The sequence below is a fragment of the Ovis canadensis genome, chromosome 7, assembly GCF_042477335.2.
Source record: "Ovis canadensis isolate MfBH-ARS-UI-01 breed Bighorn chromosome 7, ARS-UI_OviCan_v2, whole genome shotgun sequence".
In the NCBI taxonomy this organism is placed as follows: Eukaryota; Metazoa; Chordata; class Mammalia; order Artiodactyla; family Bovidae; genus Ovis; species Ovis canadensis.
The window spans coordinates 36,698,910-36,770,998 of record NC_091251.1 but is presented as its reverse complement, the minus strand read 5'-3'; the positions used below and the strand labels follow the sequence as shown (position 1 = coordinate 36,770,998).

Genomic DNA, 72,089 nt, shown 5'->3' with positions numbered 1-72,089 from the left:
TACTGAGTCACTAGGGAAGCCCATGACCCAATACTGAGGGGTGTTCATTTCCAATACATTAAATCACAGCTACAGTTTTTACTGTCATCACACATATTCAAAAACAGTATTAATCTCTAGGGATTCTTCTTATGTAATTTGACACATCACAACTGTGGTTTTGTAACCAAAAGTGGGGTCCACCAGCTTGTTGCTCAAAAGCCAATAGAGACAACGTTGGTGGAAAGCAAAGTTTGTTTTATTTTGGATGCCGGCAATGGGGCAAGGGAGGGGGGTAGGAGAGGATCTCTCCAAAGGCCAACTCTCCCACCACTGACAATCAGTGGGCAGGACCTTTTATAGGAGTGGGGCTAAGATGTAGAAACAGCACTGTTAGCTCTGACAGTCATCTTGAAATTGGTCATTGGTGGTCTGACCAGCATCATCTTGATTGTTTTCTAAGCACAGTTAAGCTTCTGTTCTAAGGTCAGTTTGTTCCCTTTCCCTTGAGGCAAATTTTCAGAACTTCTGCGGCTTATTTCATGGCTACAATCTGGTCATCGTGTAGTTAACTACTTCCCCTTGGTGGAAGTTTCAGTCTCTAAAAGACAGCTCACAAGACGTGGCTCAGAATCTTATCTATAGCCCTTGAGAAGGAGCTAAAAGTCCGTGACTATGTTTAATGACTAAACTTTATCAGTCTTATTGGACTATTGTTCTTTGCTTCTGCATTTTCTCATTTCTGTGATTTAGCTTATTCTTTGGCTAAACTTTTTCCACAAACAAAAGGAAGGCTGAGGACATACATTCCTTGTCCATTTCAGTTTCTTTATATGCATAAAATGTGATATTTATCTCCACGAGTTGCTCTGAAGAATTTGAAAAGAGCTAATAGAGTGGATAGACTAAATATATTGGTTGCAGCTTCATGACTGTTTTGCTGTTTTAAGGGAAAATTATTCACCTCTCTAGATCTCAGTTTCATCAGTGTAAAATAGATAGGCTGGATAATTGGCAAAGCAATCAGTTCAGTCACTCAGTCATGTCCGACTCTTTGTGACCCCATGGACTGATGTACGCCAGGTTTCCCTTCCATCACCAATTCCTGGAGCTTACTCAAACTCATATCCATTGAGTCGGTGATGCTGTTCAACCATCTCATCCTCTGTCATCCCCTTCTCTTCCCGCCTTCAATCTTTCCCAGCATCAGGGTCTTTTCCAATGAGTCAGTTCTTCACATCAGGTGGCCAAATTATTGGAGTTTCATCTTCAGCATCAGTCCTTCCAATGAATATTCAGGACTAATTTCCTTCAGGATGGATTGGTTGGACCTCCTTGCTGTCCAAGGGACTCTCAAGAGTCTTCTCCAACACCACAGTTCAAAAGCATCAATTCTTCACCATCAGCTTTCTTTATAGTCCAACTCTCATATCCATACATGACCACAGGAAAAACCATAGATTTAACTAGACAGACCCTTGTTGGCAAAGTAATGTCTCTGCTTTTTGATATGCTGTATCAGTTGGTCATAGCTTTTCTTCCAAGGAGCAACTGTCTTTTAATTTCATGGCTGCAGTCATCATCTGCAGTGATTTTGGAGCCCCAAAAAATAAAGTCTCTCACTATTTCCATTGTTTCCCCATCTATTTCCCATGAAGTGATGGGACCAGATGCCATGATCTTAGTTTTCTGAATGTTGAGTTTTAAGCCAACTTTTCACTCTCCTCTTTCACTTTCATCAAGAGGCTCTTTAGTTCTTCTTCACCTTCTGCCATAAGGGTGGTATCATCTGCATATCTGAGGTTATTGGTATTTCTCTTGGCAATCTTGATTCCAGCTTGTGCTTCTTCCAGCCCAGCGTTTCTCATGATGTACTCTGCATGTAAGTTAAATAAGCAGGGTGACAATATACATCCTTGATGTACTCCTTTCCTGATTTGGACCCAGTCTGTTGTCCCATGTCCAGTTCTAACTCTTGCTTGTTGACCTGCATACATATTTCTCAAGAGGCAGGTCAGGTAGTCTGGTATTCCCATCTCTTTAAAAATTTTCCACAGTTTGTTGTGACCCATACAATCAAAGGCTTTGGCATCGTCAATAAAGCAGAAGTAGATGTTTTTCTGGCACTCTCTCGCTTTTTCCATGATCCATTGGATGTTGGCAATTTGGTTTCTGGTTCCTCTGCCTTTTCTAAATAATAAAGGATAATTTAAACGTATACCTGTGTGCATGTGTGTCTGTTTATATACTAATATATATTAAATGTATATATGTGGATGGATTTGAGGTGTGGATTCAGTTCAACTTTTTAATGATTCCTAAAAAACTGATTGACATTCTTCTGGGTGAGTGTAGACTTATGCACAGAAGTTCTAATTTACTGTTTAAAAGATCATTTTGTAATTTTTGTAGTTTGTCTCCTAACCTGTAAACTGGGGATAATTAAAGTACCTTACTGAATGTGTTCCCTCAAAGTTCTTGTATTAAAACCTAACTCTCAATATGATGACATTAGGAGGTGGGTGGAGCCTTAGGGTCAAGATTAGGTCAAGACAGAGAAGACTTCATAATAGGATTAGAGATTCCAGAGGGCTTCCTTGCCTCCTTCTTCCAGGTGAGGTAATAACAAGAAACAGTGGTTCATAACTATGGAACTGTATGTCTCTGTTCGCCTACAACTATCTCTATTTATGCCTGCTCCATGGAAAAATTATTAATAGTGCTTCTTTTCTTTCAATTCTTGAAAATGTCCCAGTTCGGACAGTAAATTTTATGTTCATCCTAGTTAGAGCCCATCAGTTCAGTTCAGTTCAGTCGCTCAGTCGTTTCCGACTCTGCGACCCCATGAATCGCAGCACGCCAGGCCTCCCTGTCCATCACCAACTCCCGGAGTTCACTCAGATTCACATCCATCCCTTAATTGATGTTGTGGTAGTGTTATTATTACCAGTATTGACACTGTTTCCTTAAGAGTCACAATTTCAGTTTCAATTTTGAGTTAATAGGAGTGACAATGACTGTTTTTCATTGGAAGGGAGAGATGAACTGACGGGCCTTTAAAAATTCTGTCTTTATGTAGAATCAGAGAGCAGCATAAACAGAGGGGACATGTCAGGAAACGCAGGGCAGGCAGATCCAGGTTTGGGGCACCTGTGAAGGTCATGAGTCATTGTAGACACACTGAGATGAATATCAGAAGGATGTGCGGCAGGCACTGACAAGTGGAAAGCAGTGCCTCTGAGAGAGAATCCGGCCCCTGTGTATAGACCAAGCATAACTCTAGAGGGGTGATGGTGGGAGCCATGTCAATGCCTGAGTCTGAGGTGGAGGGTGGGGGAATGGGATGGAAAAGAAAAAAGGAAACAAAGGAAGTGGATGAAGCCTGGAGGAAGAGATGTCTAAACTATGCACCCGGAAGCCTGCCTTTGAATGCTCTGTTCTATGTCGTAAAAGAAAGAGAAGCCAGGAAGGAGGGAGAGGACTCAAAGCAGTAGCATACCTGCGTCCCCTGTCCTGCCCTGTCTCCTGAACTGCCTCTCCAGAGTCCTTAGTGCCTGTTTAGCTCCTGGGAGACGCTACCTGACAGCAGTTTCAAATCAGACCCTTGCAAATAGCATCTCAAAGCTGAAAGCTGGTCAGCCAGCTCAGATGACTGGAATGGCAGCCCTTATTCACCAAAACAATAAAATCATTAAGTTCTCAGGGGACAGTGGAATATTTATTTAACATTTCTGACATTCTGCTATTGGAGAAGGCAATGGCAACCCACTCCAGCACTCTCGCCTGGAAAATGCCATGGACGGGGGAGCCCGGTGGGCTGCAGTCCAGGGGGTCGCTAAGAGTCAGACACGACTGAGCGACTTCACTTTCACTTTTTACTTTCATGCATTGGAGAAGGAAATGGCAGCCCACTCCAGTATTCTTGCCTGGAGAACCCCAGGGACAGGGGAGCCTGATGGGCTGCCATCTACGGGGTCGCACAGAGTCAGACACGACTGAAGAGACTTAGCAGCAGCAGCAGATGCTGCTATTTGCTCAAGTTCCAGAGATCCCCTCTTCCAGAGAAAAGCATTTAAAATGAGATTCAGAGTGGAGAGTGGTAGGATGGATAGACATTCAGAAAGTTTGCTCTGAACTTTCATTGACTTTCCAGCTCTTTAGGGCATGCTCCTCATCATCCACCCATTTTACCCAATGGTTAAACTTAAGAAAGAAAAGAGAGCACTCTTGCCCTCTTGGCCTGCTTATCTGTCTGTTATCCTCTGCCTCTAAACAACTTCCTGTTCCTGATTAAAGGTCCACTTAACTCTTCATCTGTGACTTCATGGAATATAACATAATGAAAAGAAACTATAGACTCTGGGAGTACATAGACAGAAATTTGAGCCCAGTGCCACGGTATAACCTAAGACCAGTAACATCATCTTGGTTATCTCTTGCTGCATATCACACTACCAAACAACAACACTTTCATTCTCTCTTCTGATTTTATGGTTTCATTGTGACCCTTCCATCTTAAGCAGAGTATGGTAGGGGTAGGGGAAAAATCGCAAACATATTCTGAACATTTTTAGTAGTCTTATTTATTATAGTGATAGGGGCAAATAATTCTCAAACTCCTTTAGGTATATTACAAGAGTGAGCAAATGAGTTCAGTTCAGTTCAGTTGCTCAGTCGTGTCTGACACTTTGTGACCCCATGGATTGCAGCACGCCAGGATTCCTTGTCCAACCCAAGTCCCCAAGTTTTATCTCGCTCAAACTCATGTCCATCAAGTCAGTGATGCCATCCAACCATCTCATCCTCTGCAGTCCCCTTCTCCTCCTGCCCTCAATCTTTCCCAGCATCAGGGTCTTTTCCAATGAGTCAGTTCTTCACATCAGGTGGCCAAAAGTATTGGAGTTTCAGCTTCAGCATCAGTTCTTCCAATGAATAGTCAAGACTGATTTCCTTTAGGATGGACTGGTTGGATCTCCTTGCTGTCCAAGGGACTCTCAAGATTCTTCTCCAAAACCACAGTGCAAAAGCATCAATTCTTTAGCGCTCAACTTTCTTTATACAATGAGTACAAGTGTTAATGTTATGTATTGGAAGAAGGGACATATGAGAACCTAATGGAAAGGTAATGCAGGAGAGAAAGAAATTTTTTTGTCTATCCATTATGGTTCAGTGACTGAAGACCTGCAAATCAAACAAAATATAAATTAACAAGAAAACAAAGCACATTTAAATTGCATACATATGTACACCACCAAGAGTGAACCATCACGTGAATTAGGCTTTCAGTGACTGTGATGTGTCCCCTGGTTCACCCATTGTAACAAATGTACCCCTCTGGTGGAGGATGTTGATAGTGGGGGATGCTGGACATGTGGCAGGGGTGGGAGTGGGGGTAGTGTATGGGTATTCTCAGTGTTTTTTGCTCAACTTTGCTGTGAACCTAAAACTGCTCCAAAATATGAGGCGTATTTAAAAGGAAATATTTTTAAAAGGAGATGATGACGTTTTCGAAAATTTTGAAGACCTAAAAGACATAGAAATAGTATGGAAATGTCACAGAATAAAATTGCCTAAGGAGACATACAACTAAATGTGCCACTTCACCTCAGGCTAGAATCTGCACTAGAGGGAAGTATGCTATCAGGGATATTATTGGGCTAATTGACAAATCTGTATACAAACTAGATTGATAAAAGTATTGCATCAAGCTTAAATATACTGCTTCCAGCCAAAGTTGTCTGTTTACCATTCTCTGAATTTCCTTTTGAATCATTTGCTGTTCCTGCTGCCTAGGGTGCACTTGCCCATCCATTCACATCCTGTTCACCTCCAAACTCCAAATAACAACCCCATGACCCTCCATAGTCTTGCCTGGCTGTTTCAGCCCTGAGGGATCTAGTCTTCCTCGGAACTCACAGAATCTCATTCTGCGCTGCTTATGTTCTGCTTTTGTGACCTTGCATTTTCAGTTGTGTCCTTATGTAAATTTAGTTTCCAACTAAATGGGAAGCAAACTAACATAAAGATATGGAGTTATACTTCCTTTTGCCTCATTGACTTCTCTTATGATAGATGTACACTATAATTAACTTCTTTGACAACTGTTTACCAGGCATCTGTTACACACTAGTCCTTATTAACATACAGAGATGAGACACAGTACCTGCCCTCAAGGCACTTACAGTTAATAGGGAGAGCCAGACTATTACAAAAAGTTTTCAGTGTGCAAGGAGCATAGAGAAAGGAATAGGAATTGTTCCAAGGAAGGCTCCACGGAGTAGCTGACCCTTAAACTGACACTTGGAATGTGTGTAGGTGTTCACAGGTAGACAGGTCTCCCTGTGATACACAGCTGAGAGAGGGTGGATGGCACAGGAAAGAAATCTGTATAGCCTCCAGGTCCACAACTCCAGACTTTTGCATGAGTGACACGGGCCTCAGGCTGTGCCTTGAAGACAGCTGACATGCACATAAAAGAGAGGAGCAGGCAGGTGACCTCAGGAGACTGAAGCCTTTGCTGGAGAAACTAGTGTGGGGTCAGGGACAGGTTCAGGGTTTGCATCACTCAGCCAGAGAAATGAAAAGGAAGCCTTGATATTAATCAGGAATATGTAGAGTTTTTTAAGATTGGCAAGGTTCAATGAATCCATCCTGAGAACAAGCCGTCAGGCACCTGGGCAGGCTGTACTCACTGGCCGTGCACCCAGAGAGGAGGGGCTGACTGCTCTCTGCACAGATAGGTTGATTCAATTCAGTTCAGTTCAGTCGCTCAGTCATGTCCGACTCTTTGCGACTCCATGAACCACAGCACACCAGGCTTCCCTGTCCACCACCAACTCCCAGAGTCCACCCAAATCCATGTCCATTGAGTCAATGATGCCATCCAACTGACTCATCCTCTGTCATCCCCTTCTCCTCCTGCCTTCAATCCCTCCCAGCATCAAAGTCTTTTCCAATGAGTCAGCTCTCCGCATCAAGTGGCCAAATTATTGGAGTTTCAGCTTCAACATCAGTCCTTCCAATGAACACCCAGGAATGATCTCCTTTAGGATGGACTGGTTGGATCTCCTTGCAGTCCAAGGGACTCTCAAGAGTCTTCTCCAACACCACAGTTCAAAGCATCAGTTCTTTGGCACTCAGCCTTCTTTATAGTCTAACTCTCACATCCGTACATGACTACTGGAAAAACCATAGCCTTGACTAGACAGACCTTTGTTGGCAAAGTAATGCCTCTGCTTTTTAATATGCTGTCTAGGTTGGTCATAACTTTCCTTCCAAGGAGTAAGCATCTTTTAATTTCATGGCTGCAATCACCATCTGCAGTGATTTTGGAGCCCAGAAAAATAAAGTCAGCCACTGTTTCCACTGTTTCCCCATCTATTTGCCATGAAATGATGGGACTGGATGCCATGATCTTAGTTTTCTGAATGTTGAGCTTTAAGCCAACTTTTTCACTCTCCTCTTTCACTTTCATCAAAAGGCTCTTTAGTTCTTCTTCACTTTCTGCCATAAAGGTGGTGTCATCTGCAGATCTGAGGTTACTGATATTTCTCATGGCAATCTTGATTCCAGCTTGTGCTTCCTCCAGCCCAGAGTTTCTCATGATGTACTCTGCCTAGAAGTTAAATAAGCAGGGTGGCAATATACAACCTTGATGTACTCCTTTTCCTATTTGGAACCTACGTTAATTAGACCACAGTAAATGAAGCCAATAAAGAAGGAAATTAGACATCTTTCATTGCCATTAATGTATGGGACAATTGGTTAGAGATTAGTCTACCTCTTCCTCTATTTTGGCAAAAAGGAAAACTACATAGAAAACTAATGAAATGGAGTTTCAACATCTATCCTTAATAATCCAGTAGATCAGTTCACATCCCTTCTTTGCAGCTTGATAATAATGATGCTGAATCTCTGTGCTTGCATTCTCCTTTCTCTCTCTCTCTTTTTGGCCATATAACTTGCAAGATTTTAGTTCCCTCACCACTGATGGAACCTGTGCATTCTGCTGTAAGACCACAGAATCCTGAACGCTAGACTGCCAGGGAATTGCCTCTATTCTTAATATTTATAAGAAATTAACATCTGAACAGAATTCGTCATTGCTTAATACAATTTGTTGTGTGGCTGCTGCTGGTATTTCAATGAATACTCCTAATGACAGCTGCTGACGTTAGAAATGTTAGCATGGTTCTCCAGGGAAAGTATCACTCAATTTCTCTATCTAGTAATGAGGCTCATTACAACACTCTTTCCTCTGCAGCAGGACCTCAGAAGCTCATAGATACACTCCCAGTTTTAAGGGTCCCTATGGGCTGGGACCTGTTCACCTGAGATTGTGCTGCTGTGCACTTGCTTGAGTCAGGCCTTACATAGCTTCTCATTGTGAGCTGATCCCGATTTTGTTCCAGTGATAGTTTACAGTCAGTATTGTCTCTTTCTTTAAGAAACTGGAGTTTCTCTTTATCATTTTCCTGAGGTCATGCCAACACTGTGACAGGAAATCTATTCCCTGGAAAATCCCCTGTGTTGTGTTTGTTATGCTTTAGTGTCTGTTTCCCTTTTGTTAGTAAAGGTAGTTCCCAAAATGCCAAATGGACTTTTCATCCACACTGGGGCCTGGGGGGCTTAATGTAGGAGAGAGAAAATGAGACAGAGATAAATGAAAATCTGCAGCAGAGTTCATGAGCCTCAAGCTTGATTTGATTAAACCTGGAAGACTTTTCTTCAGAAAAGTGTTTCTTTTGTGGGTTTCCCAGGTGGCTGTGTGGTAAAGAATCTACCTGCCAGTGCAGGAGACACAGGTTCCATCCCTGGGTCAGGAAGATCCCCTGGAGAAGGAAGTGGCAACCCACTCCAGTATACTTGCCTGGAAAATCTCATGGACAGAGGAGCCTGGAGGGCTACAGTCCATGGGGTCGCAAGAGTATCTTTCATACTTCTAATGGCAAGTTTAATTCAAATGATCATTATGTCTACTACCATGGGCAAGAATCCCTTAGAAGAAATGGAGTAGTCCACATAGTCAACAAGAATCTGAAACGCAATACTTGGGTGCAATCTCAAAAAAGACAGAATGGTCTCTGTTCGTTTCCAAGACAAAACACTCAGTATCACAGTACTCCAAGTCTATACCCCAACCACTAATGCCGAAGAAGCTGAAGTTGAACCACTAGACCATGTGGGTATGACCTAAATCAAATCCCTTACGATTATACAGTGGAAGTGAAAAATAGATTCAAGGGATTAGATCTGATAGAGTGCCTGAAGAACTATGGACAGAGGTTTGTAACGTTGCACATGAGGAGGTGATCAAGACTATTCCCAAGAAGAAGAAATGCAAAAAGGCAAAATGGTTGTCTGAAGAGGCCTTACAAATAGCTGAGAATAGAAGAGAAATGAAAGGCAAAGGAGAAAAGGAAAGATATATCCATCTGAATCCAGAGTTCCAAGAATAGCAAGGAGAGATAAGGAAGTCTTCTTAAATGAAGAATGCAAAGAAATACAGGATAATATAGAATGGGAAATACTAGAGATCTCTTCAAGAAAATTAGAGATACCAAGGGAACATTTCATACAAAGATGGACACAATAAAGGACAGAAACAGTATGAACCTAACAGAAGCAGAAAATATTAAGAAGAGGAGGCAAGAATACATGGAAGAACTATATAAAAAAGATCTAATGACCCAGATAACCATGATGGTGTGATCACTCACCTAGAGCCAGACATCCTGGAATGTGAAGTTAAGTGGGCATTAGGAAGCATCACTACAAACATAGCTAGTGGAGATGATGGGATTCCACCTGAACTATTTCAAATCCTAAAAGAGGATGCTATGAAAGTGCTCAATATGCCAGCAAATTTGGAAAACTCAGCAGTGGCCTCAGGACTGGAAAAAGGATGTTTTCATTCTAATTCCAAAGAAGGGCAATGCCAAAGAATGTTCAAACTACTGCACAAATGGACTCATTTCACATACTAGCAAAGTAATGCTCAAAATTCTCCAAGCCAGACTTCAACAGACATGAACTGAGAACTTCCAGATGTTCAAGCTGATTTAGAAAAGGCAGAGGAACCAGAGATCAAATTGCCAACATCCATTGGATCATAGAAAAAGTGAGAGAATTCCAGAAGAATGTCTACTTCTTCATTGACTATGCTAAAGCCTTTGACTGTGTGGATCACAACAAACTATGGGATATTCTTAATGAGATGGGAATACCAGACCGCCTGACCTGCCTCCTGAGAAATCTGTATGCAGGTCAAGAAGCAACAGATAGAAGTTGACATCGAACAGCGGACTGGTTCCAAATGGGAAAGCAGTCCATCAGGGCTGTATATTGTCACCTTGCTTATTTAACTTATATGCAGAGTATATCATGCAAAATGCTGGACTGGATGAAGCACAAGCTGGAATCAAAATTGTCAAGAGAAATATCAATAACCTCAGATAATGCAGATAACACCACCCTATGGCAGAAAGTGAAGAGGATCTAATCTTAATGCATTATGGTTAGAAAAGATGCTTGGAACGATTTTGATTTTTTTGAATTTATCAAGGTTAGATTTATGGCCCAGAATGTGATCTATCCTGGAGAAGTTTCCGTGAGCACTTGAGAAAAAGGTGAAATTCATTGTTTTGGGGTGAAATGTCCTATAGATATCAATTAGGTCTAACTGGTTTATTGTATCATTTAAAGTTTGCATTTCTTTGTTAATTTTCTGTTTAGTTGATCTGTCCATAGGTGTGAGTGGGGTATTAAAGTCTCCCACTATTATTGTGTTATTGTTAATTTCCCCTTTCATACTTGTTAGCGTTTGTCTTACATATTGCGGTGCTCCTATATTGGGTGCATATATATTTATAATTGTTATATTTTCTTCTTGGATTGATCCTTTGATCATTATGTAGTGGCCTTCTTTGTCTCTTTTCACAGCCTTTGTTTTAGTCTATTTTATCGGATATGAGTATTGCCACTCCTGCTTTCTTTTGGTCTCTATTTGCGTGGAGTATCTTTTTCCAGCCCTTCACTTTCAGTCTGTATGTGTCCCTTGTTTTGAGTTGGGTCTCTTGTAGGCAGCATATAGAGGGATCTTGTTTTTGTATTCATTCAGTCAGTCTTTGCCTTTTGGTTGGGACATTCAACCCATTTACATTTAAGGTAATTATTGATAAGTATGATCCCGTTGCCATTTACTTTATTGTTTTGGGTTCAGGTTTATACACCCTTTTTGTGTTTTCTGTCTAGGGAATATCCTTTAGCATTTGTTGGAGAGATGGTTTGGTGGTGCTGAATTCTCTCAGCTTTTGCTTGTCTGGAAAGCTTTTGATTTCTCCTTCATATTTGAATGAGATCCTTGCTGAGTACAGTAATCTGGGCTATAGGTTATTTTCTTTCATCACTTTAAGTATGTCTTGTCATTCCCTCCTGGCCTGAAGGGTTTCTATTGAAAGATCAGCTGTTATCCTTATGGGAATCCCCTTGTGTGTTATTTGTTGTTTTTCCCTTGCTGCTTTTAATATTTGTTCTTTGTGTTTGATCTTTGTTAATTTGATTAATATGTGTCTTGGGGTGTTTCTCCTTGGGTTTATCCTATTTGGAACTCTCAGGGTTTCTTGGACTTGGGTGATTATTTCCTTCCCCATTTTAGGGAAGTTTTCAACTACTATCTCAAGGATTTTCCCATGGTCTTTCTTTCTGTCTTCTTCTTCTGGGACTCCTATAATTCAAATGTTGGAGCATTTCATATTGTCCTGGAGGTCTCTGAGATTGTCCTCATTTCTTTTAATTCATTTTTCTTTTTTCCTCTCTGATTCATTTATTTCTACCATTCTATCTTCTATTTCACTAATCCTATCTTCTGCCTCCGTTATTCTACTATTTGTTGCCTCCAGAGTGTTTCTGATCTCATTTATTGTGTTAGTCATTATATATTGACTCTTTTTTATTTCTTCTAGGTCCTTGTTAAACCTTTCTTGCATCTTCTCAATCCTTGTCTCCAGGCTATTTATCTGTGATTCCATTTTTATTTCAAGATTTTGGATCATTTTCACTATCAATATTTGGAATTCTTTCTCAGGTAGATTCCCTATCTCTTCCTCTTACAGGAGAAAAACTATTAAAAATTCCAACATATGGAGGCTGAACAACACGCTTCTGAATAACCAACAAATCACAGAAGAAATCAAAAAAGAAATCAAAATATGCATAGAAACTAATGAAAATGAAAACACAACCACCCAAAACCTGTGGGACACTATAAAAGCAGTGCTAAGAGCAAAGTTCATAGCAATACAGGCATACCTCAAGAAACAAGAAAAAAGTCAAATAAATAACCTAACTCTACACCTAAAGCAACTAGAAAAGGAAGAAATGGAGAACCTCAGAATTAGCAGAAGGAAAGAAATCTTAAAAATTAGGGCAGAAATAAATGCAAAAGAAACAAAAGAGACCACAGCAAAAATCAACAAAGCCAAAAGCTGGTTCTTTGAAAGGATAAATAAAATTGAAAAACCATTAGCCAGACTCATCAAGAAACAAAGAGAGAAAAATCAAATCAATAAAATTAGAAATGAAAATGGAGAGATCACAACAGACAACACAGAAATACAAAGGATCATAAGAGACTACTATCAGCAACTATATGCCAATAAAATGGACGACGTGGAAGAAATGGACAAATTCTTAGAAAAGTACTTTCCAAAACTGAACCAGGAAGAAATAGAAAATCTTAACAGACCCATCACAAGCACAGAAATTGAAACTGTAATCAGAAATCTTCCAGCAAACAAAAGCCCAGGTCCAGATGGCTTCACAGCTGAATTCTACCAAAAATTTCGAGAAGAGCTAACACCTATCCTACTCAAACTCTTCCAGAAAATTGCAGAGGAAGGTAAACTTCCAAACTCATTCTATGAGGCCACCATCACCCTAATACCAAAATCTGACAAAGATGCTACAAAAAAAGAAAACTACAGGCCAATATCACTGATGAACATAGATCCAAAAATCCTCAACAAAATTCTAGCAATCAGAATCCAACAACACATTAAAAAGATCATATACCATGACCAAGTGGGCTTTATCCCAGGGATGCAAGGATTCTTCAATATCCGCAAATCAATCAATGTAATTCACCACATTAACAAATTGAAAAATAAAAGCCATATGATTATCTCAATAGATGCAGAGAAGGCCTTTGACAAAATCCAACATGCATTTATGATAAAAACTCTCCAGAAAGCGGGAATAGAAGGAACATACCTCAACATAATAAAAGCTATATATGACAAACCCACAGCAAACATTATCCTCAATGGTGAAAAATTGAAAGCATTTCCCCTAAAGTCAGGAACAAGACAAGGGTGCCCACTTTCACCGCTACTATTCAACATAGTTCTGGAAATTTTGGCCACAGCAATCAGAGAAGGAAAAGAAATAAAAGGAATCCAAATTGGAAAAGAAGAAGTAAAACTCTCACTGTTTGCAGATGACATGATCCTCTACATAGAAAACCCTAAAGACTCCACCAGAAAATTACTAGAGCTAATCAATGAATATAGTAAAGTTGCAGGATATAACATCAACACACAGAAATCCCTTGCATTCCTATACACTAATAATGAGAAAGTAGAAAAAGAAATTAAGGAAACAATTCCATTCACCATTGCAACGAAAAGAATAAAATACTTAGGAATATATCTACCTAAAGAAACTAAAGACCTATATATAGAAAACTATAAAACACTGATGGAAGAAATCAAAGAGGACACTAATAGATGGAGAAATATACCATCCATGTTCATGGATTGGAAGAATCAATATAGTGAAAATGAGTATACTACCCAAAGCAATCTACAGATTCAATGCAATCCCTATCAAGCTACCAGCGGTATTTTTCACAGAACTAGAACAAATAATTTCAAGATTTGTATGGAAATACAAAAAACCTCGAATAGCCAAAGCAATCTTGAGAAAGAAGAATGGAACTGGAGGAATCAACTTGCCTGACTTCAGGCTCTACTTCAAAGCCAGTCATCAAGACAGTATGGTGCTGGCACAAAGACAGACATATACATCAATGGAACAAAATAGAAAGCCCAGAGATAAATCCACACACATATGGACACCTTATCTTTGACAAAGGAGGCAAGAATATACAATGGAGTAAAGACAATCTCTTTAACAAGTGGTGCTGGGAAAACTGGTCAACCACTTGTAAAAAAATGAAACTAGATCACTTTCTAACACCACACACAAAAATAAACTCAAAATGGGTTAAAGATCTGAACGTAAGACCAGAAACTATAAAACTCTTAGAGGAGAACATAGGCAAAACACTCTCTGACATAAATCACAGCAGGATCCTCTATGATCCACCTCCCAGAATTCTGGAAATAAAAGCAAAAATAAACAAATGGGATCTAATTAAAATTAAAAGCTTCTGCACAACAAAGGAAACTATAAGCAAGGTGAAAAGACAGCCTTCTGAATGGGAGAAAATAATAGCAAATGAAGCAACTGACAAACAACTAATCTCAAAAATATACAAGCAACTTATGCAGCTCAATTCCAGAAAAATAAACGACCCAATCAAAAAATGGACCAAAGAACTAAATAGACATTTCTCCAAGAAGACATACGGATGGCTAACAAACACATGAAAAGATGCTCAACATCACTCATTATTAGAGAGATGCAAATCAAGACCACAATGAGGTACCATTTCACACCAGTCAGAATGGCTGTGATCCAAAAGTCTGCAAGCAATAAATGCTGGAGAGGGTGTGGAGAAACAGGAACTGTTGGTGGGAATGCAAACTAGTGCAGCCACTATGGAGAACAGTGTGGAGATTCCTTTAAAAATTGCAAATAGAACTACCTTATGACCCAGCAATCCCACTGCTGGGCATACACACCGAGGAAACCAGAATAGAAAGAGACACATGTACCCTAATGTTCATCGCAGCACTGTTTATAATAGCCAGGACATGGAATCAACCTAGATGTCCATCAGCAGATGAATGGATAAGAAAGCTGTGGTACATATACACAATGGAGTATTACTCAGCCATTAAAAAGAATACATTTGAATCAGTTCTAATGAGGTGGATGAAACTGGAGCCTATTATACAGAGTGAAGTAAGCCAGAAAGAAAAACACCAATACAGTATACTAACACATATATATGGAATTTAGAAAGATGGTAATGATGACCCTGTATGTGAGACAGCAAAAGAGACACAGATGTGTGTAGTGGACTTTTGGACTCTGAGGGAGAGGGAGAGGGAGGGATGATATGGGAGAATGGCATTGAAACATGTATAATACCATGTAAGAAATGAATCGCCAGTCCAGGTTCAATGCAGGATACAGGATGCTTGGGGCTGGTGCACAGGGATGATCCAGAGAGATGATATAGGGTGGGAGGTTGGGGGGGTGGTGGTGGTTCATGTTTGGGAACTCATGTACACCCGTGGTGGATTCATGTCAATGTATGGCAAAACCAATACAGTATTGTAAAGTAAAATAAAGTAAAATAAAGTAAAAATAAAAAATAAGAAAAAAAGAGAAAAAAAAAAAGAAAGTGAAGAGGAACTAAGAGCCTCTTAATGAAAGTGAAAGAGGAGAGTAAAAAAGTTGGCTTAAAACTCAGCATTCAGTAAATGAAGATCATGATACCCAGTCCCATCACTTCATGGCAAATAGATGGGGAAATAATGGAAGCAGTGACAGACTTTATTTGGGGGAGCTCCAAAATCACTGCAGATGGTAACTGCAGCCATGAAATTAAAAGACACTTGCTTCTTGGAAGAAAAGTTATGACAAACCTACACAACATATTAAAAAGCAGAGATATTACCAACAAAGGTCCATCTTGTCAAAATTATAGTTTTTCCAGTAGTCATGTATAGATGTGGGAGTTGGACCATAAAGAAAGCTGAGCACTGAAGAATTGATGCTTTTGAACTGTGGTGTTGGAGAACACTCTTGAGAGTCTCTTGGTCAGCAAGATCAAACCAGTTGATCCTAAAGGAAATCAGTCCTGTATATTCATTGGAAGGACTGATGCTGAAGCTGAAGCTCCAATAATTTGGCTACCTGATTCAAAGAACTGACATCTTGGAAAAGACCCTGATGCTGGGAAAGATTGAAGGCAGGAGAAGGGGATGACAGAGGATTAGATGATTGGATGGCATCACTGACTCAATGTTCATGAGTTTGAGCAAGCTCCGGGAATTGGTAATGGACAGGGAAACCTAGCATGCTGCAGTCCATGGGGTCATAAAAAGTCAGACATGACTCAGTGACTGAACTGAACTGATACCTCTAACAATAAATATGCTTAAAGTGTTGTTAGATTTTATGTGTGTGTGTGTGTGCGTACATGTACTATATATATATATATATACACACACACACATATATTTGTTACTTGGCATATGGGACCTTAGTCTCATGACAAAGGATCAAACCTGTGTCCCCTCAAAGTGTGGAGTCTTAGTCACTGTTCGTGACTAAGCATGCTAAGTCGCTTCAGTGGTGTACCATATTTTGCAACCTTATAGAATGTAGCCTGCCAAGCTCCTCTGTCCATGGGATTTTCCAGGCAGGAATACTGGAGTGGGTTGCCATGTCCCCTTCCAAGGAAGCTTCTTGACCCAGGGATGGACCCAGGCAGGTTCGATCTTACATCTCTGAGTCTACCCCTATAGGCAGGTGGGTTCTTTACCACTAACGCCACCTGTAACCCTAGGGAAGTCCCTAGAACTAGAATTATATTTTCAATTGTTGGTTTCTAAGTAATTGACCAAATTTTAGTTTTTTCTTTTTAATATTTATTTGCACACCAGGCCTCCCTGTCCATCACCAACTCCCAGAGTTTACCCAAACTCATGTCCATTGAGTCAGTGATTCCATCTAACCATCTCATCCTCTGTTGTCCCCTTCTTCTCCTGCCTTCAACCTTTCCCAGCATCAGGGTCTTTTCAAATGAGTCAGCTCTTCACATCAGGTGGCCAAAATATTGGAGTTTCAGCTTCAACATCAGTCCTTCCAATGAACACCCAGGACTAATCTCCTTTAGGAGGGACTTGTTGGATCTCCTTGCAATACAAGGGACTCTCAATAGTCTTTTCCAACACCACAGTTCAAAAGCATCAATTCTTCGGCGCTCAGCTTCCTTTATAGTCCAACTCTCACACCCATACATGACTACTGGAAAAACCATAGCCTTGACTAGACAGACCTTTGTTGAGAAAGTAATGCCTCTGCTTTTTAATATGCTGTCTAGGTTGGTCATAACTTTCCTTCCAAGGAGTAAGTGTCTTTTAATTTTATGATGAAACTTAAAAAATCATATTTGTTTTACTTTTTCTTTTCCCTCTTTCTTTTAAAGCATGGAGCTAGTTTATCCAAGACGTTTGGCATCTTCCCAGATCAGGGACCTAACCCATGCCTCCTGACTTGGCAGGTGGATTCTTTACCACAGTGAAGCCCTGTTTTACAATTTTTTTTATTGAATTTTTTAAAATTGATTTACAATTTTTTATTGAATTTTTTATTGATTTACAATCTTATGTTAGTTTCTGGTGTACAACAAAGTGATTCGGTTGCATATATATACATACATACATATATTGGTTTTCCGTTATGGTTTTTTACAGGATATTGAATATGGTTCCCTGAGCTATGGTTTTTCACAGGATATTAAATATGTTCCCTGAGCTAAAAAGTAGGACTTTGGTATTTATCTCATATATAGAAGTTTATATCTGCTAATCCCAAACTCTTAATTTATTCCTTCCCCAACCTCTTTCACCACAAGTTTGTTTTCTGCGTCTGTGAGTCTGTTTCTATTTTGTATTATATTTTCTATTCTACTGTTTTACAATTTTTATGCATCAAGCACCACAAGAAGGCACCCCCTTGCCTGCTATCCCCCAGATTGCTGGTATCTGCATATAGAGGCCCTTGCGGCTATGGACCCTTAAGGAGAGGCTTTTTGGACATAGAAAGGTTCTCACAAATTTTCACATGAGCTAACCTCTTTCTTCTGCAATTTCACTCACAAGCGCCCTCAGTTCAGACTCTTCCCGTCATTCCAACAATCTGCATCTCAGAAGCAGCATGAGACTTCTATGAGGAAAGGAGTGGGAGTAAGCTCTGACATACTAGAAAAGGAAGGCTACAGGAAGTTTCTTCCTGCTTTTTTGTAGGTCCTTGTGCCATGAAGGTAAATGGCATGACATTTCCATCAGTATTTGAAAGCTATCTGGCAAGGCCCTGTGACCTACAGGCACCATCAGTTCTGTTCAGAACTGTGTGTCCTCCCGGTTTCCAACCCCAAAATAGCAACCCACTCCAGTATTTTGTCTGGTGAATTCCATGGACAGAGGAGCCTGGCAGGCTACAGTCCATGGGGTCACAAAGATTCAGACATAACTAAGCGACTAACACACACACACACACACACACACACACACATATCACTATCAGGACAACAAAAAGTGGAAGAAATTAAGGTCAAAGGGAGAAACGGCTTTATTTCCTTTACATCCTCTGAATAGCCTTAACAATGGTTTTAGTGATAAAGTCTTAACCTGTAACCATTGAATAACATCAATCAGTAAATGTGTTTGATCTCTTAGAGCACCTTGTGGAATCTTCCTTCCTGCAATATTGATCACTTAAGATAATGGGGGAATTAAAGACATTTGAAATAGACTCTTCCAGAGAAGAAAAAAAATGCAAACCAAATGGATGTGACAGTTCCATTTTTTACTCCCATGAATGGTGTTACTAACTTTTTAGATACCTTTCTAAAGCCTTGTTAACCATAGTAGCTGAGCATTAATGTGGATTACAATCAAGCATTCCATCACAGCATCAGTTTTCAGAGGATCCATTATAATGCCTAACCTAACCTCAAGCAAAGTGCTTGTACCTTGTTTTGGTGCTTGAAAGACTGTCTGTAAGGACCCCTCTGTAGCTAATACAAGCTGCTCTGGGGTGACTCAGAAGAAGGTACAAGCACTTTGCTTGAGGTCACACAGCTTACAGGTATCAGAGCTTTTAATGAAACTTTAAAAAATTTTTATTGACCATCTTATTTTCTAGCTGTGCTGAGTTTCTGTTGCTGCACGTGGGCTTGCAGTGAGCGCACTCCGCTTGCAGTGAGCAGGAGTTACTTTCCAGCTGTCATGCACGGACTTCTTACTGCACTGGCTTCTCCTGTTGCACAGGCTCTACGGCCTGGGCTTCTCTAGTAGCGGTTCTCGGGCTCTGGAGGGCAGGCTTTGTAGCTGTAGTGCACAGGCTTATTTGTACCCTGGCATGTGGAATCTTCCTGGACCAGGGATAGAAGTGGTGTTCCCTGCTTTGGCAGCCACATTGTTAACCACTGGGACCACCAGGAAGTCCTTAATAGAACTTTTAATTATACCTTTATATGCATTCACACAAAGATCCTGCTTTCTTGCTGACAGCAAGCTTCTTTGACTTTTCTTAGAGTGGATGGCAGGAGACCAGGGGAGAAGTCAATGGCAATTCTTCTTAGAAAAAATATTGTTGCATTAAAATAGAGATACCCTGGAAGGTGTATGTTACCAATTGGTCTTCTGAAGGACAACAAATGGGAAACTGCAGTTATAAGGAGGGGGAAACATTTTACCTGGAGGGTTTTGGGGAGAAAGATGTGGATTGACCACATAAAAAGTAGTCAAGAATTCTCTGAGCAGCCCTGGAATGCCAAACATTCCCCCATCCATATCACCTACCTGAGGAGGAGTCCAAAATTCCAGGTAAGTGTGCAGTCTTCACTGCAGCAAGCAGAGGACTGGAGAGAACCTCAGAAATGTCTGATTTAAGGGGCAACTATTTTAAATGACATTTTAAATTTGTTTCCAGTTTTTAAAAATAGCACATATTCAGTAAATATACGTTAAAAAGTTTGGAAAAATTCCAAATCTAGTCAGTTGTAATCTCACCAACCGAAGGACAAATGTTTTTTGTATTTGCAAATTTCCAACCAATACTTTTCCTAATTACACTTAAAACTAAACTGTATGGTGAGATACATACTATTCCATGTTCTGCTTTTTCACTCAGCAGCATAAAAGGAACGTTTTCCACTCCCATATAGTTCTCCTAGGGTAGAATTTATGGCAGCAAAATTTGCCATCCCACATTGGTGCCATCACTTGTTTACCCTTTGTCCTACTGCTGAGTATTTCAGTTACTTTCCCTTTTCTGGACAGCAACCTGAGGAGAGCTGATAACTTTGAAATGTGGCCCTCAGTGGTGGTGAACTATCCTGATGAGCCCTTTCAAGTGCACCTGATGAGAAGGGTAGGGACTTAAAGTTCTTGGGTTTTGTTTCAGCTTAGAGCGTCAACTCTAAAGCGCCACAGTGGCTCAGACCGTAAAGTGTCTGCCTGCAGTGCAGGAGACCTGGGTTCGATCCCTGGGTTGGGAAGATCCCCTGGAGAAGAAATGGCAATCAACTCCAGTACTCTTGACTGGAAAACCCCATGGATGGAGGAGCCTGGTAGGCTACAGTCCATGGGGTCGCCAAGAGTCAGATATGACTAAGCGACTACAGTTACCTTACCTTACCTTAGAGTGTTAACACATCTCACTGCTAGTGAAACAAAAGCACATTCTTCTAACCAAAGGCCCTTATTTACCAATCCATGGAGGGATATCTGGGCCAGCCTCAGTGACTGTTGGCATTTCACAGACAAAACCCTGAAAGCTCAGGCTTGACTTCACCTACTTTCTAGTTCATTTTTCTAAAACTTTTCTCAAAGTGATCAAATTGTGAAATGGATGACTGTTCCAGAATTTTCTATTATTTATTTTATAAAAATGGTTTTTATTTTTCACTTTCTGCCAGATTCCAGAGATGACAACACAGTTTGACTCAGTGAGTGGTGTCCACCAGTGTAGCAATATTGTTGCAGGGCAATCCCTCCCATCAGAAGGATCTTAGAAGAATCACAGGATATAGTAGTCATTTCTGTCTTTATACAGATGCCCATCTTCACAGTTAGCACCTCAATTTTAAGATTAATCTGCCTGAATTAGTCTCCTGGAAGAGGTTAGTACTCCTTTATTTGTAGGACAGCAATACTGTCTCCACAGAAGAGAAACCTCTGGTTTTTGTTGGTGGTGGTGTTTGGTTTTTTTGGTCCCACCATGTGGCCTCTTAGTTCCCCAACCAAGGAGGGAACACTGCCCCCTGCAGTGGAAAAGTGGATCCCAAAGATGGAGGCTCACATGGTCCCCTGGCCCAGAACATGCAGAGAACCAGTAGCCAGGGCTGGTGACTCTACAGAGTAGATGCAGCAAAATTCCAAGTGAGAGTTTGAACCTCCACTAAAGTGCTCTCTTAGCTCTAGCTGAGCAGGATTAATGGAACTTCCAGTTTGAAAGCAAGAGTTAAATGAACTTAGGAAAAATTCTATCTAAAGAAAATAGATCTAGAAACAGTTTCCCTTTTTTTCCCCTCCTCCATCCTCACTGTAAGGAGTGAGATCCCTACTGCCACTGAATCAGCTGTCCTCCCCTCACACCACAGACTCCAAGGTTAAGCACTCACTTTACCTAAAAACACACAATTGATTCCACTATTTATAAATGCAGTACACAGGATGACAGCACTGGTTAAATTGGTTGACAGCAGGATCCCTCTCTAGTTCTGTGACCTTGTCTAGAGCAGATGCAAGTGTGCACAGAGGATCATATGAAAGGATTACCTGCTGACAGAAGCCGAGTCTAGTCTTTTCAATGATGTAAGCAAGGGTTGCGGAGAACTGAGTAGCCTCACAGACAGGTGCACGGGGAACCTGTGACAGCTACCAACAATTCAGGCAAAGAAAGCTCTGACTCCACAGCTTTCCGTGAAGGAGGGAGACTGGGGGATTTCCCCCTTGTAGCAGACTCCAATAGTGGAAGGAGCAACACCTGAGTGGCCAGGACACCCGGGGTCTGGTCTCAGTCAGACGCTAACTAACAGATGCCAGGTGCAGGTCACTTAACCTCTCTAGGACTCAGGGTGCCCTCCTGTAAAAGGCAGGGGTTTCATTAGGTCAGGGATGGCCGATGGATGACACAAACACCCTCCCCTCCCTCAAGCCTTTGGTGGAGACCACTGCTCCATCACATCACTGTTTAGGCATTTTTCTACAGCATTCTAGGTAGGCATTTCCACTTAGAGTTGGTCCACAAGCTGAAATCTACTTATCATCCCCTCATTTGGTGATCTCTGAAGTCCTTTCTAGCCTCTGAAAGGAGAGTTCCAAGTTTCCAAGTAAGAGAGAAGCATCTTTCTCATTTGGCAATAGCTCCTCAACAAAAGGAAAATGGGGACGTCCCTGGTGGCCCTGCCTGTCAGTGCAGGGGATATGAGTTCGATCTGGGTCAGGAAGATTCCACATGCCCTGGAGCAGCTAAGCCTATGCACCACAACCACGGAAGCCCTCATGCACCGGGACAGCATCAGTAATTCAGGTGGTTGCAAGTGTGTTTTATTGAAAGTAGCAGTGATTAGGTTAACATGGGTCCCATATTACAACCCACTCCTCACCCCACAAACTACACAGGGGCAAGCCTCAGGCCAGGGGAGCAAGTGTATGTTGGATAAGAGCCCTAACTAGCTTGAGTTATTGCCCTCATGCCAGGGAAACATGGGTGTGTGTGTGTGTGGTGGGGGTTGCAGGGATAAAAGCCTTAACTACCTTGAGTTGTTGCCCTCAGGGCAAGGAAACACGAGGGAGAGGCAGATGCCTTTGTGATGAAGTGGTGCATCTCACTACTCTGGCCTCAGGTGGAGACCTACACTGAAGCATCGAAGTGGACTGACACGTACGGTTTTCCCTCACAAGCCACTATGATGCGTTTCTCCGCCCGGGTGGTCTTGTAGGCGCAGTTGGGGTACTTGGAGCTGCTGGTCTCACGGCAGTCTGCGATGCGCATGGCGGAGTTGCTCTGGTAGCAGTTGATCTGCCCATTCTTGCAGGCGACTTTCTTCTGGGAGCACACGGCCTTGACATCGGCCAGGGACTCGTGCACAAAGGTGTTCACTGGCTTGCATTTCCCTGAGTCATCTTCCTGCAGAACATCATCAGGTTGCAGTAGTTGGAGTTGCTGCTGGGGGAGCTGCCAGAGTGCATGTGCTGCTGCTCGAACTTGGCAGCTGCAGATTCCTTGCCCAGGGAAGGCTGGACCTGCAGCAGCAGCAGCACCAGGACCAGCAGTGGCAACACGACTGGAGACTTCAGAGCCGTGATGACCTCACTCCCCTCGAGGAATCTGAATGAGAAAAGGGGGAGATGAGGAAAAGCATCGCCTTAGAAAGAGAACCCCAGCTCCCACCTGCAGCCTCCCTGGCTTGCAGTCAACCAGAAAGATGTCCGTCCTCCTAAGAGTTTTTCTAAGTAAGGAGACACTCACATATACTCTTCCCACAAACACTTGACTCCCACTTCCTACAGAGGGGTCGTCCTCCTCATTAGGTGGTGACCTCAGAAATGACCTAAAATCCTAGCAGTCTTGTCTTTGAATATAGAAGGTCTTTTTATATGAAATATATTTGGAAAATAAAATACACTCATGCAGCTCATTAGGTGATCCTTATGAATAAACCACTAAATAAATAAGCCAGATTTTGAGTAAGACAAGTTGTACCCCTGAAATAACCACCCAGTATTCACCCAGGATCACAGTTGATGGAGTCCTCTTGTCCTCCATCACAGGGAAGCTCAGCTCCTGTCTTTTGTCTTACACCACACCATAAAGGACACCATTGTGTTCCTAAAAGAGATTTGAGCCACCCCAGCCAGGGTGCTGCCCCTTCTCCAGCCTCATGGGTTCTCTGCAGCCTGCATGCTCCATTCCTGACCCCAGCTCTACCCACCACTCATGTCTGCCCAGCCTGATTTTTAGGCTAGTCTCAGTCATTCTGGAACCCCCTTCTCAAACCCTCAAGCAGAAGCAGCCTCTGAAACCAACTATTGGGCTTCTTACCTAAGTCTCTAGCTTGGTCTCTGAGAGAGAAAGCAGTTTCTGCAATCAGTCTATCCCAGGGACGTGGACCTTACACAAATTAAAAGGGGGGTTGGGTTTGAAGAAGAGCAGGGTGGGAGGAACATCTTGGTCTCGGTCCGCAGGAAAACAAGGTCATGTTAGGAAGGGATTGGGAATTGCCCAGGGCACCCTCTTTGGGGGCTGCTAGGGAGAGTGAGCCTTTGCCAATAAGAACCTTTCTTTCTATAAGCAGCAGAGAAAGCCACTATAGCACTGATGCTTGAACCCCAACCAAGTCTTTGTTCTGCACTAAATAGCCCTTGCTGCTGCTGCTAAGTCGCTTCAGTTGCGTCCAACTCTGCGACCCCATAGATGGCAGCCCAGCAGGCTCCCCCATCCCTGGGATCCTCCAGGCAAGAATACTGGAGTGGGTTGCCATTTCCTTCTCCAATGCATGAAACTGAAAAGTGAAAGTGAAGTCACTCAGTCGTGTCCGACTCCTAGCGACCCCGTGGACTGCAGCCCACCAGGCTCCTCTGTCCATGGGATTTGCCAGGCAAGAGTACTGGAGTGGGTTGCCATGATTTTACCAAAAGGCACATCACATATGATCACAGGAAGGGGAGAAAAAGGAAGGTCCTTTCTCTCCCCACAAGTCCTGGAGCTGCTTTGGCCAGAATTCCACATCTCCCACCAGCACCTCTGCAAGGGGAAAGGCAAGAGGTGTCCAGTTGCCCCCAGCTGGAAGGATTCCTAGATCTGGAGAAGGGATGAGTACCTGAACACGGAGGAGAAGGAAGCCTCTGTGTGACTCACCCAGTTCTGGCCACTTCTATACTCCTGAGCTGATGAAGAAGGGTGTGTGGCCGATCTTATCTACAGTGACCTATCCTTCCATAGGCCAGAGTGGAGGAGAGGAACTTGAGAAAAGCCAATGCAAAATCTCCTTTAGAGAAGAAATAGAGAACATCATATTTCTTGGCAATAGACTTTCCTCCCAGAAAGAGACCTGTATTTGCTGGAAGACAATTTTATTTTTATTATTTACTTTAATATAGTTGATTTACATTATGGTGTTAGTTTTAGGTGTATAACAACGTGACTCAGACATATATGTGTATATATATATATACATATATATATTCTTTACCACTAATGCCACCTGGGAAGCACACACACACACACACATTTGTTGTTATTGTTGTTGTATATTCACTAAGCCATGTCCAACTCTTCTGCGATCCCATGGTCTATAGCCTGCCAGGGTCCTCTGTCTATGTGATTTCCCAGTCAAGAATACTGGAGTTGGTGCCATTTCCTCCTCCAGGGTATCTTTCCATCCCAGGGATTGAATTTGCATCTCCGACATTGCAGGCTGGTTGTTTACCACAAAGTCACCAGGGAAACCCCCTACTAATATATATGTAGGGAGCTATATGGTAAGAATCTGAAGGACTTTCCTGGTGGCTCAGACGGTAAAGCGTCTTGCTTACAATGCGGGAGACCTGGGTTCGATCCCTGGGTCAGGAAGATCCTCTGGAGAAGGAAATGGCAACCCACTCCAGTACTCTTGCCTGGAAAATCCCATGGACAGTGGAGCATGGTGGGCTACAGTCCACGGGGTCACAGAGAGTTGGACACGACTGAGCGATATATATATTTAAAAAAATATGGTAAGAATCTGCCTGCCAGTGCAAGAGACGGGTTGGATCCCTGGGTCAGGAAGATCCCCTGGAGTAGGAAATGACACCCCACTCCAGTATTCTTGTCTGAAAAATTCCATGGGCAAAGGAGCCTGGCAGGCTAGAGTCCATGGTGTTGCAAAGAGTTGGACACGACTGACCACATACACATATATATGTCTATATTGCAAAGTTACAAAATATTCACAACCTAAAAGTTGAGAGCTAAGTTTCATTCAGTAGAAATATTTAGGACTTCAAGCCCAGGAGAGAGTATCTCAAGTAACCCTGAGAGAACTACTCTGAGGAGGCGAGGGGAGGAGCCAGGTTGTACAGTTTTGCAGCAAAGGGCAGGTAGTGTGAACAGGAAAAGATTATTGTTAATTAAAGAAAACTGGATGTCCCAAGTTAAGGAATTTAGTGCTTTTCTATGTATAGGAAGATTCAGAGTGGGCTCACTGACATCATTCCTTTCATAAGCATCTCAGCTATCCTGGGCCAGAATCCTGTGTTGTTCACATCCTGAGTTCCTTCCAGGCTCACCATAGGGAGTAGCTGCAGTCTGATGGATGCCAGACTGCAGTTATTCTTCTCTTTGCTGGGTGCACTTAAGGCTCACCAGCTCACATTGGGGAGCTAAAATCACTGGTGACTGTGACATCCATGTTTACTAAAATATTTCATTTCTCGATATGTAAATATGTATACATTTTGCAGGGAGAAGTCAAGTCTGAATCCATGTTGAAACTGTTTCTTTGACTTGCTTTTGTTATTATAACCATACATAAAGGCCTGCCTCAGAGAATCATGCCCCTCTGCCTGACTGTTAAAATAAAGTGCCTTGTTCAGAACCTGTATACCTGGCAGGAAGGAAGAAATTAACACATCGCCCTGCCTGAGACTTGCCATTCTAGAAACTCTTGCAAAATTAATGGCCTTTTTACTTTGTTTATTCACCTTCCCCCATCTCTGATCCATAAAGAAACCTGACATCCAGACCAAAGGAAGATAATTATTTTGAGACATTAGTCAGCCATCTTCTCAGTCAGCCAACTTTTCAAATAAAGTCATATTCTTTGACTCAATGCCTCATCTCTTGGATTCACTGGCCTGTCATGCAGTGAGCTGGATGAAGCACAAACTGGATTCAGGATTGCCAGGGAGAAATATCAATAACCTCAGATATGCAGATGACACCACTCTTATGGCAGAAAGTGAAGAAGAGCTAAAGAGCCTCTTGATGAAAGTGAAAGAGGAGAGTGAAAAGTTGGCTTAAAACTCATCATTCAGAAAACTAAGATCATGGCATCTGGTCCCATCACTTCATGGCAAACAGATGGGGAAACAATGAAAATGGTGGGAGACTTTATTTTGGGGGGCTCCAAAATCACTGCAGATGGTGACTGCAGCCATGAAATTAAAAGACAGTTGCTCCTTGGAAGAAAAGCTATGACCAACTGAGACAGCATATTCAAAAGCAGAGACATTACTTTGCCAACAAAGGTCCATCTAGTCAAAGCTATGGTTTTTCCAGTAGTCATGTATGGATGTGAGAGTTGGACTATAAAGAAAGCTGAGCACCAAAGGATTGATGCTTTGAACTGTGGTGTTGGAGCAGATGCTTGAGAGTCCCTTGGACTGGAAGAAGATCCAACCAGTCCATCCTAAAGGAAATCAGTCCTGAATTTCTTTGGAAGGACTGATGTTGAAGCTGAAACTCCCATACTTTGGCCACCTGATGTGAAGAACTGAATCACTAAAACAGACCCTGATGCTGGGAAAGATTGAAAGTGGGAGGAGAAGGGGACAATAGAGGATGAGATGGTTGGATGGCATCACTGACTCAATGAACATGAGTCTGAGAAAGCTCCAGGAGTTGGTGATGGACAGGGAAGCCTAGCATGCTGCAGCCCATGGGGTCACAAAGAGTAGGACATGACTGAGTGACTGAACTGAATTGAACTTAGTGTGTGTGGTGGGGGGGGGGGGGTAGCGGGAAGCAAATAGGGATTCTACAGGAAATAAATGAGATTTTAAGGGAATAAATGGGATGGAAACTAATTTGTGATAATGTCTGTCTATGCAAATGTGAGTGGTCTATCTTTTCCCAGGCTGTAAAACTCCCATAAGTGGATTTATAGCAACTTTATCCTCAGAAGATTCTGCTTTTATTCAGATACGAGATGCTCCAAAAAAGTTTCTTTCTGCATCTGCTGGGTCTCAAATATCTTGTTTAAAATAACCTTCAGAAAAAAAATAACCTTCAGAAAATAAATAACCTTCATATCATCCCTGCAGATCTGAATGGGTACCCACACTAACCAGTTTAGAATTTGATCTTTAATTCATTCATTCAACAATGGGAGTAGAGAAATAAGTTAGAGGACCTGCCCTAAAAGGGCCTCATAGGATGTTTTGCATCCCTCAGGTGAATCCCACCGAAGTGTTGGGAATGGCTGCATGAAAATGGTCACTCCTGTGGCACTTTTTCATTGCCAGAAGACTTTCAAGGAGTTGGTCCAACAAGAAGATTTCAGGGTCACAGTTCAAGTATGAGCAAGCTTTCTAAAGCCCAAGGAAGATTCTTCAATAGCCTACCGTGTAGATATCCCTAAGTATTGTTACCAAAAAGTGGAGTTCGGCAGCTCACTGCCCAAGAAGCGTTAAAGAGGCCCAGGTTGGTGAAAGGAAAGTCTGTTCTGTTGCCAACGCTGGCAACTGAAGGGTGGGGAGGGCAGACATCTGTCTAAAGGCCCGACTCCCCCACTGTCAATCAGTGGGCAGGAACCTTTATAGGCTGAAGGTGAGGGCTACCTGTAGAAACATTTATGCTGTCAAGGATATAATTGGGCCAACTGATAAATTTGTATACAAAAACAGGAAGCAAACTAATATAGGGGTACTGTGTTTTGCTTCCTTTTACCTCCTTAACTTCTCTTATGATAGATGTTCACTATAATTAACTTCTTTGACAATTATTTACTGGGTATCTACTACACACTAGTTCTTATTACCACACAGAGATGAGACACAGTATCTGCCCTCAAGGCACTTACAGTTCTATAGGGGGAACCAAACTATTACAAAAAGTTTTCATGTGCAAGGAGCCTAAGGAAAGGAAGAGGAATTGTTCCAAGGAGGGCTCCGCGGAGTAGCTGACCTTTAAACTGAGACTTGGAATGTGTGTAGGTGTTCACAGGTGGACAGGTCTCCCTGTGATACACAGCTGAGAGAGCGTGGATGGCACAGGAAAGGAATCTGTATAGCCTCCAGGTCCGCGACTCCAGACTTTTGCATGAGTGTCACGAGCCTCAGGCTGCGCCATGGAGACAGCTGAAACGCACACAAAAGAGAGGAGCAGGCAGGTGACCTCAGGAGACTGAAACCTTTGCTGGAGAAACTACAGTGAGGGTAGGGGTTCAGGGTTTGCACCAGGCAGAGAAATGAGAAGGAAGCCTTGATATTGATCAGGAACATGTAAAGGTCTGTGAGATCCGTAGGGTTCAATGAATCCATCCTGAGAACAAGCCATCAGGCATTTGGGCAGGCTGAACCCAGTAGTCATGCACCTAGAGAGGGCTGACTGCTCTCTGCACAGATAGGTTGATTAGACCACGATAAATGATGCCAATAAAGAAGAAAATTAGACCACTGATAGAGAAAGGGGAAATCAAATGGAAGTTCTTTATTCTATCAGTGATCTCTCATTGCCATTAATGTATGGGATAATTGATTAATTTAGAGATTGGTCTACCTCTTCCTCTTTTTTTGCAGAAAGGAAACCTACATAGAAAACTAATGAAATGAGTTTCAACATCTATCCTCAGTAATCCAGCAGACCACTTCACATCCCTTCTTGGCAGCTCGGTAATAATGTTGTTAAATCTCTGTGCTTGCATTCTGCTTGCTCTCTCTCTCTCTCTTTGGCCAAGAACTATGATCTTAGTTCCTTCACCAGGGATGAATCCTGTGCCTTCTGCAGTGAGAGCATGGAGCCCTAAACACTGGACTGTCAGGGAATTTCCTATGTTCTTACTACTTATGAGAAAGTAACATCTGAATAGAATTCATCATTGCTTAATACAGTCTGTCGCGTGGCTGCTGCTGGTATTTCAATGAATACTCCTCACAACTGCCACTGACGTTAGAAATGTTAGCATGGTCCTCCATGGAATGTATCACTCAACTTCTCTGTCTAGTAATGAGACTCATTACATCACTCTTTCCTCTGAAGAAGGACCTCAGAAACTCATAGATACACTCCCAATTTTGAGGGTCCCTGTGGAGAGAGACCTCCTCAGCTGCTGTGCACTAGTTTGGGTCAGATCTTGCATAGCTCCTTTTTGTGAGCTGATCACTAATTCATTCCAATGATAGTCTGCAGTCAACATTATCTCCTTCTTTAAGAAATTGGGGATTTCTCTCTATCATTTTCCTGAGGCCAAGCCAACTCTGTGACAGGAAATCTATTCCCTGGAGAATCTCCTGCTAACCCTTCTGCTGACTATTCGATTATGTACGTCTCCTCTTTTCATATTTTCTTCATCATCTAACACCCACTGACTTCACCTCAGCCTCATGGGTCTCTGCAGGCACCTGAAAGATACGAAGACTTTGCCTGGCTCGGACTTCTGCACTTTCTGCATGAAATGTTCTTTTATATTTCAGGTTATATATCAGGTTTCAGTTTAAATTTCTCTTCATTAGAGGTTCTTTTCTGACCACCCTCTCTATAGTCCTTGTCTTAGGGCCTCCAGATGGCTACAACAAAATTCCACAGACTGGGCGGCTTATGAACAACAGAAATTCATCTCTCATGGTCCTAAAGGCTGGGAAGTCTGATATCATGGCACCAGCACCTTTGATGTCTAGGGAGAACCTGCTTTCTGGTTCATAGATAGCTCTTTTTGCCAGCGTTTTCTTTATGAAAAGTGAAAGTGAAGTCACTCAGTCATGTCCAACTCTTTGCAATCCCATGGACAGTAGTCCAGGCTCCTCCATCCATGGAATTTTCTAGGCAAGAGTACTGGAGTGGGTTGCTATTTCCTTCTCCAGGGGATCTTCCCAACCCAGGGATCAGACCCAGTAGCACATACGTCAGTGCTACTCTGTCAATTTGCCCACCCTCCTCTTCCCCTTGCTGTGTCCAAGCAAGAGGTGCTGCTCTCTATGTCAGCACCTCTATTCCTGCTCTGCAAGTGGGTTCATCAGTACCATTTTTCTAGATTCCATATATATGCATTAATATGACTCAATCAAGGCTTGATTATATAACTACTTAAAATATTCTCTTGCTAAACTAGAGGTAGGTGCTTGAAAGTCAGGAATTATATCTAATTCACATAAACACAATAGCGTACATGAATCCCACAATTAAAATAGTTCAAACCATTCAGTAATAGGTAGAACTAACAGAGGGTTTTTTGTTTGCTTGCTTTGCTTTGTTTTTTCAATCATTACACAAGCCTCACTAGGCTTGGCAGTCTTAGAAATCTGAGTTTTTCTTATTATCTCCCTGTGCCACCCCCATCCCCACCACACACATATTTTAATGTGCTGATTCATTCCTGCCCTAAAAGAAGTTAGTTTTCTAAGGGGAAAATATCCTTACCTTTCGTTCAAGAGAAGAAAAAGACACAGAAATTTTTATCAGAAAAGTGAAGATTATACACCCACTCTTTACAAAAGAGTAGATCTGGGGCAAATGTCTTTTTCTAAAACTTTCCCTGGACGTGAAATGCGAAAGGGCAGAATGAGTGGGTATCTGTTGGGAGTTCCCATATAGAGGCCCTTCTGGCTATGGAACCTTAGAGAGACACTTTCTGGACTCAGAATGCTCAGCGGCATCAGAGAATAGATGTACATTAAGAAAGAAGGGTTTCTCAAATCTTCCTTCTGCAACTTCATTCACAAGCCCCCTCAGTTCAGACTCTTCCATCGTTCCAACAATCCGCATCGCACAAGCCTGAGGCTTTTATGAGGAAAAGTGTGGGAATAAGTTCTCGCATTTATCCTGGAGAAGGAAGGCTACAGGAAGTTTCTTCCTGCTTTTTGTAGGTCCTTGGGCCATCAAGGCAAATGGCAGGACCTTTCCATCAGTATTTGAAAGCTTCTATCTGGCAAGGCTCTGTGACCTATGGGCACCATCAGTTCTTTTCAGAACTGTGACTCTCCCTGATTTTCAGGTTTACTGCCTACTGGGACCAAGACTACAGTGACACTTAAGAGCAAACATGAGAAGGTAAAGACTCCCAGCACCCAAAGGAGACCATAAAATATTTCAAGAGCGTTTTCCAAAATTTATCAGGAGCCATGGGGAAAGGGGACAAACACGTGGGGATAAAGAACAAGTGAAGTGAAGTGAAAGTCACTCAGTCGTGTCCAGCTTTTTGTGACCCCATGGACTATACAGTCCATGGAACTCTCTAGGCCAGAATACTGGAGTGGGTAGCCTTTCCCTTCTCCAGGGGATCTTTCCAACCCAGGGATTTAACCCAGGTCTCCCGCATTGCAGGCAGATTGTTTGCCAGCTGAGCCACAAGGGAAGCCCCTTATAAGAGCTTTTCATATTCTAACATGTATTGCAAATATCTTAGAACCAACTATGATAAGCAGATTTCTTCAACTCTCCTCAACCCACAGGAACTACTCTTTCTCCCCAGAAAAGCATCTGATCAGACTACTGTTTCTCCAGTACCGAGCTTCTAAAGTACAAAGTGATTAGAGATCCTTACAAGTCACTATCAAGACAACAAAAAGCAAAAGAAATGAAAGTCAAAGAGAGAAATGGCTTTATTTACTCTTACTTCCTCTGAATGCACTTAACAATGGTTTCAGTTATAAAGTCTTAACCTGTAACCATTGACTAATATGAATCAGCAAACGTGTTTGATCCCTTAGAGCACCGTTCCAATCTTCCTTGATCATCTAAGATAAAGGAGGAATTAAAGATCTTTGAGATAAATTATTCAGGAGAAGAAAAGAAATGCAAACCAGATGTATTACAAGTGATGGTTCCATTTTTAACTCCCCTGGATGGTTCTACTTTTTAGATATTCCTCTCTAAAGCCTTGTTAACCCATAGGAACTGAGCATTAATGTGGATTACAATCAAACATTCCATCACAGCACCAGTTTTCAGAGGATCCATAATCTAATCACATTTGCCAACTTTCCCTCTGTCACGTCCCTATTTGACTGTCAGTCACACAGAAACACCTGAGTTAGGCCCCTGAGTAAAAGAAAAAGCTGGTGTTTTTCAAAATATATTGAGCCGGCTAAAGAGCTTGTTCCCAAGGAGAGGCACCAGGAGTCCAGAGTAAAATGCCCAGTTGATTCAGGCTGATGCTAAAATTCTAGAAGAGCCAACCCAGTGGAAAGGCAGATGCGTGTGTCGCTCCTGACTCTTTCTGACCCCATGGACTTTAGCACTCCAGTCTTCTCTGTCCTCTGAATTTTCCTGGCAAGAATGCTGGAATGCGTTACCATCTCCTTCTCCAGAGGATCGTCCAGACCCAGGGATCAAACCCGCTTTTCTTGTGTCTCCTGCATTGGCAGTGGGCTCTTTACCACCGTGCCACCTCAGAAAGCAGGTACCACTGGCTGTATTGGTCAGATGGTAATGTTTGCATGAACAGTGAAGACAAGGCTCCTGTCTACAGCCAAAGGGGCTAGGAAACGAGCCAGCTCTCGATGGGATAGCGCTGGTGAGACATATGAATCTCTGGGGTTCCAGTCATGGTTCCGATCCTAGAGGATAGCTAGTGTTCAAAGCAGAAAACCCAGACAGATGATCACTGAGATCATAACAGAAGGTAGGATAACATATGACTGGTAGAATATTCTGACCCATATATTTAGTGACTTTTAGCAAACTCAGTGTTTGGGAGGACAGGACGTCCTTCCATTCATCCATCAAACATTTCTGAGCATGGACTCTGTGCTGGTATTGGGGATTCAAAGACACACCAGTCCCAGGGAGCCCCCAGCAGATGTGACCACTCATCTGTCTCCATGCCTGGCCAACTTTCCGCCCTGGGGGGGAGAAAGAGAAGCTTCTAGAAATTTCACTTTCTCATGAAGTCTTCACTTGTCTTCCCTTATACCCCTACCCTTTCCTCCTGCTTTTTTCTCCTTCTTGACTCCTTTCCTGCCTTCAGATGTTCCATACCCCTGTCACCATGAACTTACCTAACTCCAGGTGTCTGGTATCCTGGTTGAGGTTGACTGACTGACAAGTTTATTTCCTCTGGGCACTCAGTTCAGTGCACATTGGCGTGTGCGTTTGCATATGCATGTGTATGTATGGACACGTGTGCGTGTGCATGTGGTTTGAGGTAAGACTGTCTCTCTAGTTGGACAGGAATATAGGGAAATTCATTTCCATAAATAAATGTAGAAGTCTGCCTTGTGTCAAACACAGATCTAAGTACAGAGGATAACTGTACAAATATGCATGGACCTTTCTCCTAATGGTTTCTCAATTAAGCTGAAGCTGAGGGTCTGGATATGACAGACCTAATGAGAGTGTATTTTCCATAGAATAATGGGCAGACCCTGTAGTTACCGTTCTCTGTCCCTACATAAGAGAAATTTCTTTATTTTTTTCATAAACGTTTAAGGGTGAAAATACACCAAATCTGACAATAACTTTAAACAACGTTGCTTAAAAGAGCTAATGTCATTTACTTTTTCACAGGTATAATGTTGATTCCATCACATAATGTGATATCTGCATTCAGTTCAGTTCAGTCACTCAGTCGTGTCTGATTCTGTGCGACCCCATGAATTGCAGCACGCCAGGCCTCCCTGTCCATTACCAACTCCCGGAGTTCACACAAACTCACATCCATCGAGTCAGTGATGCCATCCAGCCATCTCACCCTCTGTCGTCCCCTTTTGCCCCTGCTCCCAATCCCTCCCAGGGTCAGAGTCTTTTCCAATGAGTCAACTCTTTGCATGAGGTGGCCAAAAGTCCTGGAGTTTCAGCTTTAGCATCATTCCTTCCAAAGAAATCCCAGGGCTGATCTCCTTCAGAATGGACTGGTTGGATCTCCTTGCAATCCAAGGGACTCTCAAGAGTCTTCTCCAACACCACAGTTCAAAAGCATTCATTCTTCGGCGCTCTGCCTTCTTCACAGTCCAACTCTCACATCCATACATGACTACTGGAAAAACCATAGCCTTGACTAGATGGACCTTTGTTGGCAAAGTAATGTCTCTGCTTTTTAATATGCTCTCTATGTTGCTCATAACTTTCCTTCCAAGGAGTAAGCATCTTTTAATTTCATGGCTGCAATCCCCATCTGCAGTGATTTTGGAGCCCCAAAAAATAAAGTCTGACACTGTTTCCATATTTGCATAGATGGTTTTATTTCCCATATAGCCATGGGAGTTGTAAAGGAAGGCAGTCTGGATTGGGCCCCTGTTCTTTCATTTGTTAAGCAAGAGCTTAACAAATTCCCTTCCTTTTTGCGGTGCTTGAAAGACTTAGTCTGCAAGGACCCCTCTGCAGCTAATACATGCTGCTCTGGGGTGATTCAGAAGAAGGTACAAGAGCTTGGCTTGAGGTCACACAGCTTTAAAGTATCAGGGCATTTCATGAAACTTTTTTAAATTTTTTATTTACTTATTATTTTATTTTGGGGCTGCATTGGTTTTTTGTTTTTTGTTTTTTGGTTTTTTTTTGCTGCGCGAGGGCTTGCTCCAGTGGCAGTGAGCAGGAGTTACTTTCTAGCAGTCATGCATGGACTTCTTACTGCACTGGCTTCTCTGGTGGCAGAGCACAGGCTCTAGGGCCTGGGCTTCAGTACTTGTGGCTCTCCGGCTCTAGAAGGTAAGCTCTGTAGTTGTGGTGCACAGGCTTATTTGTACCCTGTCTTGTGGAAACTTCCTGGGCCAGGGATGGAACCATTGTCCCCTGCTTTGGCGGGTGGATTCCTGACCACTGAGCCACCAGGGAAATCCTTTATGGAACTTTTAATTATACCTCTATCCGTATTCACACAAAGCTCCTGCTTTCTTTCTGACCTCAAACTTTGCCTTTTTTTTTTTTTTTTTTAAGAAACAATGTCAGGAGACCAAGGGAGAAGTCAATTCTTCTAAGAAAAACTATTGTTGCATCAAAATAGTGATTCCCTGAATGCTGTGTGTTACCAATCAGTCTTCTGAAGGACAACAAAGGGGCAATTGCAGTTATTCCCAGGGCAAAGCACTTTACCTGGAGGATTCTTAGGAGAAAGGGGTATTGACCCCATAAAAAGTAGTCGAGAATTCTCTGAGCATCCCTGGGATTCCAAATACTCCCCCATCAATATCACGTACCTGAGAAGTCCAAGATTCTAGACAAAGGCGCAGTCCCCACTGCAGCAAGCAGAGGGCTGGAAAGAACCTCAAAATGTCTGATTTAAGGGACAACTATTGTAAATGACATTTAAAATTTTTTCTAGTTAAAGAAGTAACATATATTCAATAAAGAAATGTGAGAAAATTTGGAAAAATCTCAAATCTAGTCAGCTGTAATCTCACCAACCAAAAGGCAAATGTGTGGTATGTTCTGCTTTTGCACTCAGCAAAATAAAAGGAATGTTTTCCACTCCCATATAGTTTCTCCTAGGGTGGACTTTATAGAGCTATAGTTTGCCATCCTACATTGGTACCATCACTTGTTTAACCTTTCTCCTACTGCTGAGTATTTCAGTTACTTTCCCTTCTCAGGACAGCAGCCTGACAGTTCATAGCTGTTTGAAATGTTGCCCTCAGAGGTGGTGGCCTTTCCTGATGAGCTCTCTCAAGTGCACCTGATGAGAAAGATAGGGACTCATTCTCCTTGAAGTTCTTGATTTTTGTTTCAGTTTAGAGTGTTAACAACATACCTCACTGCTGGTGAAACAAAAATACATGCTTTTCTAACCTAAGTCTCTTATTTACCAACCCATGGAGGGAGATGTGGGCTAGACTCAATGACTGTTGGCATTTCACAGACAAAACCCTGAAAGTGCAGGATGGATGGAGCAAAAGAACCCTGGACTTACTATGTGCTTGCCGATGTCATCTACTTTCAATTTCATTTTTTTTTTAAACTTTTCTCAAGGTGTTGTTCAGTCACTCAGTCATGTCCAACTCCTTGTGACCCCATGGACTCCAGAACTCCAGGTTTCCCCTGTCCTTCACTGTCTCCCAGAGTTTGCTCAAACTCATGTCCATTGAGTCGGTGATGCTATCCAATCATCTCATCCTCTGTCATCCCCTTTTCCTCCTGCCTTTAATCTTTCCTAGCAGGGGGTCTCTGCCAATGAGTCAGCTCTTTGCATCAGGTGACCAAAGTATTGGAGTTTCAGCTTCAGCATCAGTCCTTCCAATGAATATTCAAGATTGATTTCCTTTAGGATTGACTGCTTTGATCTCCTTGCAGTCCAAGGGACTCTGAAGAGTCTTCTCCAACACTACAGTTTGAAAACATCACTTCTTCAGTGTTCAGCCTTCTTTATGGTCCAACTTTCACATCCATACATAACTACTGGAAAAACCATAGCTTTGACTATATGGACCCTTGTCGGCAAAATGATGTCTCTGCTTTTTAATATGTTGTCTAGGTTTGTCATAGTTTTTCTTCCAAGGAAGACGCATCTTTTAATTTCATGCCTGCAGTCAACATGTGCAATGATTTTGGAGCCCAAGAAAATAAGTCTGTCACTGTTTCCATTGTTCACCCATCTATTTGCCATGGAGTGATGGGACCAGATGCCATGATCATAGATTTTTGAATGTTGAGTTTTAAGCCAGCTTTTTTACTCTGCTCTTTCACTTTCATCAAGAGGCTCTTAGTTCTTCATTTTCTGCCATAAGGGTGGTGTCATCTGCATATCAAAGGTTGTTGATATTTCTCCCTGCAATCTTGATTCCAACTTGGACTTCATCTAGCCTGGCATTTCACGTGATCTACTCTGCATATAATTTAACAAGCAGGGTGACAATATATAGCCGTGATATACTCCTTTCCCAATATGGAACCAGTCTGTTGTTCCACGTCAGGTTCTAACTGTTCTTTCTTGACCTGCGTGCAGGTTTCTCAGAAGACAGGTAAGGTGGTCTGGTAGTCCCATCTCTTTTAAGAATTTTCCAAAGTTTGTTTTGGTCCACACAGTCAAAGGCTTTAGCACAGTCAATGAAGCAGAAATAGATATTTTTCTGGAATTCCCTTGCTTTCCCTATGATTCAGCTTAACCATCTGGAAGTTTTCAGTTCACTTGCTAATGAAGCCTAGCATGGAGAATTTTGAGCATTTGTACTTTGCTAGCATGTGAAATGAGTGCAATTGTATGGTACTTTGAACATTGTTTGGCATTGCCCTTCTTTGGGACTGTAATGAAAACTGAACTTTTCCAGTCCTGTGGTCACTGCTGAGTTTGAGTGCAGCACTTTAACGGCATCATCTTTTAGGATTTGAAATAGCTCAGCTGGAATTCTATCACCTCCATTAACTTTGCTCGTAGTGATGCTCCCTAAAGCCCACTTGACTTTGCACTGTAGGATGTCTGGCTCTAGGACAGTGACCACACTATCGTGGTTATCCCAGTCATTAAGACCTTTTTTGTATAGTTCTTCTGTGTATTCTTGCCACCTCTTCTTAATCTTTTCTGCTTCTGTTAGCTCCATACTATTTCTGTCCTTTACTGTGCCCATGCTTTGCATGAAATTCTCCCTTGATAGCTCTAATTTTCTTAAAGAGATTTCCAATTCTATTGTTTTCCTCTATTTCTTTGCACTGTTCACTTAAGAAGGGTCTCATCTCTCCTTGTTTTTCTTCAGAACTCTGCATTCAGATGGGTATCTTTCCTTTTCTTCTCTGCCTTTCACTTCTCTTCTTTTCTCAGCTATTGGTAAGACCTCCTCAGACAACTATTTTGACTTTTTGTGTTTCTTTTTCTTGAGGATGGTTTTGATCACTGCCTCCTGTACAATGTTACAACCCCTGTCCATGGTTCTTCAGGCACTCTATCAGATCTAATCCCTTGAATCTCTTTGTCCCTTCCGCTGTATAATCACAACGGATTTGATTTAAGTCATATCTGACTGTCCTAGTGGTTTTCCCTGTTTTCTTCAATATAAGTCTGAATTTTGCAATAAGGAGCTCATGATCTGAGCCATACTCAGCTCCCAATGAGCATATTACCAAATGGATGACTGTTTTGAAATTTTCTACTACCTTTTTTTTTTAATGGTCTTTATTTTCACTTTCTGCCAGATTCCAGAGATGACAGCAGAGCTTGACTCAGTGGGTGGTGTCCTGCAATGTAGAGACATTCTTGTAGGGCACATTCCTCCCATTGGAAGGAAGTACTCCTTGTGTTATTTTTCTCTGATTGGTGAGTCACTGCTCTAAGTCACTCACATCCCATCACCTTGCTTCCTTTAGGTTAGTGACAGGGAGCAGAGGGCTAACTCAGTTTCCTTTAAGGAATCTGGTGAACACAGGCTGTGGTCTCCAGTTGATGAAACAACTGAGTAACAAAAGAAAGTGACAATGATGGAACATAGCAAAGAATATTTAACATATGAATAATAGGAATTTCTGAAAGTGAAACATATGCAAAGAAGCCAATACTAAAAGCTATAACTCAGTAAAACAACTGAAAGTTTAAAAAGATTTGTGAGTGCAAAATGAAAGTGAATACACTATAACTGAGAATATCAAAGTAAAATGACCAAGACCAAGACATAGTGTAGTGAAATGGCAATATTAATTAAAAAGAAAAAAATCATTTGGGCAGCTAGAAATAAATGTGACTTATATAGAAAAAAATTTAAGATAGTCAAGGGAAAAAATTTTAAAGCAAGAATTTTATTTATTTTTAGAATTTGTTTTTAATTTGGAGGCAGTTTTACTGTTCAACGTTTATTAGAAGGGTAAAATAACTATGTTTTCAGAGCTTCTATTTTAGAAAATAAACTCACTCTTTTATAGACAACAAAACCCAGTATTTTAGAGTTATAACTCAAAACTTTCAAAGTTATTTCCATGGCCTGTTCTCAGCAGTTAACATATGTAATTATAATTTCCAGTGTCCTTCATTTCTGGGTAGGTTCCTGTTTCCACCTGGTATCATTTTTCCCCTGCCTTAAGGACTTCCTTCAAGCAATGAATTTTTAGCTTTTGTATGTTTGAGAAAGTCTTTGTTTAATAAGTCTAATAAAATGACAGCTCTCATAAGATTTATCAATTTTAAAAGGTATAAATAAATGTCAGAATAGAAATAAGATGTAAATAGAGATGCTACAAATATTTTTTGAAAAAGAATGTGAATAAATTTGTGCCAATATACTTAAGTATTTTCAATGAAATGGATAAATTCCTAGAAGAAAAAACAACTTACCAAATATTATCTTAAGAAAAACTAGAGATATCACTTTTTTGTGAAATCCTAAAAATAAGACAAATGAATGTATATGCAAACCAAAACAGACTCACAGATATAGAGCACAAATTTGTGGTTAGGGAAGGAGGGTAAGGACAAATTATGGGTATGGGATTAACAGACACCAACTATCATGTATAAAATAGGTAAGCAACAAGGATATACTGTGCAGCACAGGGAATTAAGGCCACTATCTTGTAATAACCTATAACAGTATAATCTGAAAAAATACTGAATCACTATTCTGCACACCTGAAACTAATATTGTAAATCAACTATACCTCAATTTTAAAAAAGATGAACTAGAAAACCCAGCATGTCTGTAGTCATTAAAGAAATTGAAATAGAAGCTTAAGATAGTATTAAAGAAAATATCAGGGCCAGATGGCCTTTACAGATGAGTTCTGTAAATAATAAAATAACATATAATTCCAGTCATAGAAAATAGAGAAAGAAGGGATAGTCCTCAACTCATTTCTGAAGGTGAACACAGAATCTGGATACCAAAATCAAACAAGACAGTAACAAAAATTTTTCTGACCAATTTCATTCATGAATATAAAATTTTTTAAAAATCTTTAAATATTAGCAAGTTAAATTCTGTTGAAAACATTTTTATAGCAAGTATTAAGTAAGGAAGGTCACAAAAGACTATCACACCACTACAGGTCCTGACTTCAGGGAAAAAGATGGAAAATAAGAGCATCCAGTTTTGTCACCATGATCCCATGAGGCTGAAACCCCCACATCAGTTTACACTGTGAGCACCTACCCAGTCAGTCCATGGATGGCTGCCTAGAGTCAAGGGCCCTCCTCTGATGCAAAGCCCTGTTGCCGTTTCTATGGAGTCTCACAGAACATGGTCAACTATCGCTGCTCTTATGGGTAGAAGCACTTCCTTCAGAAGGGGATTGTGTGTGTGTGTGTGTGTGCACACACATACATACATATGATGGGCTTCCCTGGTGGTTCAGGGGTAAAGAATGCGCCTGCCAATGCAGGAGACACAGGAGACACAGGTTCAATCCCTGGGTCGGGAAGATCCCCTGGAGAAGGAAATGGCAACCTGCTCCAGTGTTCTTGTCTGGGAAATTCCATGGATAGAAGAGCCAGGCTGGCTACAGTCCACGGGGTCTCAAAAGAGTCAGACAACTCAGTGACTAAACAACAACATATATAAAATACATATATATATATATATGTATCCATTATATTTAAAAATATAATTATATATAATGAAATATATACAATGGATTCCAAGAAAGACAGACTTTTTTTTCCAAGGCAGCCAAACTGCAAAGCTTATAACTCAGATGTTCTGTACAGATCTTCCTTTATACCTAATGGCACTAGGATGTTAAATACTAAGAAGCACAAGAGCAGGAAAGTTATAGTAAACTCATAAATCTCTGGGGGTTTTTTGAAAGTTAGTTTGTATTAATATTTATGCTGGCTGAATTTTCTATTTAATCATCTGTTATCCTCCATTCCTGTGTGGGTAACCAAGAAACTTCCAACCCATCTCTCCCCATCTTGAGAGGAACCCAGAAAGAAGCCTTGGTCTCTGCTTGACCCCAGGACAATATACAGGCTAGACTTACTTCTTTCCTGATATATCATGTGAAATGCAGGGCTGGATGAAGTACAAGCTGGAATAAGATTGCCAGGAGAAATATCAATAACCTCAAATATGCAGATGACACCACCCTTATGGCAGAAAGCAAAGAAGAACTAAAAAGCCTCTTGATGAAAGTGAAAAAGGAGAATGGAAAAGTTGGCTTAAAAATCAACATTCAGAAAACTAAGATCATGGCATCCACCTCCATCACTTCATGGCAAATAGATGGGGAAACAATGGAAACGATGAGAGACTTTTTTTTTTTTTTTTTTGGCTCCAAAATCACTGCAGATGTTGACTGCAGCCATGAAATTAAAAGACAGTTGCTCCTCGGAAGAAAAGCTATGACCAACCTAGACAGCATATTAAAAAGCAGAGACATTACATTGCCAACAAAGGTCCATCTAGCCAAGGCTATGGTTTTCTCAGTAGTCATGTATGGATGTGAGAGTTGGACTGTAAAGAAAGCTGAGAGCCGAAAAATTGATGCTTTTGAACTATGGTGTTGGAGAAGACTCTTGAGAGTCCCTTGGACTGCAAGGAGATCCAACAAGTCTATCCTAAAGGAAATCAGTCCTGGGTACTCATTGGAGGACTGATGCTGAAGCTGAAACTCCAATACTTCGGCCACCTGATGCAAAGAACTGACTCATTTGAAAAGACCCTGATGCTGGGAAAGATTGAAGGTGGTAGGAGAAGGGGACAACAGGGGATGAAATGGTTGGATGGCATCACCAACGCGATGGACATGAGTTTGAGTAAGCTCCAGGAGTTGGTGATGTTCAGGGAAGCCTGGCGTGCTGCAGTCCATGGGATCGCAGAGTCGGACACGGCTGAGCGACTGAACTGACTGACTGACCCCGGGACTGGGGTGGCTCGGCGCCCCCTGCGGGCCAGTTGAGGCGGCCGAGGCCACCGGCAGGAGACGCCGAAGGGGCTGCGCGGTATGCAGTCGCCCGGCTCGGCCACCTCTCCTCCAGGCAGCGGCTCCTTCACGGGCTGTGTCCCGCGCATCAGCTATTTGTTTCTGTAAAGGAAGTGGAGTAGTCCCGAATCCCCTCCGCAGGGACCCATTGGGAAGAAAGGAGCTGAAGGTCCGGCAGGAGGACCCTGCGAGCCCGGCCGCTAGGGGCTGCTCTTGGCCTGCGCCATCGGGAGTTCCTTTTAGAGTTGCCTGTGGCATCCGGTCTCATCACTTCATGGGAAATAGATGGGGAAACAGTGGAAATAGTGTCAGACTTTATTTTGGGGGGCTCCAAAGTCACTGCAGATGGGGATTGCAGCCATGAAATTAAAAGACGCTTACTCCTTGGAAGAAAAGTTATGATCAACCTAGATAGCATATTTAAAAGCAGAGACATTACTTTGCCGACTAAGGTCCGTCTAGTCAAGGCTATGGTTTTTCCAGTAGTCATGTATGAATGTGAGAGTTGGACTGTGAAGAAGGCTGAGCGCCGAAGAATTGATGCTTTTGAACTGTGGTGTTGGAGAAGACTCTTGAGAGTCCCTTGGACTGTAAGGAGATCCAACAAGTCCATTCTGAAGGAGATCAGCCCTGGAATTTCTTTGGAAGGAATGATGCTAAAGCTGAAACTCCAGTACTTTGGCCACCTCATGCGAAGAGTTGACTCATTGGAAAAGACTCTGATGCTGGGAGGGATTGGGGGCAGGAGGAGAAGGGGATGACAGAGGATGAGATGGCTGGATGGCATCACTGACTCGATGGACGTGAGTCTGAGTGAACTCCGGGAGTTGGTGATGGACAGGGAGGCCTGGCGTGCAGCAATTCATGGGGTCGCAAAGAGTCGGACACGAATGAGTGACTGAACTGTGAGCAAGTCAGCCCAGCCAGCCGGGCTTGTGTAGCTGCTCCATGGCAGCAAGGCTTTTCCAGGGTAGATGCCTTTTATGAGCTAAAAAGGCTTATTCCCTGCAACCTCCACCCCAACTCTCCCCATCCCTATCTTGTGCCACACCCAAAAACCTACACTATGGGGAGACTTTTCGGGCGGTCCAGTGGTTAAGACTCTGCTCCCAATACCGGGGCTCAGCTTCCATTCTTGCTGGGATAAATAAGATCCCACATGCCCTGCAGACCGCCCCACCCCCCAGCCCCCACCACTCCGACAAGAAGAAAAACAAGGGTTGGGTATGGAGTGAGGGTTTGGGGAGAGGATAGGAGAGAGAGATTCTAGTGACTAGGGAAAATAAGGGATCCTCAGGCAAGTGAAGAAGCATTTACAGGGAAGACTTTGGTAGAGCCTCAAAGCTCTGAAGGTGTAGAGTGCAATCGGCTTCCCATGTCAGAGCTGGGAAGAACCTAGCTATCCAGGTGAACAGGAGCACCATCCTTACAGCCCACACGTATGGGCCTGATGGAATCCTTCTTTTGGTAGTGGCAGTAGGGGGGCCGGGTTCCTGCCTTGGCAAAGCAGTCTGTGACACTGACGTCGTGAGAGCTGTTGTGGCAGCTCTGCAGGGAGCTGCTGCTGGTACAGGGCACAGCTGGAGTTGTGCAGAAATCTGCTATGGTGGCCAGATCCTCGTGAATGAAGGTGTTGATCTGCTTGCATCTACCCCTGTGGACCAGCCACCGTCGCCGCATCATCACTTCACAGTATCGGTGCTGTCCCCCAGGAACCCATGACCTGGGGTTATCTATGTGCCGTCTTGAGAAGGGCAGGCCTGGAGCGAAGACAGCTAGCTCCAGCAGGAGGAGGAGAAGGGTCCACATCAGATTCATGTTCCCTGTGAAAGCAGGTCAGGGAAGGGTGGGGTCAAGGAGCAGGCTATGGTCCCTTTCCCTCAAGATAACTATTTCTAAGAACTCTTGGCCCAAACACTTAATGTTCCTGATGGCCCCTGTTGTTTTATAGTCACTAAGTGTCCAACTCTTTTGTAACCCCCATGGACTATATAGCCCTCCAGGTTCCTCTTTTTATGGGATTGTCCAGGCAAGAATACTGGAGTGGATTGCCAGGGGAATCTTCACAACCCAGGGACCAAACCTGCATCTCTTGCATTGTAGACAGGCCCTTGGCTATGCTTACTCTGGTACTCACAGAAACTACTGTTCTCACATCCCCTTTCCACTTCACTGCCGCCCCCCCATCCCCACCCTTCTTTTCTCTGAGAAAGTGATGAGGAGAGAAGAGAAGGACTTGCCAAGAAAGAAGGTGCCTTTCACCCACTCACCCCTTAATGAGTCTAACTTTCCGGTGATTTTTCTCCTTACTCGAGTATTTAACCTAAAGACGTATATTTCTGAAGTGTTTGCATATATCAGCCTCCTGATTCCACAGCCTATGAATGAAGCAGGTGTCTCTGCCAAACCTTCCCTCCAGTGGGTGAGCTTAAAGGGTAATTGACAATCCATATGCCTTGCATCTTAGAAAATATTTCTACTTTCTTAAATTACTTATGACTGTTGTAAATTTTGTTTAAAAGAAAGTGGGTGTATTCAGTTCTAAGAGAGTGAACTTCATGTTTCCCTCTCAAAGTCCTCTGCCTCATGGAGGCAGGATACTCTGGCTTCTCTATGTATAAGGAGTAAGGACTGGGTGTCAGGTTCCTGTTTCTGAGTCTAATATGCCAATTCCTTTCTTGAATACCTGAGAGTCTCAAGGCAGGGCTTTTGCAGAGGAGATGACAGCCATGGAGACAGATATGTCCCTCTCAGCGGTGGATATTCCCAGCAGAAATGGAACCTTCATTGCCTTCCCTCTTTCCTCTAATCCTATAGGAATTATATTATGGACATTTTCTTCCCAGACTGTAAGGGGAAGGCCATTTAGAAAACTCTCAGGTCTGTCAATGATCTTAAACAGACTGCCTCATAGGACTCATTTCATGTTTACTATTTCACACCCAGAATCTTTATCAGCATCACACAGAGTACCTATGACATCACTACAAATATGAAGACAGAAACCTGTACTTTGGTGCCGGTCTTCCACAAACTTGCTCTTGGAGGTGGGCCAATCGCCTCATCCTACTCATCCCTAAAGTGAAGATTATAGACTAGAGATCTCTTTCAGTCCAGTCATTTTCTGGCTTTCAAGCCCTAATAAAGCATTGCTTGTGTGTATGAGTCCATGTGCGATTTTCTCTGTGTACCCTATTGGCTTATACATGTTCAGGTAGGGAGAGATATTTTGTTTGCAAATTGAGTTTCCCTTTGTGATTTGTTAATCCAATTAAATCTAATTTTTCTGAGAAACAGTTGTTAGTGAATTTAGGCCAAAAAAAATTCAATCACTTTTATATAAAGATTATATTGTTTTTGTCTCCACAATTTAAATTTTTGTGAATGTTCTTATTGTAGGAGAAGCTTTCTGAGACTTGGGTCTGCATTTCAGTAAGGGAAGGGAAGAAATCAATATACACACCTTCCAGAACACCAAAATCAGCTAGGCTAGCAGACCTGATAATGAGGGTGGGGGAAGGGGCACCTGCAAGTTGTAGTGTAAGTAGATTTCATAGATCTTATATTGATAATTCTCCTTGGTAGATAAGCCTCAAAAGCCTTTTGTCTATTTCGGCAACAAGGCAAGAGCTGACTAACAGCAGTCAGGAAATTGAGTTGGAATATTGAAGAAGACTCTTGAGAGTCCCTTGGACTGCAAGAAGATCCAACCAGTCCATTCTGAAGGACATCAACCCTAGGATTTCTTTGGAAGGAATGATGCTAAAGCTGAAACTCCAGTACTTTGGCCACCTCATGCGAAGAGTTGACTCATTGGAAAAGACTCTGATGCTGGGAGGGACTGGGGGCAGGAGGAGAAGGGGACAACTGAGGATGAGATGGCTGGATGGCATCACTGACTCGATGGATGTGAGTCTGAGTGAACTCCGAGAGTTGGTGGTGAACAGGGAGGCCTGGCGTGCTGCGATTCGTGGGGTCGCAAAGAGTCAGACACAACTGAGCGACTGAACTGAACTGAACTGATCATAATTAGATTTCAATATCCTTTAACTTCTGCTTGATCATTAGCCAAGAAAAGAGGAACTGTCTCTTTTTTAACTTTACTATCCTTAGCTCTATTCTTGTTTAATTCACACAATAGTTCTGACAAGTATGTTATTATTTACAGAGTTCACAATGCCGTGTGTTCATGGCCCTGCATAACTGGCCATATGGCTTAAAGAACCCCACCCTCTGGTGTCTTCCACAAGGCCAAGTGTCAGTAGTACATAGAGCATATCATTTCTCAGAAGTAGTGGATCTCTGATTCAAATCAAGATCCTTTCCCTGACCTTAACTTTTATTTTTATTTTTTAAAATTTATTTGGTGGTACCAGCTCTTAGTTTTGGCACCCGGGATCTAGTTCCCTTACTAGGAATCGAACCAGGGCCCCACTGGGAGTGTGGAGTCTTGCCACTGGACCACTAGGGAAGTCCCTGACCCTAACTTTCTGAAGAGGTATGTGGCAGGCCTCAGGACACAGAAAGGTTTAGAAATTTATTCTCCATGAAAAAATGTGTCTTCATGTTGAGGAAAAAGGTACCTTTGTAGTGCGAAACTAACCTAGTTCTCTGAAAACAACCAATAGGAAAATGCACACTACTTAAAATTAGTAGTTGTGATTGGTGGCACCCTGCTTATTTAATTAATATGCAGAGCACATCATGAGAAACGCTGGGCTGGAAGAAGCACAAGCTGGAATCAAGATTGCCAGGAGAAATATCAATAACCTCACATATGCAGATGATACCACCCTTATGGCAGAAAGTGAAGAAGAACTAAAAAGCCTCTTGATGAAAGTGAGAGAGTGAAAAAGCTGACAAAGCTCAACATTCAGAAAACTAAGATCATGGCATCCGGTCCCATCACTTCATGGGAAATAGATGGGGAAACAGTGTTAGACTTTATTTTGGGGGGCTCCAAAATCACTACAGATGGGGATTGCAGCCATGAAATTAAAAGACACTCCTTGGAAGGAAAGTTATGACCAACCTAGACAGCATATTCAAAAGCAGAGACATTACTTTGCCAACAAAGGTCCGTCTAATCAAGGCTATGGTTTTTGCAGTAGTCATTTATGGATGTGAGAGTTGAACTATAAAGAAAGCTGAGCGCCAAAGAATTGATGCTTTTGAACTGTGGTGTTGGAGAAGACTCTTGAGAGTCCCTTGGACTGCAAGGAGATCCAACCAGCCCATCCTAAAGGAGATCAGTCCTGTGTGTTCATTGGAGGGACCGATCCTGAAGCTGAAACTCCAGTACTTTGGCCACCTGATGCAAAGAGCTGACTCATTTGAAAAGACTCTGATGCTGGGAGGGATTGAGGGCAGGAGGAGAAGGAGATGACAGAGGATGAGATTGTTGGATGGCATCACTGACTCAATGGACATGAGTTCGGGTAAACTCCGGGAGTTGTGATGGACAGGGAGGCCTGGCATGCTGTGGTTCATGGGGTCGCAAAGAGTCAGACATGACTGACTGACTGAAATGACTGACTGACTGATTAGGGCAGTTACTGAATGATACGCAGACTAACCAACTAAAATTTATATGAAGAGATTTAGCGTAAGGTAAAGGTGCACAAGTGGAAAACTGTGGACAACCAATCAGGAAAATCATAGAAGTGTACTCCAAATACAATTTTAAAGGTGGGGAATGTGGTTGCAAATCAGTCATGATGTTGTGTGAGTCGCCTCTCAGGACACTTGTAGCAAGTGTGATGGGCAGTATCTGAGTGAATAGGATGTGATCAGTAGGTAGGAGAGTGAGTGAACACCCCTGAACTATTGCCACTTTCACCAAAGTCAGGGACTATTCCTCTCTAGTTGATCCCTTGTGGCAAAAGAGACTCAGTGCACCAACATCTCCCAACTCTTAAAGATAACACAGGAATGTGGATTTTTATGTGAATTATCCCAATTTGAAGAGTTAATATCTAAAACCCAGTATTAAATGTAAAATTGTATATGCCAATCCAGAGCAGGTTTTTGAGGCAGCTGCATCTCCTGTGACCATAGTGTATGATTTTTAGTTCATATTATAGACATTCAAGTACAGGTCCTTCTACCCAGGGTGGTTGTCAGCATCACAGAAGGGCTAAACTACATTTAATTCATTTTGACATCCTCATCTCTCATGAAAATTCTTTTCACAAAATATACATGGAAAAAAACACTTGTTTCATGATAAAAGATATTAATGCATTTTAGGCAGAACAGGATTTCCGGCAGAATCCTATTAGCACTGCACTGAGTCCTATCTAGGTCACCATTATGTCGATGTTTACTTAAAGACATCAGTGGTAAAATAATTGCATTTCTAAATGACAGAAATATAGAAAGGCAGTAAAAATAAGTAACATGGATTAATTTTCGGGGCAGACTGTACAGTACCATTTAAGGACCTAATCTAGTTTTCTAACTTAGAGGTTAGACCAGAGATTTAACATCTCTTACCTGAAGGCTCTTCATACCCTAATACACTTTTCCTGTCTGTACAATGTCCCACACCATCTTCTTAGTCTAGAATGCTCATTTATTCCCTAAAGTCCCTAAACTCTACTTATCCTTTATGCTGCTGCTGTTGCAAAGTCGCTTCAGTCATGTCTGACTGTGTGCGACCCCAGAGACGGCAGCCTACAGGCTCCCCTGTCCCTGGGATTCTCCAGGCAAGAACACTGGTATGGGTTGCCATTTCCTTCTCCAATGCATGAAAGTGAAAAGTGAAAGTGAAGTCGCTCAGTCGTATCCGACTCCTAGCGACCCCCTGGACTGCAGCCTATGAGGCTCCTTGCTCAAATGGACGTTTCCTCTGAAAACCTTCCTATCCCTTGGTCGGCAGTGCCCCTCAAAAAATGTCTTCACACAATGTTTTTACCTCTATCACACTGTAATAAAATCATGGGTCTACCATAATTTTGATCTGCTTCTCTGAGGACCAAGAGTTTGTTTCATGCATCAAGTTATACGCTATGACTTCCATTGTTCCAGAAATGCAATGTCTTATCCACTAATGCTCATTTTATAAATTAAAAAAGATTTTTCCTGTTAACATTGAGAAATGAAATGTACTAGAAAGGTAAACGGTGGCTCTAAGGCAGACTGTTTTGTAGAAAATAGCACAGATTAAAAAGAATGCAGGAATTCAAGCTCTAGCTTGGAATCCCCTCTATGATACTAAATGTTCATTCTCTGGTAGATCTTATAGACTTTCTTTTAGGTGTTTTAGGTTATGCTACTTCACAGGAAGTGAGAGCAAAAATCAGGCAAGGGTAAAAACAAAAGAAAGTGAATTCAGTACATGGGAAGCAGGAAAAAAAAATGACAACAAAAACAGAAACTCATAGATGCAAACTAATTGCTTATAGGATTTTGTGCAATGAGAAATTCAGAGTGCAAGTTTGCAGCACAGGGAGGTGAGGAGATAAAGAACATTTGGGTGAGAGGGAACCAGGACGATTACTAAAAATTTAAAGCGGAGACCTGAGATCCTCTTGTGCAAACAAGCCTCCCTGGCTCTTATTGCTGACTACTGGGCCTACCTTTATGTACTTTAGTCTTTCAATGTGTTGCCCCCAAGCTGAGTTATAAAATCTAAGGCCATTCTGCAGCCAGTGATACTTTTTATCTGAAAGTCCAGACCCAGTGGCAGAGCTGTGCCCTGCACGGGATGCCTAGAATTAAGTTTCCTACAAGAGAAGCAGCAGTGGTGTGTCCCTGGGGACACACGGATTGTCAAATGATGAAACAAAGAGGCTCATTGCATAAGTGGGCCCTGTGCCAGTCTGTGGGTTTCCTCATGCCCTCGACTCAGAACCCTCGTGCTTCTGCTGGCCCCACCCACAGGGACTGCTCTATATCTCCAGTTCCAAGGATGGGGGTACACCAGCTGCCCCTGAGCCCCAGGACCATCAGCTGGATCTGTTCTCACAGGAGCTATAGCAGAGGTACTGGGTAAGACAAGGAGCCCCAGAGCTGAAGTGAGTGCCCAGAGCACAGGACAGACTTTGGGGTGAGGAGATAGGAGCTAGAAACACAGTGACAGCCAGGGTCTGCTGGGTGAGTGAGGAGGGACTCTATTACTCGTTGCCGGGATGCATGATACACCCTTCTTTTCACAGGAAACATGGTTCCAATACAGCAGGATTCTCGGCTTTGTCTCATTTTGCTGCTGGCGCTCTTGGGAATGGTGATCTCACTCCATGCCCCACCTGGTAATTTAACCTGGGCTCAGTGGTTTGAGATTCAGCACATAAATATGGCCCACCCTCAATGCGATGCCGCAATGCGAGTGGTTAACCGTTACAGAATGGTATGTAAAGATAAAAATACTTTTCTCCACAAAACATTTGCTTATGTAGCTGGTATTTGTAACACCCCAAATGTAAACTGCTCTAAACAAGGCAAGATGAACTGTCATAATAGCTCAGTCCAAGTGCCTATAACCTACTGCAACCTCACAAGAAATGCATTGAACTACACCAACTGCAGTTACCAACAGACATCGGCACAGAAGATCTTCATCATCGCCTGTGAGAACAGATCATCCCGGGACAGTCCCAGGTATCCTGTGGTTCCAGTTCACTTGGATAAGATCATCTAGATTTGGGGTCAGCACTTTGGCCCATGCTCACCTGCCAAGCCCCATGGTCATAGCTGCAGTCCTGTCCCCCGATCTTCCCAGGATATCAGCATCAGTCCTCATGGCACCAAGCCCCCCTGTGCCCTTTAAGCTTTGCTCAGCTGAAGCTACACATGTACCCACAATAAACTTTACAACATTACACACAAGGCTCTGTGTGTCTGCTTGTGCCCTTCTGTCATGTGGCTACATCCTGGTCTAGAGGCGTTTCTCCTTCTCAACAGAGATTTGTGGGAAAGTGATAGACATAAGGATAAGAGGTTCCGGTATCTTGAAGTTGTGCAGACTTTTCCTTCTCTCTGCTGTAAGGCAGGAAACTGAGGCTTCCATTCATAGCTGACTATTTCAACACCAGGAGGCACAGAGTCCTCAGTAACTAGAAACGAATGTATTTTATTCTGATCTAAGAATCATACACTAAATGATATCAGTAAACTATATGGCGTAAAAATGAAAAGAAAAGGGAATATCATAATTGTGATAAGACCAAAAGAAAAAAGCAAATTTTAGTCTCAGAGATCTATTTTTAAATAAGTATATCAAATCTTCAGGTATGTATGGTCATCCTAGGGGTGGATCCAGAGTTTGAGTCTAATGTGGAATGATATAAAGTGTTCGGGTAGTACATGATCAGATTCTAGTACTACCTGGAGAAGGAGCGACACTCTTTTCCGAGAATTTCTATGTCCTGGAGGAGGGCGCAGCCTGTCATGTGGTGGAGAAGGTGAGGAAGGAGACCTGGAATGGGGCCCTCTCCCAAGGATGGGTCAGTGGCTCGTTCACATTCAGGTCAGGAAGGGGCACAGGCTCCAGGACTCTGGAAATAGACTGACAGAAAAGGAGGCAGATAATGACAGCCCCTACTCTCCCTCCATCACAGAGCTGCACTGAGGAATCAGTGAGGAATAGGAGGGGAAAGCTCCTCACACACTAGGGTCAGGAGCAGCCTTCAAGGGATTGCTTGGGAGACAGGATGAATCTTTTGCAGGACTTCACTCAGAATAAAACAGAGGTGGCTTGTCATCAAATCTGTACCTCTGTCCTTGAGTCTGGTGTTCCTGACTTCCTTTATATCAGCTCCTTTTCCAGGTCCAGATATATAGCAATTTCCTTTCCTCCCACCCCCCATATGATCATTCATTCTTGCTCTTGGTGGTACTACACCCACCAGCTGCACTGGAGCATCTTCTCTGGAGACGCCATTGGAAGATTTGTTCCTCTGATTGGAGTTATTGCATGGAGACGCCAGGTTTGGAAAATTCTGGGGCTCAGCAGAAACCACTGACTTCAGGTTAATAAACAGTGAAAAGACATGATCTCACTCTTCCAAATGCTTTGGAGTAACAGAAGGAGGAGTTGGAATACCGCAAGGCTGGAGTCACATCGGCCACGATGCAGGATGCAGTGAACCTTCCTCATCTCTGCAGATCATGTGTCTCTTCCCAGACACGGACACAGCATCTCTAACAGTTAACTCAGCTGCCCCATCACTCTCTGCCTTGTGTCGTCTTCCCCTCTCCCATCGCTCATTACTTCATTGACGCAACAGACAACCGATGTGCAGGTATTGTCTTCTAGGTAGTTTTCTAAGGTTGTGCGGACGCAATATAAACAAAGACACACTTTTGCCCTTATGGTGCCTGTTCTACTGGGAAGAATTGAACTTAGAAAATAATTTTTTTCAGGTGTTAAGTGTCAGGGAGGAAAACTATACTGAGGAATACAATGTACAGCCATCTCTCGGTGTCTTCAGGGAATTGGTCCTGAGCCCAGAAGATATCAAAATTCACAGATGCTCAAGTCCCTTATTTAAAAAGGGTAGTACTGTTGGCCCTCCACATCCATGGGTCTCACATCCACGCAGCAGCCCACCTGTAGTGGGTCTCAGTTAGTTCACAGAAATCAATCTGCAGTATGGTTGTCAGGGACCCAGAAAGGAGTAAATTCTGAGCAATATGAGAAGTTGGTCATTCAGAAACTAAGGGAGTAGTCATTCTGAGAGAGACAGAGAGAGAGAGAGCTTTCAAAGGGCCTGGCAGGAATATAGATTAGTCATGTTAGAAAAATTAAAGTTGGTTTTGCAGGACAAGAGCATTTTAATCATGGGCATTAATGATAGAGGTAAATGAGGCTCAGGTTCTTCATACCTGTGAAGATACAGGTAAAGAGCAATTCTTATGGGGTATCAATGGAGTATGTCAGATACTCTAGTAATGTGACCTGAAGACGAGTCTGCCAGCTGTGCAGGAACTGTGGGACAGCCAGGCCAAATCCCAGAGGCAAGGGATAAGGTAATGGGAACACAGCAGAAGAAAAAGTGTAGATTTGGGATTGTTTTCAACTTCAAATGATCAGATTTCAATGAATGATTCGAAGTGGAGGGAGAGGAGAACAGAGGAGACTTCCTCATTCAGGAAAATGTACCTGCATCCTCTCACGAAGCCCCTATTGTTCTCCCTCCCTGAGGCCATGCTCTCCCTCTTGCCCTTAGGCTTCCCCAGCCTCTTCCAGCGATTTCCCTGTGCCTCAGCTTCCCCAGTCCCTGTGCTGAAGATTGGGTTGGGGTCAGAGGGAGGTGGTGGCCCTAAAGCTTAAAAGTAGCTTATCTTTCATAGGAGGCATGAGGATTTGAGGATTCTGTGCTCTGTGATGACAAATCCGTGGCTTGGCTTCCACCACCCTCTGTGATAAACATTCAAGATCTGGCTGCATTAAACCTGAGGCCAGCAGCATGGTGGCCACTATTAGAAAAGTTAATTGTCCACATCAGCATATTCCAAGGACACATTCCCTGGAGTCCACTTCTCTTCCCAAAGCCTCCATTTCCAATTTTGTAAAATGCTCACAATAGTACCCAATCTCAAAGAAGTCTTGGAGGAGTGAAAGTCATTAGTGGTTGCAACACACTCTGTAAGGTCCAGCATGAAGCGAACGGCAGTTCACATTTTTACTGCTTGTGCTTTATGTTCTAACATCAGGAACATTGCAAAGCAAGTTCCTCTGGAGGGTACAAGGAGGGTTGTCTCAAATGACCCTCAGATCAGGGCAAGAAGGCCCCAGGGTCAGGTCAGGAGATGTGAGAGGAGAGGAATCTGATCTAAACTGTGTGGTTGGTTTTTGTCTGTAACTGAGATTTTATGCACTGTGTTTCCATTTGAGTTACATAAGGGAGAGAGACGGTGACAACATGAGGGGACCTAGAGGGTATTGCGTTTGGTGAAATGCAGCCAGTGAAGGACAAATACTGTATGATTGCACTTATATGTGGCATCTAAACAGCAAATGAGCAAGCATAATAAAGCAGAATCAGAGTCATAGATGCAGGTGTTTGCCAGAGGGGAGTGCAGTGAGGAAATGAAAGAGCCAGGTGAGAGAGATTAAGATGTGCGAAATTCTAGTTATAAAACAAGTGAGTCTCGGGAACACATTTACAGTGTGGGGAATATAGTCAAAAATTATGTAGTGTCTTTGGTAACAGATGACAACTAGATGTCATGGCGTTCATTTTGAAATGTATAGAAATATCGAATCACTCTGCTGTGTATCAGGAACTAACAGTGTTGTAGGTCAATCATACTTCACAAACAAACAAATGAAACAGACTCATAGAAAGAGATTAGATTAGTGGTTACCAGAGGTAGGGGATGAGAGGGAGGAGGAATGGGATGAAGATAGTCAATCTTCATCTTCAGGTTAAACTATTTTCAGGTTAAAAGATAAATAAGTCCTACAGCTGTAATGCATATGATAGATACAATTAACACTGCTGTATGTTACATATGAAAGTCGCTGGGTCGTAAATCCTAAGAGTTCTCATAAAAAGGACAACTTTTTCTATTTCTTTAATTTTGTATCTATATGAGATAATGAATGTTCACTAAACTTATTGTGATAATCACTTCATCGTGTTTATAGATCAAATCATTATGCTGTACACCTTAAACTTATGTAGTGCTGTGTGTCAATTGTATCTCGGTAAAATTTGAAGAAGTAAAAAAGAGTGAGGCAAGGAGTAGGGAAGAGAGCACAGAAATCCTGTTCTCATCCCCAGTTCAAAAATTACCTATGAAACACAGCCTTTTTTGACACTAAAACTTTACTTATGTTATTAAACATAACTGTATAATGGATTACAGTTGATTTGTGTCTGAAGTCTGAGTTATAATAATTTCATAAGGACAATGCCTACTTCAAAATGCTTAGTATTTCAAGGTATATTGAACTCAAAACTGGTGACATGAGAAAACTCAGTGAACGGGAACAGCAGGGTGATTCAAATGGACAAGAAGACTGAGTAGATCAAATTGTTCACACATCCCACTGAGTTAAATGTGACCCACGGCACACCATATGGACATTACTAAATCTGGCACAAGACACCAGGATCCAGCTATACCAGGCCAGTGCACTTCTGAACTTACCAGAAATTCAGTCTCACCTGGAAGGTGAAATTGGTCTGGAGGGGAATCAAGAGCCTTAGTGGCAACTGATAATGAAAAAGAATTCTTCATTTCCTTTTTAACAAAATGTGAGAGCCTTTTGCCACAGTACTTTCATCGTGAGCAGTTATCTCAAAAGCAGAGATTCAAAACCAAGTGGAGGATTAAATAAATTCATTCATTCATCTATTTTAACACCCTCTACACCTCCCCCAGATTTTGACCAGTTTCTGACCTACAGGGTCCTCCACAGCTGTGACTGTTCAGGAGTTCCTCTGGTCACAACGGTGTGCTGAAGGCCCTTCCCTCCACGTACTTGGCCTTGCTGCTGATGTCCTAACAATCTGAAAGAGCAGTTACACTGCCCCAAGAAACAAGGAACTGTTATGGCTTAATGTGCAGCTTATCAGAACTCTGATGATGAAAAGAAAACCGAAGTTTCCCTCTCTTTCTCCATTTCCGTCTCTCCAAGATCGTGGTGCACACATCAGGCAAATTTCTCTCACATCTTTTTAAGGTGACTGCAACAACTCCAAACCTTATACCACCTCAGGAATAAGTCCGGCAGAAGATAGCCCCGTCTTCAACTGCCAACATTTCCATCAAATATATCTGGTTGTGTAAAAGGTTGACCTCAGAATCAATACCTGTGATCTGAGAAATGGAATGCATGTGCTGATTAGGTCAAGAATGGTTCAAGGACCCTCATGGTCCCACAAACCATTTTGTAGTATCTATTAGGGTCTTACCTTTCAAACCATTTACCTATGTGAGGCCAGATTCTCTTTACATAATTTAGCAAAACATCATAGTACAATGGATGAATGCAAAAGCAGATATAGAATCCAACTGTCAACACAGAGTCAGCCAGTAAAGAAAATGTGAGACAACGGTATTCTGCTTATAAATATTCTTTTTGTTTTAGAAAATAGGCTTTAAAAAAATACATGATATATATCAACATTTAATGATCCACTCTTGCTATTATTAAATGAATTTTGAGTTAATGATTAATCATTCTAAAATGTCTTGGTCCTAATTTCTAATAAGGTAAATATATATGGATATAATCAACATAAAAGTTCTTTGCTGTTCTCAATAACTTGTTTATTTTTTAAAGATTTATTTACTTAGGCTGCACTGGGTCTTATTTGCACATGGGATTTGCACATCTTATTTGCATGTGGGATCTTCCCTCTTCAGTTGCAGCAGATTTTTAGTGTAACATGCAAACTCTTAATTGCAGCATATGGGAATTAGTTCCTTGACCAGGGATCAAACCCAGGACCCCTGCAGTGGGAGCACAGAGTCTTGACAATTGAGTCACCAGGGAAATTCCTTCAATAACTTTTGGTGATACTGAGAGCAAACATTTTGAGTCCTGCTGTTATGGAATACGGGGCAGAGGTTGGGGGGTGTGGCCGAGGTGAGGTTGTCCCATACTGAAACCTGGGTTCGTACCCACCCTGCTGCTCTCCCATAACATTTTGTGAGGCCAGAAATCCAACCATGATTTTTCTGGTACCAAACTATTATTCTAGGCAGTGGGAGGTGGATATTGGTTGTAGCTGATCTATCAAATCAAAAAATGGTGTTTGGTCAGTCATCATGACTTCCGCAGAGTCTCAAAATGGGGACTGTTTTACTGAGAGGTCAGATGAGGTTGAATTCAGTGGGCACTTTCCATGGTCTTTATTAAGATGCCTCAGAAGAAACTAAGGCGCTGTGGTGATCATCGATACCTAGTCTTTGTGTTCCACTCAGTCACAAAGTGAATCTTGCCTATGCCTTTGTTGCATTTGGAAACTACAGAATCTGGGAGCTCAGGAGTCAGCACTTCCAAATCTTCCTTCAGGTGATTCTGTCACCATCTGTTCCCACCCTGGCATTTGGGACTCACTGTAGCTGACTCTGACTTCATAAGCCTAAGATGGAAATTGATAGTGTCTCAATACTGGGGCGATTTCAAGGTGAGAGAAAGTGGAGGTACATTTGCCTTGGGAACCCAAGACAACTCCAGCTACAAATACTTCTAATCAGGGACCTGCATCTTAGCATAAGCCTGTGTTAACTTGACCCCATCATCACCTGAGTGTACACAATTAACCTACTGTCTTTGGACATTTTCCCATTGAATAAAGGGAGAAATGATCAAAGGTTTTGGCTGAGACATCTATGTGAAATAGAAGGCCTCACTCAGTTCATTGTACTTGTGCCTAAAACAGTCAGATGCTTAAGTAAATTTTTTGAATAAATATAAATATAATTCATAAATATGAATATAAATATATTCCTATAAATACCTTTTATTAAGGAAATAACATTTTTACCTTGGAAACAAAACCCTGATAAAGCAAGTATTTCAGCCTGGATGATACGCCCTCCTTAGACAAGAGACTCAGAGGCAACCTACATGGATAACACTTTTAAACCTACTAGGCATCCTGCCTCCCTCTAAGGAACAGCCACAATGACAGAGAACATCAAGCTCTGTTTCTACCTGCTATTTTGTAACTCTCAGGGCCTCAGTATTATCTCCAAACTGGGGATAATTATAGCTGCTTGATGGAATATTGTGAGGGTCAGTTTAAATTTTAAAATTCTTTTACAGATGAGAACATTCAATATAATCTTACATATGTTCAGTGTGAATATAAAATCAGTTATCTATCCTGGTATCTTAGTTTGTGCTTAGTCGCTCAGTCGTGTCCGACTCCTTGTGACCACGTGGACTGGGACCAGCCAGGCTCCTCTGTCCATGGGGATTCTCCAGGCAAGAATATTGGAGTGGGTTGCCATGCCCTCCCTCCAGGGGATCTTCCCAACCAAGAGATCGAACCTAGGTCTCCCACATTGCAGGCAGACTCTTTACCATCTGAGCCACCAGGGAAGCCCAGTATCTTAGTTTATCCTCCATATATAAACATGGTTATCATTTTAACACTCTCCAGTATTAAAAGACCAAAATTTAGCACTTTCTTAGTGCAGTGGGCAGCGCATCAGTCTCATAAAAGACCAAAGTTTGATCCAATTGATACTGACTCCTCAGATCCCTGTTACAAGAAAAACCAACTGAACTGTGCCAAAAATGTTCACTTTTCCCAGGCTTCACTAGGTTCAGCAACACCATGTGTATTTGGAAGGGTTTTCTGTTGTCAAGCCACAGCATCTCCCACCCTACCCCACACAGGAGCTTCAGAACATAAGGCCCTAGGAACACCCATAGTACCTGGGGTAACTCTCCAATAGCACAGGCATTATACATAAACACATGATGCTTAATATTGCTGCTTTGTTCCACTACATTCATTCCAATTTGTTTATACTAGTAGAACTTTGAAAATAAACAGAATATCCTTAATATGGGGCTATATAAAATACAACAGTATATACTTACAAAGGAATATTATTCAGCCATTAAATAGAAGGGGCTTCCCAGATGGCGCTAGTGGTAAAGAACCCACCTGCCAATGCAAGAGACTTAAGAGATGTGGGTTTGATCACTGGGTTGGGAAGATCCCCTGGAAAAGAGCATGGCAAACCACCCGTGTTCTTGCCTCGAGAATCCCATGGACAGAGGAGCCTGGGGGGCTACAGTACATAGGGTCTCAAAGAGTTGGACAACTGAAGCAACGAGTACATTAAATAGAATGAGGAACACTCTTGCCAGGCATGGAATATGTCCAAAATATATTGTCAGTGGGAAAGAGATATTCAATGTAGAACACTGAATATAAAATGTTATACTTATGGGGGGGAGGTGGGGAAGAGGCATCTATCCACATGTCAACAAACTTATAAATCTGTGTAACATGTAGATATAAAAAGATTATAAAAGTATACCCAAAAAACTGAAAAATTATTGCGTCTGGAAAATAAAATTTGGACCTATTAGACAAGAACCAGAGGACAACATTCTTTTTACTAGATTTGCTCTCTTAGTATGTTTGAATTTACAACCGTCGTTTACACGCATCTGTGTTTTTAAAGGAAACAGTCAAATAGACTGCTTCACTACAGCCCCTTCTCAGTCGAGTAAGGAAGGGTCCCTGGTAATAGAAAGCTCAAACAAAGCTTTCTATTTGTTTTCAAAGCTCATAACTCATATTTATGAAATAAAACATAAACTACCATGGTGATGCACCGCAGAGCTGATCTCGGAAAACCCAGCTGGGAAGCTGCAGATATTCCCTCCTTCCTCCACCTGCCTCCTCCAGCACATCAGCCTCCTCCGCGATGGAGAGTTCCTGGTACACAGTAGGCGCTCATAATATAAAACCTACTTGCTTACTATCCTGAGGTTTTCCTCAGTGATTAAAAGAGGCTTTTGAAAGTTCGAAGCCAGGTGGAAGAGCCAGAAAGTCATTAAAAGTTCTGGTCCCGCTCGGCCCACGAGTGCCAGGCGGCGCAGCGCCCCCTGCCGACCGAGGCGGCGGCCGTGGGAACCCTCCCCCGAGCGCAATGGCGCTGAGCCCGCATGTGGGATCTCCGCAGCTCCAGGCCCCCTCCTTTTCTAGCAGTGCTTCCTCCTCAGGCTGTGCTTGCAAGTCTAGGGTTTGTTTCTAAGAAGGAAGCGGAGGCCCTATGGATAGAGCATCGAAACTCCTGTCAGGAGTCCCTGATCTGCGCCTCAGTGGCGGAAGCTCTGTGGGTGAAGAGACCCGAAGAAAAACGCCGTGGGTCCGGTCACCCGGGCCTTGGGTCAGCGACATCGGAGTTCTATTAGAGCTGCCGTGGGCCGATCGATCAGTGAGCCCAGAGAACATCATCCCAGGGAGGGAACATGACTTTCCCGTATAGATGCCCACCATCCTATCAGCACATACGCGCGCACGCAAGAACTTGCTGACTCTCCGGGTCCCTGTGTCCTTCAATCCCACCCAGGAAGAGGGCGAGGAATTCGAGGAACAGGGGAGAAGCAGCCAAGAAAACGGGCCAGGCTGGAGCGAGGTGCAAGCCCAGCACAGAATTTCGCAGCAGCTCCTGCCCCCTGCTGGCGGAAGGCTGGTTTACGCTGTGAGACAGGCAGCTGCGTGGGGTCAGCGAGGGGTGGGGATTTGGGAGCGGAAGCATTAGAACGGGCTGAGGATCCCCACAGATAAGAAGGGGCTTGTATCGCAGCACATGTCCTACTAGGAAAGAAGCCGTGTATATCAGCCCCCCCATTTGACCTCGTGGGTAACCGGCGTGGAGCTTTAGTTGCACAATAGATGGTAAAGGCGGGCATGGAGCCGCTATCCATCAGCCACCTTGGCATCTTAAGAATGTTGTGTAGTGGCAATTGATTTGAGGAGCCTTATTCAGCACACATTTCTTGAGTACCTACGTGTGAGACGCTGTTAGAGGTACATGGGAGTCATCAGAGAATACAAAAAGAGAGAGAGACAATAAACATAATAAAGTATGCAAGCTGTATAGACAGGATGATGAGCCCTGCGGGGAAAATACAGCAAGAAGGACAATGAGGCGAAGCTACCAGTAGCATTTTAAAATAAGGGTCATGAGAGAGCCAGGAGACAGCGGTGTCCCAGACCCAACATGCAGATTGACAGGTCTGTCTTGAGGGCACCAGGACTGATCTTAAAGGCTTTTCACGCTTGTTTCTGTCACAAGAATCCCCACTGCCAGATCAGAATCATCAAGGAGGAGGGAGTGAGTGGCCATACTTGATGCTGCTGAGCCTGGAGAATCAACTCGGTTGGGTTGGGGAGGTCTCATTTCAAGAGCAAGGAGTGCCCCCTAACTTCTACTTATGGAGCTAAGGAGTCAGTTGAGGAGACTGACAAAGTTCTTGGCCTAGAAGAAGACTGTCTTGTCCAGGAGTGAGTCAGAAAAGGATCTGAGTCCTGTTCTCTGTCCTAGAGGAGGGAATGAAGAGACAGAGAGTAGGGGATCTCTACCTCACTTCCCCCAAGTTACCAGTCCTTCTTGCCTCAGACCCCAGACCCTCAGCACTCTCCCCTTCTCTTTTTCCTCCCTTGTCTGAGCACTCACGTGATAGGTTCACTTTGTCTTACCTTCCTTTGTCTTGTGCATCCAGTTCAAGCTCCTCCCTCTTCTCTTCCCTCCATCCCACTACCTTGACTCTGCACATTCTCCCAGGGATCTCTACAGGTAGCACACCGATCCACCTCATTTCTAAATAGCCACATGGTACTAATGGAATCCTTATATCAAGAAGCCATGTGTTTGAAAGTCAAAGTTAGTCGCTCAGTTGTGTCCAGCTCTTTGTAACCCCATGGACTGTAGCCCACCAGGCTCCTCTGTCCATGGGATTCTTCAGGCAAGAATACTGAAGTGGGGTGCCATTTCCTTCTCCAGGGGATCTTCCCAACCCATGGATCAAACCTGGATCTCCTGCATTGAAACCAGATGCTTTACCAACTGAGCCACTAGGGAAGCCATGTGTTTAATTCCCATTTTTATCTCTACTTTTCTGTGTCAGTTAGATAAATCACTCCATGATTCTAGTTCTCAGATGTTAATTGAAGGATTTGGAACAAAACAAGTTCTCTTGTAATTCTCTGAATTCCTGATAAAGGAGTAAGGGTGTATGTGTGGAGAGGAAAGTCTACAGAAAGTGCAATACTCATTTCTGAATGTTTCTACTATGTAAAGCTTATTTTCTTAAAAGATTATGCCTAAATCAATAGGAAATAGGTCAATTACCTGAAATAAAATAATCATAATATATACACATACATGTGTGTATATGTGATGGTTAATTTTCTGTCAACTTGGCTGGCCCATGGGATGCCCAGATGTTCAGTCAGACCCTATCCTGGGTATTTCTGTGATGGTGGTTTTGGATGAGATTAATATTTAAACTGGTAGACTAGGGGGACTTCCCTGGGGGTCCAGTGGCTAAGACTTGGTGCTCCCAGTGCAGAGGGCCCAGGTTTGATCACTGGTCAGGGAACTAGATCCCACATGCTGCAACTAAGAGTCTGCATGCTTCACCTAAAGAGCCCGCATGCCATAACAAAGACTGACAATCCCATGTGCCCCAACTAAGACCTGGCATGGCCATATAAATAAAAATAAATATTAAAAAATTAAAAATTGCTAGACTGAGTAAAACAGATTCCTCACCCTAACTGGGTGGCCCTCTTCCAGTCAACTGAAGGCCTGAATAGTTTACTGTCAGTTGGCATACATTAGCAGAGTAGTTCCATTCTTGGCTACCTCCAGCGAGGTTCACCAGTCTCTGGTCTAATAGGAAAGGAAAAGGCCTGCAACACATTAAACCTAACAGGAACCTTCGATGGGTGGTATGCAGTGTAAAATATCTCTGCATCATTCACAATTTTTATGACTTATGGTGTGCTGAAAATAAAGGCAAAATATGGTGAAACTAATAATAAAGCCACCACCTCTTTGATGTACCCATTTCATACATGGCAGTTGGAATTAACCTCCCAATAAGGCTGCCCAATAGGTAACACTCCCTACACTTTCTAGTGTTTTCTCACCTGTACTCAAGACCCAGCATGACCCACTGGTAGGCCTAGGATGTCTGTGGACAGTATCCAGGAGGAATTTTACTGTTTCTCTTGTAGATAAGGGAAGGTAAGCTCCTTGGCTGAGGTCTCATGGTTGGTGAGGGGCAGAGCTGTGAGTCAAACATTGTTCTCTGTTTTTAAAAAGCCATGCACTTTAACAGACAAACAAGCTTGTTCCTCTCACATAAGACCAAGAGGAAGCATGGGATGATACCCCACACAGGAAAATATCCTGGCTTTGGAGGAAGAACATACCTTAACAATTAAGAGCCCCCAAATTCTTCTGAATGGCATCAAAGGGAAAGCTTTAACTGCTAAAAATTATCAGCAGTAACATCTATTATTGAGAAACAAGTGGAATAGCTCAAACGGAGAAGCCAGACAATTAGGGCATAGACCCAGGTAAGCCTGACTTTGTCTCAAGCTTTCCCAGACATCAGATATCCTGCATGATAGCACCATTTCAACTGTATGATTCATTAACATTTCCCTTTTATCAACTCAGTTTTTACACAATTTTGTTCTAAGCAATAATGCATATGAAAACACAGATTTGACACACTGATTATTCATCACATTAAAATAGTTCAGTTCAGTTCAGTCGCTCAGTCGTGTCCGACTATTTGCGACCCCATGAATCGCAGCACACCAGGCCTCCCTGTCCATCACCAACTCCCGGAGTTCACTCAGACTCACGTCTATCGAGTCAGTGATGCCATCCAGCCATCTCATCCTCTGTCGTCCCCTTCTCCTCCTGCCCCTAGTCCCTCCCAGCATCAGAGTCTTTTCCAATGAGTCAACTCTTCGCACGAGGTGGCCAAAATACTGGAGTTTCAGCTTTAGCATCATTCCTTCCAAAGAAATCCCAGGGCTGATCTCCTTCAGAATGGACTGGATCTCCTTGCAGTCCAAGGGACTCTCAAGAGTCTTCTCCAACACCACAGTTCAAAAGCATCAATTCTTCGGCACTCAGCCTTCTTCACAGTCCAACTCTCACATTCATACATGACCACAGGAAAAACCATAGCCTTGACTAGACAGACCTTTGTTGGCAAAGTAATGTCTCTGCTTTTGAATATGCTCTTTAGGTTGGTCATAACTTTTCTTCCCAGGAGTAAGCATCTTTTAATTTCATGGCTGCAGTCACCACCTGCAGTGATTCTGGAGCCCAAAAAAATAAAGTCTGACACTGTTTCCACTGTTTCCCCATCTGTTTGCCATGAAGTGATGGGACCAGATACCATAATCTTAGTTTTCTGAATGTTGAGCTTTAAGCCAACTTTTTCACTCTCTTCTCTCACTTTCATCAAGAGTCTCTTTAGTTCCTCTTCACTTTCTGCCATAAGGGTGGTGTCATCTGCATATCTGAGGTTATTGATATTTCTCCCTTCAATCTTGATTCCAGCTTGTGAAACCACAGCCGCGCGGGCGGCTGCGACCGGCGCACTAAACGCGGGCGGCTGCGACCAAGAGGAGCTACCCCACGCCCGAGGCCAGGGGCGGCAGCCGGGAGGAGCAACCCGACATCCAAGGAGCGGTGGCTGCGCGGCGCAGGAGGGCCTAGAGGAGCTATCCCACATTGAAGGCCAGGAAGGGCGGCAGTGAGGAGATACCCCTAGTCCAAGGTAAGGAGCAGCAGCTGCGCTTTGCTGGAGCAGCCGTGAAGAGATACCCCACGCCCAAGGTAAGAGAAACCCAAGTAAGATGGTAGGTGTTGCAAGAGGGCATCAGAGGGCAGACACACTGAAACCATACTCACAGAAAACTAGTCAATCTAATCACACTAGGACCACACCCTTGTCTAACTCAATGAAACTAAGCCACATTGAAATAAATCCCTAACAATTAACACCTCAAATATTTATCTGTGTCCTCTTTGACATCAGTGAGCTCACTTCTTGCCAATTGTACACATTTCATATTTTTACAAACAGCTGTACCTTGAGGTTGAAGAGAAAAATTCTACCTGGAAAAATGCTTTCACAGAAGAATAAAAAACCCAAAAACCCAAGCACAGTAGGAAAAAATGAACCCCAAAAGACTTGGTCATATTTAGTCAACCCCGTTCGAAAGAAAAGCTACTCCAAGCAGTGTTCATAATTATAAAATGTTATTACCACAGTCCTTTCATTGCCAGCAAGCAGTGTTCATTGTTGCCCCCGTAACAGCCACTGCATTAGGAAAGCTGTGTCCAGGAACGTATTAACAGTTGGCAGCTCCCTATCAGCAGGTTAAGGGCACACAATGCAAGAGCTCCTTAGGGCTGAAGAAATGTCAAGCACTGAAAATCAAGATGGCTTTGAGAAACCCTGTGGCCAAAGCCCTCAACAGTTGTTTTTACCACAATGCAAAAGACCTTTTTCCCAAGACTATATCTTACAATGTCCCTCAACTACAAATGATAGCATAATGACATTGGCTGCTAATTCAGTGGCTGTTGTAACACAGATGGGGCGATTAAGCTAATGAAATAACAGAATGAGCTCACATTTAGCAGTCTTTTGATACTAAAGAAAAATCGTGCTGAGAATTCCAGTTTAATTATGGGTTTGTATTAATCCCTTTTCAAATAAACAAATCCTCAGCCCAAGCTCTTTCTTGTCAACTGAATCATTTGGGTTTGATTTGAAGGAAAAGGAGGGCAGTTAAAAATGTGCAGAGAAAATCTATAGAAGAAACTATCAGAAAATATGTTTGGGGATGTTCTCTGAACACAATCTAAAGAAGAATGGTCGAGGAGCAGGCAGAGTATCAGCCAGACTCCTCTTGGGACACTTAACAAGTCTGATGGCTCATAAACCCAAATGTGTGCAGGAGTCGGATAGGTATCATCCCTGAGTGAACAGACAGGATGGGAGTCAGGAGGGAGGAATGGAACCAGGGAAGACTTCTTGAGCTTTTTAGAAATGGCTGTTTCTACTCAGCTCTAGCTGATGGTTACACGGGCACACTTTGAAGCTCTTTTAAGGCAAGCCAAGGATCATATTTTCTATATGAAAATCCCTCTTTGGAAAGGTTATCATCAACTCCAAAAATTATTTAAAACATTAAAAAATAACATCAACAACAAAACCCACTGACTAAGCCAATCAGATCTGCTTTTGAACCAGACAGACCCCTATAATGGGAATATATGGGTTTGCCTCATATTATAGACACTTGAGTACCCTTGTGGCTCAGCTGGTAAAGAATCTGCCTGCAATGCGGGAGATCTGGGTTTAATCCCTGGGTTGGGATGATCCCCTGGAGAAGGGAAAGGCTACCTACTCCAGTATTCTGGCCTGGAGAATTCCATGGACTGTAAAGTCCATGGGGTTGCAAAGAGTCGGACATGACTGAGCGACTTTCACTTTCTACAGCCTTGCTGCCCACTGAGATTCTAAATCATTGCAGAAGGGGTATGTTATTCTTAATTCACTTTTATACCCTTTTCACCTATAAAAGCTGGTTTTAGAAAAGTCAGAGGAACAAGAGATCAAATTGCCAACATCCTCTGGATCACTGACAAAGCAAGAGAGTTCCAGAAAAACATCTTTCTGCTTTATTGACTATGCCAAAGCCTTTGACTGTATGGATCACAGTAAACTGTGGAAAATTCTTCAAGAGATGGGAATACCAGACCACCTGACCAGCCTCTTGAGAAACCTGTATGAAGGTCAGGAAACAACTAGAACTTAGAAAAAGTTAGAACTGAACATGGAACAACAGACTGGTTCCAAATAGGAAAAGGAGTACATCAAGGCTGTATATTGTCACCCTGCTTGCTGCTGCTAAGTCGCTTCAGTTGTGTCCGAATCTGTGTGACCCCATAGACAGCAGCCCACCAGGCTCCACCGTCCCTGGGATTCTCCAGGCAAGCACACTGGATTGAGTTGCCATTTCCTTCTCCAATGCATGTAAATGAAAAGTAAAAGTGAAGTCGCTCAGTCATGTCCAACTCTTAGCGACCCTGTGGACTGCAGCCCACCAGGCTCCTCTGTCCCTGGGATTCTCCAGGCAAGCACACTGGATTGAGTTGCCATTTCCTTCTCCAATGCATGTAAGTGAAAAGTAAAAGTGAAGTCGCTCAGTCATGTCCGACTCTTAGCGACCCCGTGGACTGCAGCCCACCAGGCTCCTCTCTCTGTCCACGAGATTTTCCAGGCAAGAGTACTGGAGTGGAGTGCCATTGCCTTCTCCATCACCTTGCTTATTTAACTTATATGCAGAGTACATCATGAGAAATGCTGGGCTGGATGAAGCACAAGCTGGAATCAAGATTGCCAGGAGAAATATCAATAACCTCAGATATGCAGATGACACCACCCTTATGGCAGAAAGTGAAGAGGAACTAAAGAGACTCTTGATGAAAGTGAGAGAAGAGAATGAAAAAGTTGGCTTAAAGCTCAACATTCAGAAACTAAGATCATGGCATCCAGTCCCATCACTTCATGGCAAATAGATGGGAAAACAGTGGCTGACTTTATTTTTTTGGGCTCCAAAATCACTGCAGATGGTGATTGCAGCCATGAAATTAAAAGACATTTACTCCTTAGAAGGAAAGTTATGACCAACCTAGACAGCATATTAAAAAACAGAGACATTACTTTGTCAACAAAGGTCCATCTAGTCAAGGCTATGGTTTTTCCAGTAGTCATGTATGGATGTGAGATTTGGACTATAAAGAAAGCTGAGTGCCGAAGAATTGATGTTTTTGAACTGTGGTGTTGGAGAAGACTTGAGAGTCCCTTGGACTGCAAGGAGATCTAACCAGTCCATTCTAAAGGAGATCAGTCCTGAATGTTCATTAGAGGGACTGATGCTGAGGCTGAAACTCCAATACTTTGGCCACCTGATGTGAAGAACTGACTCATTGGAAAAGACCCTGATGCTGGGAAAGATTGAGGGCAGGAGGAAAAGGGGACGACAGAGGAGGAGATGGCTGGATGGCATCACTGACTCAATGGACATGAGTTTGGGTAAACTCCAGGAGTTGGTGATGGACAGGGAGGCCTGGCCTGCTGCGGTCCATGGGGTTGCAAAGAGTCGGACATAACTGAGCAACTGAACTGAGCTGAACCCCTATAAAAAGGGCTTTCCAGGTGGTGCTAGTGATAAAGAACCTACCTTCCAATGGAGGTAGACATAAGAGACACAGGTTCAATTCCTAGATCAAGAAGATCCCCTGGAGAGGAGCATGGCAATCCACTCCAGTATTCTTGCCTGGAAAATCTCAAGGACAGTGGAGACTGCAGGCTGTGGTCCACAAGGTCACAAAGAGTCAGACATGACTGACGCAACTCAGCACACATGCACACACCTATAAAAATATTTCACACCCAGTATATATATAAAAAGCTACTTGATACTCAAAATAATTAAGGAGTTCCACAAAACAAGATGACAGAGCATAGTGCTAATAGCTCGGCCTTCAGTCCTATCCAGGTCAACATTTGTGTCCATATTTATAGAAGGACATCAATGGTAACATGATCACATTTGCAGATAAGAATACAGAAAGGGAGTGAAAAATTACATGAATTCATTTTGTTGAAAGATGATATTATGCCAGTTTAAGAGTCTGATTCCAATTTTTCTCACCTAGAAGCTGGACTTAATGTCTCTTAGCACTTAGGCCTTCCCTGCCTTTGTGCACTGTTGCACACCAATTCCTTTGTCCAGAATGCTCATCCTTACCCTAATGCCCAGCAAACTCCTGCTCATCCTCATGACCCAGCACAGAGGCTTCTAGCCTCCTCCTAGAAGCCTTCCTGGACCCATCAGGGAAAGTAACTTCCTCCACCTCCTGAACTCCCATTAAATCATGCTTACACCAGTGATATTATTGTACTTCTATCACAAATTCAGTTTCTCTACTTCCCAGAGGTTACCTGGGAATCTAGACTCCATTTCATGTATCTTGATATACTCTGTGATTACCACAGTTTCAGGAAGAGTGCACTGTCAATAAATGACTGGTTTACAAAAAGAAAATTCCCAATTTACATAATGAAATATAAGTATGGGAATGTACATGACAGCTGTGTAGAAAACAGCCTGTGCATTCATGCTCAGTCGCTTCAGTCGTGTCTGACTCTTTGCGACCCTATAGACTGTAGCCCACCAGGATCCTCTGTCCATGCGATTCTCCAGGCAAGGATGTTAGAGTGGGTTGCCATGCCCTCCTCCAGAGGATCTTCTCAACCCAGGGATCAAACCTGCATCTCTTGCATTGGAGGGGGATCATTACTGCTGAGCCACTGGGGAAGACCAGAAAACAGCACAAATGTGAATAAATGCAAGATTCGAGAAACCGAGATTGTACTCTTTTACAGAAATTCTTCTGTGTTTTTTCAGATTGTTGGCTGACATAGAGTAGGGGCAATAATCAGGTTCAGACTGAAAATTAATGAATCCAATACAAATGAAACAGAGGGAAGAGCTCAAGAAGCACTTAACAAACTGTACTAACCTCTACACAATTTTGATCAGCAAGAAGTTCAAAGACTTAAGTTTCTAGCATCAGGAAATGATGAGATGGAGAAAGCTTATATGAATTAAAAGGAACATTAGTAAAAATAAAAAGGAACCTGGATTCCTCCTTTGCAAACAGCCTTCCCTGGCTCTATTTCTCCTGAGCATTAGGGGTTTTTTTGGGGGGAGGGGTAGGGACACATTTGTGGGATCTTAACCCACTCCAGTGTTCTTGCCTGGAGAATCCCAGGGACGGCGGAGCCTGGTGGGCTGCCGTCTATGGGATTGCACAGAGTCGGACACGACTGAAGTGACTTAGCAGCAGCAGCAGTGGGATCTTAGTTCCCTGACCAGGGATTGAACCAGGGGCCTTAGCAGTGGAAGTGCTGAATCCTAACCAGTGGACCTCCAGGGAATTCTCCTCTCTTTTTATATGACATGGCTCTGTAGTGGGCTGAAGTCGGATTAAAAAGTTGGAGAGAGGTGGGGGAAGTCTAAACTGGCCAGTAGAATCTTAGGAGATTTTACTGATATCTGATTCCATAGTACTTTCGGAGCTTGAATTGAGGCACCTCAGAGTTCAAAATACAAATTTGGAACAAGATTGTACAAGAAAAAGAAGACAGCACCTCCCATAACATATTGCACTCCTCTCCTGGTTTTCACCCTTAACACAAGGCTTGGCACATTTAATGCAGTCAGTAAAGGATTCCACTGATTCAGAAATTAAAACTAATTCTCATATCATAAATATCTTTTCTCATTATACACCTTTCTCTCTCTATTTTTTCTCTTTTTTATTCCTTTTCCACACACATTTCTTCTTCATTTTCTGGACAGCCTCCTGGGCTATGAGGCTATGGGCTGGATAGCTATGTTTGCCAAGCTGACTTCTGGTAATTCTCAAAAACACTGACGGGTCCTTCCAGAAAGTTCTGTCTTGAGTTATTTCCTGTTGCAGGGCAAAATATTAGAGATGGTATTTCTAGAAGGCAAGTTTCCTTCCAGGGATTCCTCTCCTGAATCTGGAATGGAAACTGCTAAATAAGTTGTTGAACAAAGGAGGCCCCTGACCCAGATGACTACATATGGGATAATTTTAAGATTTCCTTCAAAAAGTCATGAGCTGATAGCAGGAAGACGTCTACATCCCCTCACTGCCACGGCCACTCTCATGCCCATGTCAAAGTCCCAGGCTCTCAGAAGAGAAATGGGATACTCCCAGTGGGTGTCCAATCCTTTTCACCTCTAGAGAAGCCCCTGTATGTATAAGATTCATGTTCTGTGGATGTCAGAGACCCATTCAAGCCATCCATGCAGAGTTGAGTACTGCTCTATGACACTCCATGGGCTGGAGGGCCCTTTGCTCCCTTGTGTCACATCTGTAGAGATACTTGGCAGTGTCTACCCAGCCAGATTTTTTTTTAATATATATTCTTCTGAAACCAGCCTGCTCTCTTTAACAGTTTTTTGCCAAAGAAGATACGCTAATATACTGTGCACCCCAGCTCCCTCTAAGAGGCAGCCCGAAATAAATGGAAACACTTGACTTTTGAGGAAGACATTCCTGGTTCTGCCACTGTTAAGTGTGTGGGCTTCTGTTTGATCATCTTTAAAGTGAGAATAATACTATTTATCTTGTGGGTTCTCCTGAGGGTTAAATGAGTCAATTTAAGTAAAGTGCTTACCCTGCAGAAGTTGCTTGAAAATGAGAGCTTGCAATTTGCTCTAAAATTTTCTACATATGAAATTAAATTAGCTGTTCTTATTTGTATCTAATTTATCTAACACATATAAACGAGCATGTGCTTTCTCCAGTATTAAAGGACCAGAACTTTCAAATAATAATGCTGACTTCCATATGCAGATATGTTACTGGGCTCTCAATACAAGGAAACATTCCCTGGGCTTGTTGTTATGCTCTGAAGAATAATAGTCTCCCAGGCTTCCTTGCGGCCAGTGACGCCAGATGCACCTAGACTTGGCATTGCCCACTCACAGCTTTCCCCCACCCCACAACGTACAGGAGCATCAGTGCTCAGATTCTGGGAACCTTCTTCATGTATGGGAGTGAACTTGTCAACAGCTGAATACAAACAACTTGTTGCGGCACTTTTGTTCCAGGATATACATTCCATCTTATTGATAGTAAAGACTGGAACAAGCTGTTTGATCGTTTCTATGATTAAATAGCCATAGATCAGAATACCATGCAGCCATTAACAAGAGTGAGGTATATTCTTTGCCAAAACATAGTTAGTAATTAAAAACTAAGGTGCAGAACATGGTAAAGGATACTGCTATGTGTGGTGTCAATGAAGGAGAATCACACAAACCTCTGTCAGTTCAGTTCAGTTCAGT

General features: G+C 42.7%; 2 protein-coding genes across 2 annotated transcripts; one reads left to right on the top strand and one right to left on the bottom strand.

Moving 5' to 3' along the window:
- Positions 1-22,821: 22,821 nt before the first annotated feature.
- Positions 22,822-44,472, bottom strand: LOC138444053 (seminal ribonuclease-like). Its single transcript, XM_070292481.1, is given in 3 exon segments — positions 22,822-23,081; positions 23,084-23,298; positions 44,102-44,472. Coding segments are annotated over 3 exon segments (846 nt in total).
- Positions 44,473-50,553: 6,081 nt separating this feature from the next.
- Positions 50,554-51,474, top strand: RNASE2 (ribonuclease A family member 2). Its single transcript, XM_069597414.1, has 2 exons — positions 50,554-50,639; positions 50,814-51,474. The coding sequence occupies exons 1-2, from the start codon at positions 50,567-50,569 to the stop codon at positions 51,293-51,295; spliced, it is 555 nt and encodes a 184-aa protein (XP_069453515.1). The 5' UTR covers positions 50,554-50,566; the 3' UTR covers positions 51,296-51,474.
- The last annotated feature ends 20,615 nt before the right edge of the window (positions 51,475-72,089 follow it).

Bases quoted from the DNA above. Each gene is read 5' to 3' on its own strand.
- RNASE2 (XM_069597414.1), top strand. From the start codon at position 50,567: ATGGGGGTACACCAGCTGCCCCTGAGCCCCAGGACCATCAGCTGGATC. The intron at 50,640-50,813 runs GTACTGGGTAAG...TTCTTTTCACAG, and splicing joins TCACAGGAGCTATAGCAGAG to GAAACATGGTTCCAATACAG.